General features: G+C 37.3%; 5 protein-coding genes across 7 annotated transcripts; 1 reads left to right on the forward strand and 4 right to left on the reverse strand.

Annotated features, from left to right (window-relative positions):
• Nucleotides 1–230: 230 nt before the first annotated feature.
• On the reverse strand, nt 231–2,031 carry LOC146636123 (C-type mannose receptor 2-like). Its single transcript, XM_085350722.1, has 4 exons — nt 1,998–2,031; nt 1,521–1,895; nt 1,038–1,391; nt 231–577 (listed from the first exon to the last, which is right to left on the reverse strand). Exons 1-4 carry the CDS (start codon nt 2,029–2,031, stop codon nt 231–233), a joined length of 1,110 nt encoding a protein of 369 aa, XP_085206848.1.
• An 8,752-nt stretch (nt 2,032–10,783) lies between these two features.
• slc12a10.1 (solute carrier family 12 member 10, tandem duplicate 1) lies at nt 10,784–21,452 on the reverse strand. Its single transcript, XM_085350724.1, has 27 exons — nt 21,271–21,452; nt 20,855–21,011; nt 19,470–19,601; nt 18,938–19,013; nt 18,185–18,280; nt 17,821–17,960; nt 17,565–17,675; nt 17,348–17,459; nt 17,089–17,219; nt 16,911–16,995; nt 16,516–16,673; nt 16,225–16,332; nt 15,633–15,756; nt 15,404–15,505; nt 14,507–14,662; nt 14,240–14,339; nt 13,941–14,052; nt 13,666–13,800; nt 13,409–13,515; nt 13,116–13,198; nt 12,942–13,010; nt 12,385–12,489; nt 12,075–12,186; nt 11,664–11,750; nt 11,440–11,575; nt 11,180–11,247; nt 10,784–10,922 (listed from the first exon to the last, which is right to left on the reverse strand). The coding sequence occupies exons 1-27, from the start codon at nt 21,450–21,452 to the stop codon at nt 10,784–10,786; spliced, it is 3,123 nt and encodes a 1,040-aa protein (XP_085206850.1).
• Nucleotides 21,453–23,796: 2,344 nt separating this feature from the next.
• On the forward strand, nt 23,797–32,265 carry LOC146636125 (kelch-like protein 33). The gene is made up of 7 exons (XM_085350725.1): nt 23,797–23,851; nt 24,342–25,070; nt 26,768–27,210; nt 28,067–28,309; nt 28,391–28,641; nt 31,371–31,541; nt 31,737–32,265. Exons 2-7 carry the CDS (start codon nt 24,422–24,424, stop codon nt 32,263–32,265), a joined length of 2,286 nt encoding a protein of 761 aa, XP_085206851.1. The 5' UTR covers nt 23,797–23,851; nt 24,342–24,421.
• A 7,279-nt stretch (nt 32,266–39,544) lies between these two features.
• Nucleotides 39,545–42,429, reverse strand: LOC146636126 (leukotriene B4 receptor 1-like). The gene is made up of 4 exons (XM_085350726.1): nt 42,409–42,429; nt 41,168–41,692; nt 40,181–40,448; nt 39,545–39,922 (listed from the first exon to the last, which is right to left on the reverse strand). Exons 2-4 carry the CDS (start codon nt 41,638–41,640, stop codon nt 39,545–39,547), a joined length of 1,119 nt encoding a protein of 372 aa, XP_085206852.1. The 5' UTR covers nt 41,641–41,692; nt 42,409–42,429.
• A 4,377-nt stretch (nt 42,430–46,806) lies between these two features.
• LOC146636127 (leukotriene B4 receptor 1-like) lies at nt 46,807–49,065 on the reverse strand. Of its 3 annotated transcripts, XM_085350728.1 has the most exons (4): nt 48,514–49,065; nt 48,165–48,365; nt 48,006–48,046; nt 46,807–47,110 (listed from the first exon to the last, which is right to left on the reverse strand). In XM_085350728.1, exons 1-4 carry the CDS (start codon nt 49,063–49,065, stop codon nt 46,807–46,809), a joined length of 1,098 nt encoding a protein of 365 aa, XP_085206854.1. The 3 variants fall into 3 exon arrangements, with proteins under 3 accessions (XP_085206854.1, XP_085206853.1, XP_085206855.1); XM_085350727.1 differs by lacking the exon at nt 48,006–48,046 and having other exon boundaries at nt 46,807–47,147; nt 48,158–48,365; XM_085350729.1 differs by lacking the exon at nt 48,006–48,046 and having other exon boundaries at nt 46,807–47,112; nt 48,135–48,365.
• Between the last annotated feature and the right edge of the window lie 9,009 nt (nt 49,066–58,074).

Raw genomic sequence — 58,074 nt, forward strand, 5'->3', positions numbered from 1 at the left:
ACTCAAAAAATAACAGCAAATATAATAAACAAAACATCTAACAATAAAAGTGTAAAAACTGAATAATGCAGCAATTGTGAAGTAAGTAAGTCTAATATCACTGAATCAGACAGTCAAGAAGAAACTAAGGAAACCAAATTTAATGAAGAACACGAAAAGTCTAAAAAATACGAAACTACACAATCAAACAATTTCACCTCAGAGTGAAATCTTTAAGTTATGATTAAATCTTATTCTAAAGAACAAATAAAATTATATTTCTCATTGTCTCTCTGACTGACCCACTCATACTGTCCTCCTCTCATCATGCCCACAGCCCTGCCACAATCCTCAGTCTTTCCCTCTCTGCTCCACTTCTCATAACAGACCAGCTTGTCATTGACCCAGAACCACAGATCCAGAGTGCAGGAGTAGCGCAGGCCGAGCCAGACAAAAGGACTCGAGGCATTCTTGGCTCTCACCTCTGCCCATCTCTGTTGGTAAGGGTTAGTGATGGAGACCAGTCCCCTGTGAGACTCTCTGCAGTAATCCAAGGCCTCCTTCCAGGTCTTGTTTTCTTTGATCAGGATCAGCTTATCTGCCATAAAAACAAAATAACAGGTTCAATTGAATCTATTGAACTGTACAATTGAGAAATTCTATTAACTGTTTATTTTGTTCTAAAAAAAAAAAAAACTATGGAAAGTTTGTGTGTTTCTCTACCCTCAGTAGAACGAAGTGTGATAATAGTAACAATCCTCACTCAGGTCAACAAGATCCTCAAATATTCAACTTCTTTACAGACAAGAGAGACTTTAAAAAAAAAGTGGTTCAACAGTTGCTGTAAGTTATCCCACAGATAATTAAAGTGATTTGGCTGCATTCATAAACTCATAAATTCATTCATGTCTTAGAAATTCATTTGTAAAAGAAAATCATACATCATCCATAAATAGGTTGTATAAACATATACAACATGTTCAGCTGGATCTTGTCAGTGATTCCAGTGATCCTCCTTTTAGAGAAAACCAGTCAGACACATGTTGATAAAAACTCACCATCATAACAGAAGAAGGGTTTTTCTTTGTCACATTCATCAGAGCTCCAGTTTCCTGATCTGTTTAACAGAGTCATAGCACATGTCTTGTTGCTTTGTTCATCATTGAATAACTCCATATCCCAGTATCTGAAAGAGAAATCACTCCCATCTGACCACCTCCAGCTGTCTCTGAACAGACCAACCCATGCTCTAAAAGGAGTTGCCTTCGATTTCATAAGGGCCTCAATTTCTTCTCCATCTACCTGATCGAGTCCACTGGCCAAGTCAGTGTAATTATATCTGCAGTAGCTCTGAGCCTCTGTCCAGTTCTTATACTCCTCAATCAAATATGTTTTATTGTCTTTCTTCATTCCTGTGAAACCAACATAAAAAACACACAAAGACATCCCCCAATAATTTATCTTTAGAAACCCTCCACCTTTTTAATCACATGTGATAACATCACATTTCATACTTTTTATTTATTTTCACATCTCCTCACCATCATAGCAGATGAACCACATAGTACTGTCACATGAAACATCTACCAGCTTGTCTCTTTTCCTCCTACAGTTTCCAGGCCCAGGTTCAGTTTCTTGTCTTCCATTCTGATTCCAGCTGCTGTCATTATGAATGTATTCCACTCCTGGCAGAGACCAATGCCACGTCCTGTTTCCACCTGTGTTGTTGTTAAGTCCAATCCAGGCTTCTCCTTGATTCTGTGCAGAGTTACGGAGTCTGCTCATGTCTGTCATGTCAAACACTTTGGCCAGGTCTGTATATTTCTCTCTGCAGTATATCTGTGCTTCAGACCAGCTCTTGTTTTCTGCAATAAAGTGGTACTCATACAGGCGGCATGTAAAGAGGCAACCCTGACCTAAAATACAGAAATATGATAAACATAATATATGTTCTGTTAGAAGAAAGCATTCAATGAGCAAACTCAAACTCGACAGCACTGGTAAAATTATCTACTTACCCATCAGAATATGCAGAAATAATATCCAGTGCATCTTAGCCCTGTCAGATGAAAATGAAAATAAAGATTCCAACAGATTTTGTGTGCTGGACTAATGCATGTATGTCACAATTCTTCTCTGTTCATGGAGATATTTAGAACATGTTAGGAACATGCAAATTAGGTTTGTTCTTCCTACAAAATGCACAGACTGTCACTACAGCACAAACTAGATGAGTGAGACATTCAGCTGACAGTAATGACTCCATCTGTGAAAGGAGAGGTTTTTAACATTAAGAACTTACATGGTTTTCCCGTTGACTCTGCTCGCTCTTGTCTCGCCCTTCTTTTCTTGCTCCTGTATTATGCTGTAATGTAAGCCTTGATTACTTCATTAAAATCAGAATTTAATATTTAATATTAAAATAAATTAAATGTAATATTAAACTTGTGACATTATAGAAATGAGCTGCAGATCCATAATTACATGCATTGGTGCCAAGAATAAAGATATAATAGTGTTAACAGGGTTACCAATGCTTTTGCAGTGACACCTGCTTTCATTGTCTGTCTCTGGTTCTCATGCTGCCTAAAGACTCAAAAATCCTTCTTTTATGGGGAAATAAAATATTTGCATTACTTCTATGTTACATAATTTATTCTTCTACATGATCCCAGGGGTGTTCTAAAAAATAAAAGGATGCCCTATTCAAATATCCTGTAGTATTCAAATCATGAAAACCATCTACACAACAGCATGCCAACAAAACTGTGTCCATTAATTTGTCCAGTTCAAAACTTAATCTAATATTTTATTTTGAAGTTCATTCATTTATCAGACCAGGGTTCATTTTCCCAGTCCTCAGCTGTCCCAACATTAGCTTTGCTGATGTGAGTAGAAGCTGATCTACTTCATGAGCCAACATGCTGTGCACAGTCCAGCACAAATCTAAAAGATAACCTCAGCTTTTTATATGCTGCAAACAAGGAATGTCAGTCTGCAGCAATGCTGCTCATCTTTATGTTCTTCAAGGAAATCAGAGAAAACCTTAGAAAATCAGAGAGTGAAAAACTCTGACGATAAACTCTGTGTGTTTCTGTAACACTGAGAAAAATGTGTTTTTAAAAAATAATGAACTAACACTCGGTTATTAGTCTCTGTTACTGTCATGGTGCATGCTCAATCATCCAGGTAAGTAAGTTGGAGTCTCTGTTACTGTTAGATATCATTTCCCCAAGAAAAGTACATTTCTGCATTGTGGACATCTTTGAAACACTGTAAAGTCAGCTCATGAAGTATCTGAAGTTTTCGGGTGCTGGCATGTCACTCACGATGTTACGGTTAGCCAAAAATCATTTTTACCCACCTTTGATTTCCTGTAATGATGAAAATTATAATAAATGTGCCATAAATACAGCTTTAAACTGCACCTCTGCATTCCATCATGAGCATGTAATGGCGTTAAGATTTTATACTTACATGTGGTTAATTCTTCTCTTCTTCTTTCACTTTGATATGTCTTCTGGATGCACTCATGAGGACTGTCACAAATATTGCTTCTTATACTAACACAGAGACGTCTTTTTGCTCAGGTCAGAATTTGAATATTAAAATACAGACGTTTCAAATATCTCTTACTCCCATGGTGATGCACAGATGGAGAGATTTTCTGTAAAGGTTATGTTACACTCATTTACATGATGCAGTGGAAATAGGAAAAAAGAAGAGGACTACCCAGAGAAAAAACCATGAAGTGTAATTCTGAAATATGCAGGTTGAGTTGAGTGTTGTGTTTCTCACAATCTGTAGTTGACCTTTTTTTTTGTTACTTGTATGAAAATGTGATAATCATTTAGATAGCTTGCAGGTAAATTATATAATGCAATGGGGGAAAAAAACAAAAATGCACCACCGAGTTACCGAGAGCAGAACGTGTCATTTTCATGCACTTGTAATAACTGTTAACTGTTTTTATGTCAACACTTTGGCCATGCTGATTCCTGCAGTATCTCATTTTATTCTCTTGAGTATAGTATATAATTAAATAGGTATTCATATTCAAATTTGTTCAGTGTTTATGTTGGCAGAAGGAAAAAACTGACTTTTAAAGTCACAAGATTTCACTTTAAGATGCTACCATATATATGTACTATTTGAAAGACTGCAGTCTGGTGGTGGAACTGAACTCAGGTTCTTCTCGCTGTGCGGCAACAGCGCTAACCACCATGCCACCACTGAATATCAACAATCAGCAAATAAAAAGTGTATCAAAAGTGAATGGTATGTGGTATGAAATATGCAAACCATAGTCCAAATGAAGACAGCATTATTGAAAGTCATCCATTTAATCTTGATTATGGTGTGTATGCTGTGAGCATGAGAACTTCTTCAAAGAACTTCTGTATTATCAACTCAATATTTTTTCCCTTGTTTAAAAATAAATAAATGAATGAAAAAAAAAAGCCTCACTTCTAAAAATAAAATCTCTTATTTCCATAATGACACAACATTAGGTCATTTACCTAATGCAATGGTTTAAAATAGGACACAAGAAAAAGAAACACTTTCATTAGATCTGTATCTTTCTCTGGTATCTGGGCTTCATGCCAGGTTTGTTGTCTTGTATTAAAGGTCTTATTTAAGGTTTGTAGTAGATAAAAGTATAGATTTTTGTTTTTAAAAGTATGCAAATAAAGTGTAACTTTCCAGAATAATGACAGTCATCTAGTTTTTCTTTAGATTACATTAATTACACAAGAAGAAATAAGGTTTGCTATTCTTCTTCTTCTTCTATTGTATTCTTGCAGTGAATTATTCTCGAGGTCAAAGTCAGTATGACAAATGCTTTGGTAGGAGGAGGGCAAACAGAAGCAGACTGTGTCATGTGTTTGTTTATTGAAAGCAGAAGTGAAGTTGCTAGTCACTCTGCCTAGTTTACATCAATACATCAGCCATTAACTGAGAAATGAAAAGTATGTGGATGCTGAAAGCGACTTTGGTCCACCAGTCAAACATTAAAGATAAAGTATGCAATTTTCTGAGGTAACTTAATACACAGTTCATTGCAGATATTTGGGTATGATCTATTTAAGTCCCACTGCTCCCTTCTACCAGATTTGGCTCATCACTTCAATGCAGTTTTTTATTTGTGCTTTTTTTTAATCTAAGGCCAAATAACAACAACAGTGACCTCAAGACACTTCATATTGTGAGGTAAGACCCTACAGAAACACACAGAGAACTCCAAGAAAAAACAGCTAACAGTTGTATGGCTCTACAAAGGGTTGTGGGAGTTTATACTTAGAAAGTTGTTTACCTCTGAGGTTTTCATCTTGGCTTATCTATAAGGCTGGTCCATCCACAGCTTGCTGCAGAGGGTTATATCCTATCCCACTTCCAATAGATCTCTGCTGGGGAGAAGTCCAAGGATACTGGCTTTCCCCGAAATGCACAGGGTAAGAAACTAAGAAGGTGTGTAGAGAATTCGGTGATATTGTTTACTTTGTTTATGGTTGTTATTAATTCTCTTTTATGTTACAATCCTCCTTTTTACCTATCTAACTTAAGTCTTGTATTCTAACACTCACAGGATTTTCAGCAGTTAATTATTTGTATTAATAAACCAAGGGGGAGAAAATACTGGTTACCTAGTGTGTTGTTAACATCCTCCCATTGCTCATAATTATCTATAGTGCAGCACTTGTTAAAGCTTGTAATGTGAATTATTTTGATTCGGCACCATCTGCTGCTAAATTTCTGAATGACTTGTGATAGAGCTAGCAGTTTTTCTAGAGCACAGTGATAAAAGGATAATACACTGCTATTATCATATTATTACTGTAATAATGTAGGAATTAAGCACTAACAATCATGTTAAACCTGCTAAACCTGAGAGACTTGTGTAGTGTTATTATTTGTATCTATCTATCTAGATTCTAGATCAGGAGTGCGGGCCACATACAGCCCACTTTGATCTTAAGCGACGAGTAAAACTCAATTTTCCATCAGTGTAAAGAAGTCACATATTTAACTGTTTTTCTACATGTTAAAGAAAAAGTTGCTGTGACAAAGAAAGAAATCTGTCTGCAGGACTCTTTGGACTCAAATTGTGATAAATAAATTACAAAACAACTTCTAGTAACTCTTTTTACAGACTGTCCAGTTTAAAAAACCCCAAAAAGATTTCTAGTAGGAAGTGAAAAACATAAACTTTTCTGTTTTGCACAAAGTTACAGAGGTTTTATTAGAGACATATATGTCTCTAATAAAACCTCTGTAACTTTGTGTTTAAAATAGAAAAAAAAACACTCTGTAACTAAGTGTTTTGCAATTTGGCGTAATTATTCAAAATTTCTTTGGTACTGTAAAGCAGAAATTAATAGGCAAGCAAATAAGGCAGAAAATAGATATTTTTGTTGGGAAACTAGTCTGGAAGCATAATGAGAGATAGAGCTGTGAAGGAAGGATTTTATCGTGGTAGAAGCGAGACAGGCAGTATGTGGGCAGTCATAACAATGTTTGTCAACCGTGAAGTGTAGTTGCCTTCTTTTGCTGCTGGTTCAGTGAATTTTGGTTGAAAATCTGGAGTTTCAGAATCTGTGAGATGGTCACTGAAATGGTTTTATTAGCTTTTAGCAGAGATTGTGAAGTTTCTGTGGATACCACACATGTCAATATTTAAATAACAGATCTGGCAGTACATCACTCTCATCCCTGGTACATTGAGGTTTAAACAAAAAAAAAAATAGTTTACAGTCAGCGTGCACATTTCAGCAGCATACAGTAAACTCATTTTAATTAAATCATGCACAACTTTTGTTGGCCACGTAAAATGACTTGAGTTTGACACGTGTTTTAAATAGATGCATAGAAAGATTTCGATTTTTTTCTGAGAAAACCCCCCCCCCATTAAAGATACCAATTTACTTTCATTTCACAAGCTCATTTAGTAACTGTTTTACGTTTGTATTGATGATATAAACAAAAATAAAATATAATTACCTACAAGTTCAATAAATATGCTCTAGCATTTTTGGGGCGCAAAATCAATGTTTTTACACCTGTAATTGTCAGCGTCAATTTAAAACTTCATGTAAATATCTGCTGACTTTATAATTAGGCACTGTTACGAAATTAGTTTCACCCCGGTTCTTTTTTATTCCTCGAGGCATCCAGAGACGGCACCGGACTCAGTAGTCATTTCACAAAACCTTTATTCATCTTCATTTAAGCATGCATCTTCTAGAAGGGGAGATGTGCAAGGCCTCTGCAGATCTTCCCCCTTTTGTTTGTTACAGTCAGCTTTATAGAAGCGACCCCATCATAAAACCCCCATGGTGTGCTGCAAACTCTGTGTCTGTGTGTGTATGCACGAGCACGTGAGTGAGTGTGCATGTAGGTGTGGGTGCGTCGTAACAGTCAAAGCACTGTGTATGTGTGTCTCTGTATACGTGACTTCCTGGGGGTCATAAAAGTAATCTCCTCACCCAAGCTACACCAAATTCCTCTACACAACATACAAAACAGAGTTAATATAGTACAAACACTGAGAGCCCCACTCTGCATCCACTGGGCCATTGGCCTCTTATCGTCTTACATTTACAGATAAGCATGTGGAGAGTCTCCTGCAAACCTGCTTCTAAGTTATAACAATTATGAGTTTTTATTGAAGGTACAAGCATCAGCATCAGCAATCCCCAACTGTAGCTTCCCGTCTCCTTTTATGGCAGGCAGACCCCCAGTGTCCATAAATTCCTTTCTCTCTAAAGAATTACACACACTCTCAGGCTACAACTAAGCCAAACTAAAACACACAGACAAATCCTTCCTTATTCCTCTGATCTAAACAAATTTAACACATCATATTATAATAATTATTTTCTTGTACTCACAGCACTAATTCTGGGAGAAACCCATGCAGCACAGTTATTGTACAAAATACAAATTCCAGGTGAAAGGGGACCAGCTGAGTTATATTCAAATCTGGGGACCCTTTAATGCAATGATGCCAAACAGTGCACCATTGTGCCAACTTTATTGGCTTAGTTTTAAAAAAATCTATTTACAAATTGTTTGTTCATTGAATTTAACTAAGCCTACAGCGAAATAGTATTATTTATGTATTATATACCTATAAATATAGATATATTAACATATTGATGTTATTATAAAATGTGAAAAAACAAAAACTGAAATTTTGATCCATAGATTAACCAGTAATTTAAGCTGTTAATAATGTTCTGCCATTTAGTTAATTAGTTAACAATGTCAGGTTTGTGCACATCATAAATAGCCTTAGCACATTGTTTAAAGAAGGTGACCTCAGCAAGAGGTCATGTTAGGATGTTGCCCCCACATATTGCACATTTAATGGCCGGTGTTGCTGTTTGTCTTCAGTTTTTCAAGTGAGATGGAAACTGATGTTGACTCACTGCATCTTTGAAATGTTTAGCTACCATTAGCATAATACAGTGAGGCATCTTGTATTTAATGTGCCAGAAAAAAAAGACTTGGTACATCCCAGTATTTGAAATGCAGCATGCCAAAATACCAGGAATTTCTTCTGTATCAGTTGCATTTTGCAGCCAGCACCCACACAGGATTGTGATAAATGTACTGTTTAATTATAGTTAACCTATTAAAGAGTTCTTCACATCATGACGAGGGAGCTCTTGGGAACCAAAGCAAACTATAAGATAAATATTACGTATTGGTCCATTGTAAGAAGGAAAAAACATGGATCTTTTAGTATACAAGACACCTTTGAACATGCACCTACACAAAGGGCGGGGATATTGTTTTAATTTATGGTTAAAAGTAAAAGAAAAAAATGGTTAATTAGCAATAAAACTTTAAGCATTAACTTCTTTTTTTCTGGTTCAAAGTGTTACATTTAAATCTGCTTTAGTTATTCCCAGTACCTTCTACAGAACATAGGTGTTCAATTAGACTGTTGCATTGCTCAAATTTTTGCTGTAAGAATCAATAATCTCATGATTCGGATGAAGCAGACATATATATCATAGATAAGCATATGTCAAAGGGAAAAAAAGAATTTTAAAATATTTATTTTATTTTTTAATTAATCAAAATTTGTTTTAAACTACATCACAGTTATCAGGGAGATCAATCCCCCCTGATCAAAGAGGCTGAAAACTCCTACAGTTATCGCTGTATTTAACAGTATCAATGGTCTGATATGGTTATCACCATGGTTATCACTCTGTAACTTATTGTTATTAAAAATCTGTTATTCATTGTGTGAAGTCAAAGAGACACAATGTTGTCAATGAAGGATGCCTTTAAAAATCTTTAACACTATTAAAGCTGATAATGTGACATTTAAATTATTATATAGCATTTCATACTAATAGCTTTGCTGCAATGCACTTTACTCTACATACTGGTCTTTTACAGTATGTCTACTTACAAGTTTTTTGCGTAATTTTTATCTACTTATAGTTAATCTGTTGGTGATGCATCTCCATGTTATTATAACCCGTCTGCAGATTAATCCAGACTTTAGTAATGTTGCTTAGTGCCAAAAATAATAACAAATGTCCCCAGTGTTTATTCCACATAATGTTGCACATGCTGCATATAGCTGTAAGGTGAGGCAGACTGAGTATTGATAGAAGTAATGTAAAAGGTTAACTGTACTTACTGCAGCCTATTTTTATAGTTACTGATATTCAATATTACAATGGGTGTAAAATTAGAGGGTGACTTGCTTTTTGGGAAAATGTCAAGTAGCGATTTGAGGAACAGCAGATTTTATAACAGAATATTAATCTTTTACAGTATTATATTCCTGCTGTTGCTTGTCAGCATTTAAATAGTACAACTCAGAGGTTTTAAACTTTTACCTTTGGAAAATGTCAACAGAATAACTCATCTTAGAAGAGTTTATACATAATTTAATATTCTACAAAACACATCACAGATTAAGCAAACAAATATAAATGTAAAAGATGTTGACAAATATAGTGAATACAATGTAAAGTCTAAATGTATTACTAATTTACATTTACTTAAATTAATAACTTTCAAATCAACAATTTGTGTCTCAGTTTTCAAACATGGTTACATTATCGTGTGTTAACAACAAAGTTGGTGGTTATGTAGTACAAGTTTAACCATAAAGAGCAAAAAGTTTCCCTACCCATCAGTGGTGGACTGTAAAAGAATCCACTAAGTCTAATATTCTTCTCTGTTTAATTTACATTAGCACTGGATGCTACTTTCTCTTGTTACTCACTAAAATTGTCAGCAGTTGTTTTATACTTCATACTACATTTTTCACAAATGACTTAGTAACTAGCTTGCTAAAACAAGACAGTTGTGTTTCAAATATATGTTCAGTTAAACATTATCAAGATCTTGGATTCATTTCTTTGTTACCAGAAGACCTTTAATTTACCTTGATGTTCCAAGCCTTTGGGACTCTCCTGATAGGATGGACATAATTTTTCCAAAAGATGTCACCTCCTTTAGCAGTTTGATAAAAGTGGTGGCTTCCAAAATGTTCTTGCTTGGGTTGAGATACGGTGATATTCACTTGTATAAGGGGAGAGTACTTACAATGACCTTCTCAGAATCATTCATGTAACATGTGTCTATCTTAATTTTAATTTGTCTCCTTATTATTCACCAGATTTGTTAAACCCTAATTTGGCAAATATTGCACTCTCTCTGTCTTGTTTTTTTTTTTTTAATTATTGTTCACTTCTAAGGCTTGAATTTTTTAGTTTTGTGACTCCTAAAAATAAAAATAGTCCTCCATGACTGACTCACAATAAAATACAATTTACTGGCAGTAGAAAGTAAGGACATTTTGCTGGTTTCCTCGTATGAGCACTGCAGGGCAATGAAGGCCACAGGTGAGAGTATCCAGCCAGGCCATGTAAAGAGCACTGGGGCAGTCACTGTGTGGCACAGGAAGACTCCTACGTGGGGAAGAAAAAAAATCATTAAATAACAATTACATAAGCAGGGACAGTAAAACAAGAACAAAGTCTGCTACATGATGGGTAGCAGGATAGTAATAGATTTATATTTTCAGTGCAGTATTAGTTAAATCCTAACGCATGATGATTTTAGTAAATTGTGTACATATAAATATGGGGACTATGAGGGAAATGGGAGATCCTAACTAACTTTGATTTCTATTAAATATGTATTGCGATATAAACCGTGTACTCACACAAGCACAAGGGCAGTATGTTGTGAATTCCTGCGGATGATTTCATTAAGCCGTACTTTTCTCTCAGACTGTGAATAAAGGAAATACAAGTAGGAAACTGACTTAGTGTCACATAACGTGGGGATATTACACAATCATGAGGCATAGATATATTTAAAGTGTTTTGCTCTGGACCTTTTGGAAGTCAATGATACACTCACACACACACACACACACACACACACACACACACACACACACACACACACACACACACACACCTTTTGTTTGAAGGCCTCAAACTCTTTATCAGATATTTTCCATGGTTCTCTCTGTCTTAGCTCCTGATCTGTGACGCCTGTCTGCTGTTCATCATGCAGCCTGAAGGGGGCGACACTGTCCACAAACCTAGTCATGCTGCAAAGCAAAACACAACTGCTATGAAGAAAAACACGTTCACATAGGTGTGCCTCGTGGTGGTAATTGCAACTTTTTTCCGACATACTTCTTGGCTTGAGGGCGCTTCTCACTGTCTGTCATGACAATAACGTCACTGAAATGTAGACGAAAGCGCTTCAGCAGAGCCATCATTCTGAAACACACAACAGTCCACAAGTTCTCAAGTTCCAGAAATCATAAAGCACCCTTTCCTAGTATGTCCATAAACACCAAAGGGTCTGAAAGAATTACATCCAAACACAGACATATCAAACTGCACGAAAACCTACATTTAATTTTTTCTTTTTGAAAAAACAATAAATAAATAATTCCAAATTTGTTGTCTGTTGTAAAATCTTCAAACTGAACATTTTCAGTTCTTAGAGGAAAAGAGTAATTCTGAATCATCTTAATAACCACAAATTTTGCCAATGCAAAAGCCAACACTTTCCCCCCGGGTGAAACAGAGTAAACCTACTCATTACGGCCTTCGTCCATGTTTTGTTCATCTCCGACGATGAAAACCCTGATCTTACAGTTACGCCAATGCTTTCTCCTGGTGATCAGGTAAGGTACCAGTAAAGTCAGTCCTGAAAATAGAAGAAGAGCATGACAGCAGCTAAGAAAACCAGGCCAACTCAAATTTATTTATTTTTTTGTTTATTTATTAGAAGAATAAACCGAAGAGACTCCTCTAACTTTTTTCGTTGTTTGTTTGTTTATTTATTGCTACACTGCCGGGCAGGACAGGGGGGAAAAAAGAAAGAAAAGCACTTCTGTGGGCTCACCTCCATCATCTGCTATCCAGTAGACATCGATAGACTTTTTCCCCTGGGTGTTCTGAAACACTGTTTTGATTTGATCACTGTTGCTGTTGTCGGACACGTCATCAGCTGCAAACACAAGAGAAAGCGTGTGTTATGTGTGGGCAGTGATTACTGCCTTAATAATTAGAAAGTTATAATGCAATCTAAGGTGTGCCAGTGCAATCATGATTTCTTGTTCACTGTCCTCATCCTCTCACATATTATCCTAAGCACCATTGCAGTGCATATTAATTTAGGAAGGGAACAATCCATTAGAGGTACTTTAGTCAAATTAAATCAATTTAAAACTTTAATCTTGAACTTTAAGAAATGTAATCATAAATAGACCACTCACTTTATTAGATTTTGAAATTACAGAGTGGAAATCTTATTTAAATCCGATATCCTTTTCAGTTCTAAGAAAAATCCCTTCCCGTACTTTAGTTCACAGTAGTTATGATTTACAGATTCTGACTTGAAATTTAACGTGACTTGGTACAGTAATCTAATATGTACCTATGCACACAATTAGCTCTTACCCGATTCCCTGTCTGTAGACTGATGGTCATAATTTTCAGCAGATTCATCAAGCTCAAAGCCCTGGTTTACTAAAAAAAAAAAAAAAGAAAAATATGTTGTCAACCGCTGCCACAAATGTATCATGTTGCTGTTAAGCACTTAGAGAATGTTCTACTTATTTATACTCATCAGACCTTCACAATCAAACTGGTCAGAGATGTCCAGCCCGTCCATCATCCTCAAGATACACAAACAGAAGTTGGCGTCAAATGTATCACTGAAGAAAAGCAAGAGAAGATGAGTAAGTTGAGAAGACTTTGTTCTTTTGCAACTATTCTTTAGGCTATTTTATAAATACTATTTTTTTACACTGCCTTACAAAGACAGTAAAAATACACACATAATATAAAATAAATAAAATAGCAATACTATAAAATACATGATTTTTTTCATATCTATTAAATGCACCATTAAAGGACCATCTTACTATATGGTGTTAATGTAATCTTCAATGCTTTCAGGTGAACTCTCCCTCCAGTTTGACTTGAAGCCAAGGACCAGAGTGTTGGGCTTCAGCTTGCCAAGACCAGAAGCCTTTGAACAAAAAGCATAAAAGCCATCCTACAGGTAAGTATACAAACTAGTTCTAATGGCAGAAACATGCTAATAGTAATATTAATAATTTGTTGGTAACTTTCGGGGCATTTAAAGTCACATTACACCACAACAATATTAACTAGATACCTGCATTAAGTATCGAGCTCCAGTTCTGAGGCTCTCAGCTGTAAATGGAGTATAAAACGAACGCACTTTCCTCTTGTTCATCCATTTAACTAGCTGATCTGTAGCATCTTGTGGTCGTGTCTGCCTCTCAGGCTCCTGGAAAAGGAACTCAGGAACTCACATATCCAATTACAACAAAGGATAACTATAAAAAGTGTTTGGTGTGGCTATTTTGCCACAATGATGCTAATAATTTATTTTGTTTTCTTGTAGAAAAAGCTGAGCGGATGTCTCACCATGATAATATCGCCACAGATCATAAGACTTATATGTTTTGTGAATGAGCCAACAAAATCCACCAGTGCAGGTCGCTGGTTTGGAGGTCCAGTGAGGACTAGACACTGTGGTCTAAAAAAAAAGACATTAGGGATCAAAGAGGAAGCTCCTGGATGAAATCCAGTAAATATAAATTCGAAACTAAAATCTATTTATACTGTTAGAAAAGAGCATTAACGAGTACACTTATAGACTTTAGCACTCGTGCATGTTTCATGAAAAGCTTTGACTTGTTAAACTGAAATTTTAGATTACTTACCTAAAATTCTTGACGTGATCCTCCACACCAGTAAGTGAGACAGAGTATGACAAAGCCATGTTGTATGTGCCTGCCTGGACTGACGAACCCCAATTTACCTCTGTTGATTTCAAAAGACACTTACATGAGAAATGCAAAAAACAAAAAAAGAAGTGTAAAGTACACGTTGATGCATTCTGTTCTATTTATGAATCTGAGGCATGTTATTCTAACCAAAGTACTGCTCAGTTCCAACTTACGCTCAAAAACGTATGGTTTTTGACTCACTTGGTTTATTGTAGTTGATGTATCCAAACAAAAAGAAGATTATACAGAAGGTGATTAGAGCAGCCCACCAGGTAAACAGGAACATCAGAACCACAGATATCACTGCGCCAAACAGAGCCGTCCATTTACTGTAGTAGTGAAATGAGGGCCTCCAACCTACAGGAGGAGTCGGTGAGAAAAGGATTATGAAGTGGCACAGGGCAGACTTTGTAATGCTACATGGCCAGAACTCTGATCCCAATGTCCACCCATTATGGCCTACATTTACATTATGTATGATTTCTTGTGTTTGTTTTTTAGGCATTACCAGCAACCTGCTGTTAAATGTTATAGAGCTTTGAATTGTACGTAGTTGATTTTGTCAAAATAGAAACACATTGACTCTCTTGCCAAAACTTTAACTAGAGAACTGTCATGCACTTAATCTCACAGCGGGTTAGATCTATGTGTGCCTCTGTGTACGGAGATTTCTCCAATATAACTTGGTATGATAGATACAATTTTGGTAGAAGTGATTTGAGTGTTACATAAAACCTTGTCTTACCATCACTGGTTGTAGGAGCAATATGAGTTTTCACTGAAGTCAGATGGATGACCTCTTTTCCACACTAAGCTGCATATAAACAATTTGTTTTTTCTTCCGACCTCATAATGGGGGACTGTTTAATTTTGGGGCCAAGCAGGAATAAACTGGTGAGTGGTGGTTGTGTATGTGGGCATTTGTGCGCATGCTAAACTGTGGAAAATCTGGCTGTCACATGCTTTTATAGAGTAGCAAACTCTCTTATTAGTGTGACTGAACAAAATGTACTAAACCTTAGAAAATACCAAAACTAATGGTTTAATGTGAACGTGTTTAATATTGAGTATAGCTTAATTACTGAATATGTTACTCACCCGGGGAGTTGGTGATTGAAGCATGAAAGCAGCTAAAGTTTATAAGGCTGTAGGAACACAGGAAGAAGTTGGAGATCAGAGCTGCAATGGTGTTCAGCTCCGCTGTAATGACACAGATGAGAGAGTATTTAAAACCACACTACAAATTTAGAGCTGATAAGACATTTTATATGGGAATCACAACATTAGTAAGAGGTGAAAATGTGTTAGTCATGTTGATCACACCCACCAATGAGAATGAAGGCCACAGCAATGATGTAGCATAGCACATAAGCCCGGAGCGGCTCATCATTTTTCCCATAACCCTTTGCAAAGAACCCAATGTATGGGTATAAGTTGTCTTTGCACAGGCACTGATAGAGAGAACATAAAACATAAACAAAAAAGTGAGACTTTACTATATTTATACAAACTTTCATTAATCAAACATTTGAGCTATGAGATGATAGCTGACTTTTTAAGTGTCCTCCATGTTTTTGCTCCTTTAAAATGTGAATACACTTGAGCAATGATTTTAAAGCTACATGAGATCGTGCTGTTTGCTTGTTCTGCTTTAGTTTACCTTATTAATCGTTTTCTTTATACTGCAGGTGACTTTAAAAATCATTAATTATAACTAAATCATTATCAGATTCAAAATGTGCCCATTATTGTGTCAAAAAGAGAGCTGTTTTGTTTGTAAAGTCCAGGTAAACTGGTCTCTAATACAGCAATATTAGGTACATTGAAATTATAATAATGGATTCATCTTTTGTTCATCAATAAAAGTGCAAATGAATGCATAATGAATGCAATAAGAAAAAAGTTAATGGATTTCTCACCTGAAAGACTTTAGGGGCAGAGACAAGAAATCCAAGAGCAGAGGACAAGCTGGCTGCAAATACCCCAGCAGTGATGAGGTAGTAGAAACCAGAAACCTGGCCCAAGACCTGGTTTGAGTCACCATTAAGTATGAGACAAACCAGAATAAAGTTTTAAATGCAATGAATATAGCAGGAATATTGACAAAGAGTTAAAGATTTAACCAAAAATGTGCTTTTGTTTGGTTTAGTATCTTTCTTCCCAATAACAAAAAGGAGAAAAAAAATGTGGCTAACTGAATGAACTAGTACCTTTGAATTGTTGGCCAGACCATATTCGCAATTCTTCTGCTGTATACAATCTGTGAAGTTCCAGCCCATTTTACATCCAAGCCCCACACAAACATCAGTGAGATTTCCAGTCAGGATATCAGTCATATTTCCAGAAGCGTCTCTCACTACACATGATGCTAGAGGAAAAGTACAGATTTTAATGTAATTTTCATGGATAACCATGAATATTGATTTACTCCCAAAAAGGCTGTATTGATCTCAGTTTGTGCTATTACCGGAAACCTGTTTCAGATAACAAGTCCCCAGCTTTATAACTTATAGAGTGCCAGGTTAAACACCTTCAGCCTCTGTCTTGTATTAATTAAATTATTTATACCTATTTAGATCAAATACATATGTACTGGGTAACTTACCGACTGTGACAGAGATCATTAAATAGCTGATAGTAGTCCAAAAAATAGCCATGAGGGTGCCTTTGGGGATAGCAGTAGCAGGGTCCTGAGATAGGAAATACAATTAATATAAAACATTATGAAACGATGCATTCATATATTTCCTTTAAGGAGCATTTCTCTTTTATGTCCCTCATACTTTAAGGTCTCCAGAGATGTTGGCACCAGACAGGATGCCAATAGCAGAGGGAAAGAAAATGGCAAACATCTGGAAAAAGTTGGCTTCATTTCCTCTCCAGTTTGGTGTCAGGTTTTCTAAGAAGATCTCAGCTGGAAAACATGCCAGGTACAATATTAGGAAGTTATGAAAGAAGGAAAGAAAGATGGAAGAAACAAACAAATCAATTATTCGATGTGGTTTTTAAGACTATAGATTGTTGAGAGAAACCTAAACTTACTGCGGTATCCAAAGATACCCTGTGCCTGCTTTTCTATATTGGGAGGAATAAATGTGCCCACAAAGTAGTTGGATAATGAAACCAGAAGAACTAAGAAGAACAAAATCTGGGTCTGAGAGAAAAAGACAAATAAAGAAATCAAAAAGGAAGAGAAGTTGTTAAGAGACAAAACTTTGTCCAAGTACAACTGTCATGTTGAATATCAAAATGTGCTCACCTTAGACTCCCACTCCATTCCAGCCAATGAAATCAGCAGAAGAACCGTAACAGTGATCACGCCCACAATACGGACATCGTTGATTGAATCAACCATGACAACACCAAACTCCTACATCAATTAACCAAATTTAGGTTCTGTTGCATAGCATTTTAGTATGAAATATTATTTACATTATATATAATATGTCATCTTCTATTACAAAAACAAATCTACCATCCATTTAATACCACAAAGCACTTTCAATACATTTTACCTGCATTAGATCACAGGCCACCTCTGCAAAACCAACAGTATTGAGTGCACAAGCCAAAGCATTGGCAAAGGAAAAAACCACCCCAATTGGTCCTCCAATTTCTGGACCCAGAGTGCGGGAGATCATGAAATATGCCCCACCTGCAAATTATTTCAGACAAACAAGATTGTTAGAACATATCCTAAATACAATGCTAGATCCTACATACAAATTTGAAAAATTACAATTCTGAGCTCAGCTGCAGATTTCCAGTCTTAAAAGGCCCAACCATTTTTTAAAGGTGTCCCAAGTATTCTCATATTTTCAGATTCAAACTGTATATAAGGTTTATTTGTGTGACTTCCTACTTTGAACAGTGACTAACCTGAGATCACCCTCCCATTAGTGGCAATGGCAGAGATGGAGAGGGCAGTTACTGAGGTCACCGTCACAGATATTAGGATAATAAGCCAGGTCAACACTAACATAAGAAGAATAAAGTTAGGACTCATTAAAATCACACAATCATAAATTTTCAGTTATGAACAAATCAGGTTTACATCCTTCATCCAGAAAGGAACTTGTTTCTAGAACTTTCCTTTGCCCATGCATAAGAATTTACCTTACATGCAAATCCATATCTGAGTGTATATATTTTAGAATATGTACTTTAATACTCAGCGATATAATAGACCCTCTATGCTGCCTTTAAAATTCAGCAATTTAAAAATTACTTTACTTACATTTATTCATCCCAGTGAATAAATGTAGTAACTGTGTGCTAAAAAAAACAAGCAGACTCACACATAGTCAGCACTTTAAAAAACAGCTCACTTTTCAAACAAGGAAACTAGCATTTCTCCCAATCCCATATTTTCATTTCCTGGTGAAGTTACTATACTTGACTTCATTTGTCAATATTTAGATATCATTTTTTCCCTTCTTTTCAAACTTTCACGCTTTCCTATGATAAAGCTCTACGAACAATGTGCTCATATTGATATGATTAAGAAACTAACTAAATCAACATGACCCAGAGATAAGACTATATGAACAGGCGTGGGGAATTTTTACAAGAAAATGAAAGCAAAAGCAAAAGAACTGAACAAATGGAGGAGCAAATGAACTGATTACTCACAAATGCCTGCCTGAGAAGTGATCCAGGACAGGCGGAGGAACAGGATTACTCCCCAAATATTAAGCATACAACGAACCTGTGACCAAAATGAAAGTAATATGTTTTTAATTAACAGATCTTAAGAGTGATCAAGATCAATTATTTTGTGTATTTTTAAACTTTCTATCGCAGCGGTCCCCAACCTTTTTTGCGCCACGGACCGGTTTATGCCCGACAATACTTTTACGGACCAGCCTCTAAGGTGTCGCGGATAAATACAACAAAATAAAACTAGTACCGGTACCGAAAAAAAGAAGATTTATTCATAACACACGTGGAAAGACCCAGGAAAACCGAGTTAACGATAAAAACGATAACAAAATAATGCTGAAAACCGATAAAAACCCTGAAAACCATACATTTCAGACCTGAGCCTCAATTCTCGCGGCCCGGTACCAAACGACACACGGACCGGTACCGGTCCGAGGCCTGGGGGTTGGGGACCGCTGTTCTATAGGACCAGTGGATGCAAAGACCCAGAAGTTTTACTTACCATAACTCCAACAACCCAGCCAAATCTAGCAGGAGCTTTCTCCTCAGAACCTTGAGCCTCTTCACTTCCAGCATCTGTGGCCGAAATCTCACAAGCTCCTGGATCTGTGTTGGTGTTTCCTCCCTCCACTTCCTGAAAATAGTATAGAAAATAGTACATTGTGTATCGACCAGAAGTTGAGGGCAGAGGCCCTGGTATTCTGATTCCTATTAAGGCTGGCTCATGGGACATGGAACATCGCCTCTTAAATGGGTAAAGAGTCTGAGGTAGCGTGTGAGGTTGAGAGATACTGGCTAGACATATTCAGACTCACCTCAATGTACATCTTGGACTCTGGTGCCACTCTGGTGGAGTGGGGCTGAACTCTGTTCCAATCTGTAGTTGCCTCAGTAATATACGGCAGGCAGGGGTAGGTACACCCTGGTGCGCTGCTTGTAAGTTGGGGCTTTCCCCAGTGGACAGTGGGAGTTGTTTCTCCATAGCTCCTGGCTGTCATTTATGCTTATGTGGTGAAGGACAGTCTCAGCATTCACTGGTGAGATGCTGAAGGGTGCCCCAACTGGGGACTCCATTGTTCTACTGGGAGGCTTGTATGCTTACATTGTTAATGAAAGGGGGGCCTGAAGTGCCATGATTGGGAAGAACAGATTGCCTGATCTGACTCCAAGTGATGTTCTGTTGCTGTTATTGTTATGTCACCCATAAAGGTGTTCATGCATGCACATGTCATTAGGACACCCTACGTTGCAGGGTTGATGATTGATTTTTTAACTGTATTATCACATCGCTTGTGATTATACGCTGAACAGTTCAGAAAGCCCAGTTTTTACTGAGCAGAATGTTGGATGGTGCCCCACCTCGGGCATCTATTGTTCCACTGGAATAATGAACACGATGTTAAAGCATAAGGATGTAGAAAACTGCACATGACACCAGGGCACCCTTGGACGCAGGGTTGCCGACCCAGCAGGTCATCTGCTAATTGGAAAGGTTGATGTTCAATCCCTGGCTGCAGGACTGGTAAACACTATAGCAATTCTTTACTAACTTGCCTCAGAGGCAGGGCTTAGTCCAAAGCCCTGTTGAACGTGCATGTCCAGTTTTGTTAAAAGTTTCGCTTATTTCTCATTAATAATCGTCACAAAATAAATGAATAAAATAAATAAATAAATAAATAAATAAGGTTTTGCATTAACAACTTTACCGTAAAATGATATCCCTTGCCTACTGTGTTTTTCAGACCTGTGAGAATCATTTCACTGTTTGTAGAGGCCAAACATTTCATTTCCTAGTGGGGTTAATTCCCCCAGGTGGTGTTACTGTCAATACGTGATTCTTAAAAGACAGCAGCAATGAGAAAATGCTCCCAGAAGTGGAAAACTCACATCGAATGCTTTGCGGAGAACCTCCAGGGAAGGTCTGCTCCTTGCCTGCTGGTGTGGCAGCGTGCTGGCATAGTGCTCCAGCTGTGGCAGCAGGTCTATGGTGCTATAGAAGGAAGATCTCCGCAGCTCTATTCTTGAGTCCCGCTGCTCTGATGTACTGTTAGAGGGAAAAACATGAGAACTGAGAAACTATAGCAAAGATTAGTAAATGCGGAAAACATATCTATGATGGTAGGCTTTAGTTCCTTTAATGGACATTAGATTCTAATAATTCCTTCCTTCCTGAAAATCGTTTTTTTTTTTATTATTATTATTATAATTTTGCAAGTTCCATTTTTTTCAAACAGCAGAATGGAATGATGAGGAAATTATGCTGGGGTGGAAAATAAAAATAGACACAAGTTGATAACACAAACCTTGAACCCTCCTCTGAGATAATGATCGCTGGAGGAATTTGGTGGCTAGCACCTTCTCTTCTGTTGTTGGTCTCAAAATGGTGTGAAGAGTACCTGGGTGGCCCTTCTTCACCAACTGAGAACTGGACATGGTGGCGAGTACCTTGACCCACTATGGGACTTTTGGATATGAACTGCCCCATTAAAAGACCAATTAAATCCTTTGGAACAATATGGAGAGCAGTTAGAAGTGCTGATTCATATTTGTTAACAAGATTTGTGTGTGATTTTCTGTTTTCTATTTTTCAACAGACACTCAAAACATGAGTTTATAATTGATAATATTCTTTTGTACCAAATATTATCAACATTTATATTTGAATCATTTGATTTTATCTTTAGCTTTGTGTTCAATAAAGAAAATTGAAAAACTAAATTAACCTTTTCAGCTTAGCACTTTGTACCAATTGTCTTATTCTAGGCATATATGGCATGCAGGGTAGAATAAAGTATTAATTCTCTGTCATTTTGGTACAAAAAGCAACACATGCTATAGTCATTTTATTTATCACTGAACCAACATCTTAATGAAAATACTGAAAACTGAGAAATTAAAGTTATCTTATTGTGAATATAAAAAGCTTGTAAGAAAAATTCAGCAGGATTAGATGTAATTTTGTGCAGTGGGTGAGTACGGATAATGATTCACCCTTACAAAAGAAGCTCATTTGAGTAATTACTCTCATAATAGTTCAGTTATCGATGCAACATCAGTGTGTGCTAATGTCTTATTTCTAAAGGACATGAACCTGGATAAGAAATAACCTTCACCAAAGCAGAATATTCTTAACTCATGTTAGTATTTTGTCATTATTATTGGAATTAATTTCCCATATAAATATATTCTCAAATGTGGTTGAAATACTATACTAGCTACAATATATTACAATGAAGTACTGGTAAAAGTATCATGTAAATTACATATGTGCAGAAATCATTTCGACTGATGTGTCAAAGGAGAAAATAGTTGTTTTCAATGATGTTTAGTTTAGTATTAAAACTCACAAAAGTACACATTAGTATAAATATTACATGTTGTTAAACCTTTGACATAATAACTTTTACATCCAAAAAATTTTAGCTCCTTTTATAGAAAATGTTAAACCAAAAGCAGTACTTACAGTGCCTTTCTTTGCTTGTTGAATGAAGAGGGAAAATCAGCCTTTGTTCATTTCACAGTGAAATAATTGGAATTTATACTGTCAGTGAGGTAGGTGACATCCCCTCCCATTTACCTCATCCCCCTCCTTTCAGGCAAAAACTCACACACATACACTAATTTTCTTGCCTACACACACACACACACACACACACACACACACACACACACACACACACACACACACACACAATAAATGTTTATCTGAGTTGTGTTATCTGAAACACAAATAAGTTATTATATTGGGCTTTGGATAAAAATTAACAGATTGTTGTTATTATAATAATATTTGTTTTTCCAATACCTTAACCTCTACTGTTATCCATTTTCAATATCAGGTTCTAGTACCTGTGCTCTTAGAAAACACTTGGCTATACAGCATAAGAAACCTGAGTTTCAGGCAGAAGCAGAGTGTGGAGTAACAGGAGAGTAATTGAGTTCTGCTGAAGCAACTAAAGATGAAAATATTTTTAAAATGGAAATATGTGTCATAGAATACTTTTTGAATGATCTTCTGGCTTTTATCTGATCAGAAGTAGAGAAAAAAAGAGAGAATTTTAAAAAAGCAAAAACATTAGGTAACAAAGTACCCTACCAATGATATTTTCTACAGGAAATACATTTTTTTTATTTCCAATAAAAATCTTTATCTCCAAAAACAAAGAGCTGAAAACCTGATTTTAATTTTGTTTGCAAAAAAGTTATAAATAACTGTTATTTAAAATAATAACTGTAGAACTAACATAACAAAGTTAATACGTTTCAAGATGAGTAACACAGCTGATCTGTGACTCAGCCTACATGCTTTTCATCAGCTATCAGTGTCAATAATGCACAGGAAGGAACTTTCACAATGACTGCACTAAAAACGTTTTCAGGAACTCTTCTTCTCTCTCGTTCTGTTGTGTAACAACTTTTCAACATGGATGTTAAAAACTGAATTAAACACATAATGAAACAAATATTATTGTTTTTTGGGTTAATAGATTTTCCTGATGTTACTTTGAACACAATTTAAAAAACGTACGCTGGACATAGTGAGAGAGTGTTTTATTTATACTCATTAATGCTTTGTCAGACTTTAGACACAGCAGTAATGGCTGTGTTATTGTTGTTATTTAAGGTATTTGGGCAATACTGTCTTCTCAGTCTTCGTTTTCACCTTCAGTCCCTTCATGTAATACTTCAAAATACTTCACTTCATGTTGAACTTTTTTAAGCAGGCAGTTCCTGAGCGTACTGGAAACTTCTTGTAGTGTAGTCTTTATAGTGTCAGTGCCATGCTATAATTAAACCTGCTCTAGTGCCTTGTGCGCCCCACATGCTCACAATGCCACTGGTCAAAGTCACTTGTTCCACCCACACTGCTAAAGGAAAAGCAAGGTAGGTGCCTATGCAGAGTCTTAATCTAAAATAAGATATTAACCAATTGTAATCAAGCAAGACTCGTCTTAGTACAAAATTACAATAAGTCGTATGCTGCTGGTATTTCTAATCTCGTGGGAAATTGTTCTTACGAGGACGTTTACTGTCAAAATGAACTGTAAGTTGTTACATGTTGAACTCTGTGAAAAGGTGCAACAGACAGATGTTTGTGTCTTGACACATTCGTGTATTACAGCATTGCTAATAAGTGGCCTCCTGAACTTAAAGGTTTGTCATGATGACAATATTGACACTTTTTTTTAGGCTAGGTTGTGTTTTCTTTGCGTAAAAGACACTTCAGAGGTCATGAGGACAATTGATTCATGTCTAATGTTAAAGTGAATAAGTACAGTGGCATTTCCAGGAATAGAGTAGTCACACTTTTCTAGTGTCTTTATTACTGACTTATCCTGACTCTCGCTGTTCTGCCTTTTCTCTCTTTGTACAGTGCACGTTGAATGTAAACATCTGGCGGTCTGCTCTGACACAAGCAAGTCTATAAGGTGACAGTGCACACAGCAAGACATTATGAGAGGAAGTGGAGCAAGCGGAAGAGAAAGTGCAACACATGTGGACAATAGTGGCATAAAAGAAAGCTCAAAAACTATTCTTCAAACACCAAAGCATATACCAGACTCTAAAGCTCAAGAAACTCCTCACGGCCTTTCTTCATGTCTCTCAGAGAATTCTGATCTTATCTCTTACAACTTCTCTTCACACTCAGACAGACTCTTCACTCACTTACACAACCTTTGCAAGGAAGAATTACTCCTGGACTGCACCTTTATCGTTCAAGGAAAATCCTTCCAAGCTCACCGGCTTGTTCTAGCAGCTATCAGTCAAACCCCAAATGCATTTTTAGGTTCAAAAGAAATGCCAGGGCTTGGAGTGGGAGAAATTGCACAATGTTTGACACCAGTTGGGTTAAGGGCTATCATGGAGTTTGCATATTGTGGACATGTGGCCATGGACTTGAGTAAAGAGCGGGTAATTGAGGAGGTTTTAAATGCTTCTCAATGTCTCCAGATGGAGAGGCTGAAAGAAAGTTGCATATCAAAGATCAAAACTTCTGCTGCAAAAGAGAGAGAGAAGAGCTTGGCTATCATCAGAGACATGTGGAAGAGAGGAGAAGGATGTGATGTCACAATACAAGCAGAGACTGGAGAGAAATATTCAGGTGAGGCCCAAACACTCATATATGGGATCATATATGACTTTACATGACTTTACAGTGGTAACAAATGAAAAGTAATCTATGAGGAATGTCCACTAGCTGACCAGTGTAGCCTTTGAGATTATGATGTAGGGTAATATGACCCGAACAAGGTTTAATCTCTTAACACCCAACAATGACACATCTAGAATTAGAATTAGAGCTGGGACTGCTTTTAGTCACATGCTGAAAAGGAAAATCCCCAGAAACTAGAGTATGTTACTTTTCAATTTAAGTTCCATACGTTCATACTGGCATTAAAGTTTTTCTTTTAAACAGTTTTCAATTATAGTGCTTTGAAAAGATTTAGATTGTTTTAAATAAATAGTTACAAGAAAATTCCCAAAGCATTTATTTCAGATCTGCAAATGCATACTGCCCTTCATTTTTATTGTGATCACTAAAAGAGAAACAAATACTGTTCTTAGATCTGGTCACATTTCATACAATTGTGGTCAAACGTTTCCATGAACTCATTATGGGTTTGCATGTCATGATAATTTGGGAGTTTTTAATGATTTCTTTCAACTGATCTTTTCCCAGAGTGGAATCATTGTATATCATATGTCTGTCATGAATTAAATTAAATGATTTTGGATTTTCTTTTATGTTTCTGGCTTAATTCTTTTTGGATATTTGACTACTCTTCTCAACAGAAGTGGTAGACTTCAATCAAATTAGTTGGTTTGATACCTGGCTTTAATTATTTTCAGTAGGGTTGAGCTCAGGGCTTTAGGTTACAAGACTCCATTTAAAGCATTACTCAAACGTACTGTTTTATAGCATATAACATGGGGTGTTGTATGTGTACAAAAAGTATATTGTGTATGAAGATGAATGTATGTTTTGTATGTAAAATCTATTAACTGTAGTAGTCAGTCAGTGTAGTTGTTCTGAAAGCAGTGGCATTATCTGTACACTCTGAAATGTATATCTGAACAGTATACAACACAGTATATTGTACTGTTGTATTATATCCAAAATAAATCTAAAATAAATTCAAACTTGTGCATCAAGTTCTTTTTTCCTTGAGTCACTAAAGACGCATGCTGCACAATTGTTCCACCCTGGAAAAAGAACAGTTCAAATAAATCATATAAAAGTCCTAAATTGCTATGACATTTATGTACATGATGAATGTGTGTAAAATTCTGACCACAACTGTAGCTGGTGTGCAACTATTTTACTCATGATAATCACATTCACAGAAAGGGTGACTGTACTACACGCTCCTCCACAAACTTGTAGATTTCCTAGAATCCTTTTCCCAGAATAGTTCATAGTGTGACAGTCAGCTGTTGTTTATGCAGGTAAGAGAAATGGAATGTCAATAATGTCAACACAAAGTAAATATATACACAAAATCATGTCATTTACTAATATAGGAATTTTTTTTAAATGTTAAAAATGTGTAATTTCTTGGTGACACATGCTGACCAGACATGTGCTGCTGTAAAAAGAAAAATTAAAGACAAAAAAAAAAGCATGACATAAACACAAAATGATCACCCGCTGTTGTTTTGAAGGAGAAAGTAAACTGGAAATGCATTTCCAGTATGCTAACACTAGGTGGAGTTAGAAACGTTTTCTTACCTTGTGTCTTTTTCTACTTTATCCGCATCTTTCTCTGTGACTTTTTATCATCTCCTGACTTTTCTCAGCACATCGTGTGGTGTTAGCAGCAGCTGGGGACTATTTCCGGGCATTGCTGTGCGGAGGGTTACGGGAGTCTTGCCAGGAAGTGGTGTGCCTGCGAGGTGTGTCGTCTTGGGTGATTGAATCCATGCTCTATTTCATCTACACCGGTCAGCTCAGACTGAACTGGAGTCGGATTTGGGAGCTTACAGATGCCATGCTTCAGTTCCAGCTGGAGGGGGCGCTGTCGCTGTGCATTGAGTTCCTGCAGGACAGAATGGATGAAAGCACATGTCTAGATGTGCTGGTCCTGGCTGAGACCTACGGGCTGGTCCAGCTAGGGCAGGCAGCCGAGGAGTATATTGCAGCCCACTTCCAGTGCGTCTCTTATGGGGAAAAGTTCAAGGATATTCCCTTTCACCTCCTTGACAAGCTTCTTAAGAAGGACTCCTTGTCTGTAGAGAGTGAGGTAGTATTTTTATTTCTGGTGGTCAGTCATTCTTTTTGTGTTTAGCTTAAATTTCTCGTCATGTGTTCCTCCTTTCGTCTATCATATCTAACTTTTTTTTTTTTAAATTTCTCAATCATTTTATCTGTTCCCAAGGTAATGCCAGGGATAACAGCTGTTATCCATGTGCAATGCAATGGGTTTGTAATTCATTTCATTTTTATTTATATAGCATAAAATCACAGTAACAATCACTTCAAAGCAATTTATACTGTAAGGTAAAGATCCTGTTATAGTAATAACAAAAGGGAGATAACAACAATGAAACGGTCTACTTTGAGCAAGTGCTTGGAGAAAAACGTCTTTTTAAAAGGATGAAACCTGTGGCAGAACCAGAAACATGCAGCAGCTTATAGGCTTTTAGCTTCACAACTAATGTGCTACTTATGCTTACAGTTCAACAGCCTTATATAAAAGAACAAAAAATTGCAATAAGACACATTTATATTCAGTGCTGTTTTGGGGGTCTTTACATACTTTATAACTGCAAAGTTTGACCATTAAAATATTAATTATTTGTATTTACAAATGGAAGAGAATATACAATTAGCCTAATGTATTGCTCACAAAATGTTGTGTAGGTGACATTGCTCACAATTGTACACCATCCAAAGTGCAGCATTCAGTAGTTGTAACTGAAAATATTCCGTTTGTATATGTGAAAAAAATATAAATTATTATCTCAAATTTAAAATGAATAGATTTTCTCCATGACTTTCTTAAGGACACTTGGAGTAGTAATCACAGGCTATTTATGCAATTTATTGTTTATTTTGTAAAATAATATTTCTAAAGCATTTCTCTTCTTTATAATTAGATTGTGGTGTTCAAGGCAGTAGTGAGCTGGGTGGAGGACAACCCTAAAGAGAGACTCCAATGCCTGTCCAGCCTGCTCCGTCATGTTCGGATCACACTCTTCAGCTATGCTGAACTTCAGGAGGCCCTTAGTTGCAGCATCTTACTCAGGAGCCCTGGTGCAAGGAAAACACTGGTAGCCCTCCAAAGTCTCATTGAAGGGGATTACAGAGGGCCTAAATATCATCCTCGCACCAAAAACCAGGTTGATACTCTTTTACTTCACTGATGTTTGGAATTCAATTAAAGCTATGTCTGTTTAAGCAATATTACCACTTTTCTTTAGGTCCTGGTTTTGGTAGGTGGGGACACTGTTGATGATGAATTCATGAAGAGGGTTCCCAGCCAGACCCTGTGGTTTGCTCAACAGTTCCACCGTGGGCCCGGTTTAAGAAGGAGCATAGAATGGAAACCATTTGCAAAGTTTCCTGAACCTGCGCGATTCAGACACTGTGTCTGTCTCTTGAACAACAAACTGTATGTGTTGGGAGGACGCAAATACTATGGAGCACTGGACATCCTCAAGTCAGCAGTGAGGTTAGTGTTGTGTGGGTCACAGATGTCATACAGACATCAGAGGTGTTTGTGGTTGATTTTGGAAAAGAGTTCTTCTTGTACGTTGTACACGTGCTTGATATATAAACTGTCAAGATATTAACAGCTTTGTTTGAGTTCAGAGCTCATCAACAGCACAGTCATTGGCAGAAGAGATTTTTTTTAAAGGGACTCACACAAACCCTGAACTGATACATTATGCAACTTCCTCCTTGAATGAATTGCAGAAATGTGTGTGCATGTTTGCGTAACTGCTGTGTAAATTTAGTTAAATGTAGCTTTTTAATCTGTAACTACAACTACATGTCTTTTACTCTCAGAACCTTCTGATCTTGTGGGATTTTCCTGCACATTCACATCTAGAGTTTACAGAAAAGACCCCCCAAAAAAGGAAATATCCAGTGAGGTCCAGTTGTCTGGGCAGATCTGTATTGAATCAGAATCATTGTTAATTGCCCAAGTTTAAAGCGAGAGAGAGAGATAAAAAGTGGGGAAAAAACAAGTTAGAAATTAGAAATTACACAAACTATAGTGCAAAACTGAGTAGTGCAATATGCATATGACTGCATGATATGAGTGGATTATTTCATCAGAGTGAGGGAAGTCTAGGGGCATAAATGTTCTTCAGGGATGTGAGCGCTCTGCAAAGATGTTTTCTGCCCATTATCTAACCCTGGACCTTCAAAGGATCTGAATAGAGGGAAAATCAGTGCCTATGATCCATTCTGCAGACCTAATTGTCCATTGCATGCTGGCCAGGTAGTAGGGGTGGTGTAATGGTACGATTGACATTTCTTTCCACACTTTGGGCATTGTTTAAACATCACGGCCTACCTCAGTACTATCGCTATCATGTCACAGTGAACCAAAATTTCTATGGAATATATGCAGCACCATGAGAGTGGGTAAAATAAGTATTTTACACATTACCATTGAGATGAAATTCTCACCAGATGTCAATAACAAGCCATCTGATCCATACATGCAAGAAACCACAGATTTTCATAAATTAGGTTGTGTAATAATGAGGAACTTTACTTTCTACTCAGGCTGGTTACTTTAGGTTCAGTGGTATAACAGCATTTATGCTGGGAACTCAAAGTGGGCTGGAAGGAGTGCAGGTGTGTTGTTGTGGCTTCAATACTTCAGAGCATTTAGCTAGCAATGCAGAAAAGAAGGACACTGAAGCAATATTAATTTCAAATCACATACTGGATCTATAGAAGATTTGCTTTAATAGATCTTGTATTTTTATATTGCAAAATGTCCTGCAAAACAAACTAAGCTATAGTTACTTTGTGTTATGCAAATGTTGCATGAAAATACTGGGTGGTGTTGTCCACAGTAAATGGGTTAGTTTCCAGCAATGTGGGGAATTTATTATGAATTCACTTTATTTTTATTGGTGCACAGGGGCTGGTCGGTATTAGGTTACATCAAGTGTAGTAGACTAATTTGTATTTACACTGATAATGCTTAGATTAAGTCACTGAATTACACCATTATACCAGCTTTATAGAGTCTTGTATAAAGGTAATATACAGTATAGTGTCAGTATAGGAAATAGAAATAGGTCAAGATATCTTGTGAAACTGCTGTCTTGCCCCGCCCCAATTTCCTTTTAATTTGTGTGTTGTCCTCTTAAAACCTCTTGTGTATTGCGATTCTTTTCCCCATGCTGAGCTACTACACCGCAAACTGTGGTTACCCCACATGCTAGATCTCAATTTTACCCCTGATTGTAATGATTGTACTATGTTCCTGTGTAGGTGTGGAGGGAAAGTACATGTACAATGAAGGCAACAGAAAAAATAGTTATTTTTTTTACTTTCTTTCTGCTGGTGTCATACATTACAGATTAAACATGAGTACATTAATTTGAGTTTAGATTTGAATAATAGTTACATTCTCTTGTACTAATATTATTTTATTACAGTTTTAATATGGTTCAGTTGCCTTTGCATAAAATCAGATGGTAGAATTTTCCTATAAGAAATGACTTTTGCTGTATTTTCCTACTTTGAGTACATTTCATAGCCTATACGTTCCCCCTTTTATTACTAGAATAAAGAGGTTGATTCATTACTTCAAATTTTACTGGCGTATTTGTTAGTGTCATGAAACGGCTGTGGCAAGCAGGACGTAGGACCCAAAATGCAGGACACTCAGAGGAGTAAACTCAAAGAGGCTGCTTTATTGCAGTTACAGGACAGAACTCCAAAAACAAACCAACATTAGAGACTAAAACTAAACGCTAAGAAACCTGGAGGCAAGAGACTAGGGACAAGGAGCACGGAGGGAAACACACACAGTATGAGGGGACAACACGACACCCACTGAGTGAAACACAGGGCTAAAATACACAGCTGGGAGTAATCAAACACAACAAGAACAGGGGAGGCCAAACTAGACCCACTGACATGAGACACAGACAAAGTAAAACAGGAAACATATCACATAGATGCGGACTTGACAAGGGGATACAGCTGACAGGGGAGACAGAGACAAAATCGAAGTTCAATAAGAATGCAAAACTCAAAACACCGGGTCACCGACCCAGGACTGTGGCAGTTAGTATCTATCTAATTTCTAAGTACAGAATATCTGTACTTTTTCCATCTCTGGCAATCAGAAAGCAATCCTGCTACTTAGTGCAAATTAGTATCAGCTGGCTCAGTCCTAACTGACAAGCACAATCCCATTTCCCTTAGGTTTGACCTGACACAGTGCAAATGGGAACAGCTCCCTGATATGTTGCATCAACGGGACTACTTCTCCGCACTGTGCCTAGATGGGAAGGTTTTTGCTCTTGGGGGAAATCGCAATGACCATCAATACCACGATGCTGTGGAATGTTACAGTCCTGAGGAGAACACCTGGAGGTGAATACATTAAGTTATGGCTTTTTTTATATTCATTGATATCTTATATCTTGAGCTCTTGTAGGAAGAATGTATTTGAAGCACTATAAAAAGGTTAGTTTAAGAGTTCTGTGTCTATCTTAATGGGACTAACTCCCCCCCCCCCCAAAAAAAAAAAAAAAAAATCCCTTTCATTTGGCTGTTGTTGTCCTGCAGGCTGGCTCACCCTCTGGACACAGCTGTTTGTGGCCATGCTGCAGCTGTTCTGGATGGGCAGATCTATATTTCTGGTGGTTCTGACTCCCATCACCATTGCCTCTCATCTATGTGGCGCTACCATCCCTCCCGTGGCTGTTTTCCCAGATCACCCATGAGCGTGGGAGCAGGACGTGCAGGCCATACAATGTTAGCTTTAGGAAGGCGGTTGGTAGTAGCTGGAGGGCTACAGCCTCTCTGGATAGGCTTTGGAGATCAGCTCTTGTGTGAGCTGTATGACCCTACTCAGGACTCCTGGTCCTCGTTTCCCACTCTGCCTCGAGCTCATCTATCACCAGGAGGAACTGTACTTGATGGTAAATTGTATGTAGTAGGAGGGTCTTCAGCAAACACAGCAAGGGATACCAAGTGGGTGCATTGCTATAACCCCAAAGAGCAATGTTGGGAAAACCTGGGTGCTATGCCCTACCCATATACTGATCTGGCAGCTTGTTCACTGCCATGCCCAGACGTGGTTAATCATCAATAAAATCTTTAAGTAGTAGTTGATTCTCTGTAGTGGTTCAGAGTGTTACATGCAAATCTGCTCTTGAAACTCAGGAGTCTGATAACAGACTATTGCACAGTAGAACAATTTAAACTGATCCAACAATGATTACATTTGCAAGCAGACAATAGGTTAGGTGTGGACCACATTAGTCAAGTCAAGCAGATTTTGATACTAATTCCTTCCATGAACCATAAAGGCTCTTGAAGCCCATCAGATATTTTTTTTTGCCTTTTGTCAGTTTTTTTAAAATTCTGACACAGGTTTGCGCTAGCTTAACTGGTAGAAGTAATCAGAAGGTTGGTGGTTCGATCTCTGGCTGATCCAGCATGCCAAATATCTTTGTGCAAGATACTAACTGTTAACTCTAAACATTGTTCTCTCCATGAATGGGTGTTTATGTTTGCTAGAAAGCACTTGCATAGAAAAACCATCGAAAAAAAGTTGCTTGTATGAGGCAAGTTGTGTAAAGTGCTTTCTATCTAAGCTTAGAGTGCTCAGTTACAGTAGAAAAGTGCTATATAAGAACCCTTCCATTTGCCATTTACACTATCTGAAAATGTCCTTGCATAACCTAACACCATAAAATGAATCATTGAAACTAATGAGTCAAGAGAGAAAATGCGAGAGCAAAACACGTGGAGTTGAGCTCAGATTAGATGTGAATCTGAGCTCACTAAACTAGTTTTCCAAGTAATCATTTTGTATCTTGAGCAGTTTCAACAGAAAGCTTATCAATGCTGCCATAAAGTAGCAGCCAGTGCATTTCAGGTGCATGAAAACGCATTTTCAAATACCACAGTGACACTGCTTCATTTAAAATACACAGACACACAAATAAAAACAAATGTTTGTAGGCAATGGATGTGATTATTTACCTTTTGCTAGTTTGAATCAAACACCCTCTGGCAGCACAAGCACACTAACATATTTTTGTATGCTTTTGCAAATATTTTGAGGTATTAATACATGTCATATCAAAGTATACTGTAGTATATGAATGCACTAACTTTTCTGTTTAATAACATCACAAGAAGACTAATAAAAATGTTGTGGCATTGCACATGTATAAACTAATTCTAATTTAATGTAATGCTTTTTAACATATTGATCTGAGGCCCAGAAGTATGGAACGCCAGGACTGCCATAATGAATTAATTAAATACACCATTAAATAATTAATTAAATGTGGCAATAATTAATTAAAATTGGAATTAATTAATTAAATAAATAGTTATGACACATGTAATTAATTAATTATTGACACATTTAATTAATTATTTATGTATTTCACATTTTAATTAATTATTGACACATTTAATTAATTAATTATTGACACATTTAATTAATTATTTATGTATTTCACATTTTAATTAATTATTGACACATTTAATTAATTATTGACACATTTAATTAATTATTTAATGATATATTTATTTATTTCATTTTGGCAGTCCTGACGCCTGGCTCTCATCATGAAATAATTTTATCTGTCAGCCTCACCCATCAAACTCAGGGGGCGGGGTTAACGCTGATCGAGTCAAAACCATTGCTTTGGCCTGGTGGCCATTGTTTCTAGCACACAACAACCGGCATGTGGAAGCTAACAGAACTGAGCTTTGAAAAACCCTGTTTGTGTGTTACCAAATACCGTTTTAATATTTTTTTAGCCGAGAATGTAGTGGTTTAATCTTCATGTGTCTGGTCGGTTTGTCAAGATACAGCCTCTTTGCAAAAGTGTTTCGATGATTTCGGAGATGTCTGCCCAGTCTCACGGCAAAGCGTGGGATAGACCCGCTCGCCTCGCAAGCAATCCCACCGACAAAGCGCAGGCCCCGGTACACAGCTGTAGTAACCCCCGCTGACTTCTTTTACTGAGGTTATATTTATCGATGTTTTATTTCCTGATGTTCTTATGTGTCCTACGTGTTTCAGTCGCCAATTCTGAATTATAACTAACATTAAAAACATGTTTAAGGAGGAGAGAGAGCAAATAAATCTGTTTAACATCTGATCTTTGGGTTTTTGTTCAGTAATCAGTGTGACCTGTGTATAAACACATAAAAGAGATAACGTTGGTGTTTCCGTCATGTAGTAACTGCTGGCTTTAACTGTACAAAGGTTGTTCGACACTATGAAACACATACAGACTTCATGATGTTCGGCTAATATTTTTATTGTGAATATTAATCATGCTGACCTCGCTCTGTACACCACGCAGCGAGGTCAGCATATCCACGATATCCTCAGCTCCATGAGTTAACACAAAGTTTCCCAGCTGACTATCTAACTGCCAACTATTCCAGAGACGTGAAAATATACAGCATAAAGAAAAGTGTAAGAGACTCAGCAGCAGATTAGAATAACAGTTATACATTTAATAAATCACCAAATGAATCCAAGAAACGAGCAAACCTGTTCCGACAATTTGAATTTGTATTCCCTCAGCTGCAGACTCGCTGCTGTTTAAATGTTTGAAAAGGAAGATTAGATGTAAAAAACGTCAAACATAGACTCAGTCTGCCTTCACATTTGATATGAGGCCAGCACGTATAGTGGCCTCAGCAGGCTATTACTGAAATACACGTGCTATATCATAAACTATGATATAAACAGGGAGGTCCTATTAACATGTTTAGTTTTAAAGGACACCTTCCTGCCTTTAGTCTCATTCATGAGCAGTATTCGTTTTCTTCTAACATCCAGAAGTCTGCACAATGTGTTTCATAGTTTGTAACAAGCCTTTGACAGGTAAACATAACATGACCGAAAAAGCAAAAAAAAAGCAAAAAAAAAGAGAGAGAGTGTTGACATAAGAAGAGAAAATTCTCTCAATTATGGAGACAGACAAATGGTTCATTTATGTTTGATGTGTGTTTATTCCTCCCTAAATATCGTCGGTGAAGTTCGCCATGCATGTCAGATTTTCCTGCGCATTTTTATACCTCTGCCAACAGAGAGAGAAAAAAAATCACATTCTAACAGACAGCTGGTGCTTAGAATACAGTTGAATAACTATTAAAAAACAGATGATATTTAGATGATAGTTCAGTCTAACACATGTGCCAGTGAACCATTAAACGTCTGTGAAACTATGCAGTTATGAAACGTAACTTTAACCTCAGCCAAACCGATTTGCTCAGTTGTAAATAAAACAGCGAAGTAAACGTGACCCGACAGACAGAACCTGAGTGAATGAAGTCCAGCGTTTAACCACTGAGAGCTAAAACTCAGCTGAGGTTTGAAAGCTGTGTGCCGGTGATTGGACATCAGCCGCTGATGAAGCTGTTCGCCTATAAAGTGCTCTGTAAGGAAACGAGCTCCAGCAGCTCTGCGCTCGGGGAAAACACTATATTTACTTATCTTGTGCAGAAAAATGCACTGACATTGCGTTATATCGAGCACCGGCTGCCCAGTTAAACTGTGACTATCACCAGGTAACGTAGGCGTGTTTCTTGAATTAGCAGCAGGTGTTAAACAGCTGACAGATGAGGAGGAGGATGCATGCAGGTAAACTGAGGGTCTGTTGAGCTGATCGCTGGTTTCGTGAGAAAAATGTCAGCTCGTTCTTTATGTTACAGAAGCACAGAGACACAAGACCAGGCGGAAAGAGACGATCGTTCGGTGAAAATGAGAATCTGCGAATGCAACATGTGGAACACGGAGAGTGGAATATGTAAACAAACCGGTTAACGTAACCCCCTCGGTGCACTCTGCATGCTAACTGTTAGCAGAGCTAGTGAAATCTCTGAAAACATCTGAGCACTTTTGCAAACATGTTCTATGTTGACAATCTGACCAGACATACGGCGCGACATTCGCGGCTAAAACACTGTTAAAAGTGTAGTTGGTGACAGAAAAACGGGGTATTTTAAAACTACACCACCACCATTGCTGCCTGTGATTTGATCTGCATTCTGGGATAACTGGCTGCCCCAAGTCTACACAAGCAATCGATTTTCTAGGATCGACCTGTTTTGACTTACTTTGCACGGCAACCAATCAAATGTTAGAGAAGCTGCATGGGCAGCGTTAACCCCGCCCCCTGAGTTTGATGGGTGAGGCTGACAGATAAAATTATTTCATGAGGAGAGCCAGGCGTCAGGACTGCCAAAATGAAATAAATAAATATATCATTAAATAATTAATTAATTAAATGTGTCAATAATTAATTAAATGTGTCAATAATTAATTAAAATGTGAAATACATAAATAATTAATTAAATGTGTCAATAATTAATTAATTACATGTGTCAATAATTAATTAAAATGTGAAATACATAAATAATTAATTAAATGTGTCAATAATTAATTAATTACATGTGTCATAACTATTTATTTAATTAATTAATTCCAATTTTAATTAATTATTGCCACATTTAATTAATTATTTAATGGTGTATTTAATTAATTCATTATGGCAGTCCTGGCGTTCCATACAGATGAGCCCCCACTTGTGATGGTAGGACACACCCATACAGGTCAAAATCACAGCAGGCCCTGCTAAGGCCGTAACATGTACAAGAGAAATGACTCAACAAAGGAATTAAGATCACAGAGAATGCATCTGTATATGGTCCAGATGTCTGTGCTCCACCTCCGCCTAAAGATGCAATGAAATATTCATGTGAATTTACTGTTGTACCCAACTAATTCAATCAGTTTGCAGAGAGTTTTGTCTCCCATTTCTAATGACTGTATATTATGCAAAATCCTGCACAATTATGGACAGGCGCTATTTCAAATGTGTTTTCTATTTATGTTCAGTTTAATGGGATTAATGACATTTTAATCTTTAACTTTCATTCAAATGTTAAAAATACACATAAAAAAACCAGACATCCAAAAGTAACTTGACATTTTAGTTAAAATGCTAATTACATTAAAATTTCAATAGTCCAAATTACACTAAATGAGGTCACAGAACAGTCAGTCTTCTGCATTGTGATACAGAATTGGCCTATTTATCTGATGTTTCACACGTCTTCTTCATACGCAGCTTCCCAGCTTGAGTAACAGAATTAGGTTGCAAAAACAAACAATGAATAGCTCCATTTCTTTGTAGTCTGTTCTAATCATGCTATCTTTGACTGTTGTTTTCTTTTCATGCTTATTTTCTGTTTACTACTGATAAATTTTCTGTATCGCAAGCTGTTTTTTGCATCTGGAAATGCACTGTTTGAGGCATGCACATTTGCAAAAAGGAGGTTTCTGTGTTTTTGTCGTCTTTGAAGTGAATTAAAGTGGTATTACTGAACACCGCTGTGACCTGAATTCTATGTTTCAGCTTAGTCATAAGTGAATATTGACCTAGTAATGAAGAAGAAAAAAAAATAAGATAACAGCAACAAAAAGAAAAGTACATGTAGTCAAGGCATTTTCCATTTAAACAGTTTCCCAGTGTGATGTGACTATTTGTTTTTGTTTTATTGTACAAAATCACAATTGAAGCTACAATTTAATTTAATTACATTTTATTTATACAGAACCAAATCACAACAACAGTTGCCTCAAGCCGCTTTTACATTGTAAGTTCAAGATCACATAGGTCAACAAAAGTGGGGAACGTTTCTCCTGGAGCATTCGCATAGCAGGGTCAGAACTTGGCAGCAACAAAACAGCACAGATCCATGTCTTAGTGGTTTAGGCTGCTGGTGATAGTCATGTAATTTCCTCCACACACTTTGGGCCCCTTAATCGCAAGTGTGCGTCTTCTAAACCTAAATATTGTTGCTGACCATTTCTATCTCTTTATGATCAGAGTGTTACTGTCTTCTGGTGGTTGCTTTCAGCACATCACGAAGCTCAAAACATCTCAAACTGGTTTATTGAACACCACAAACAGTTTACTGTACTCAAGTGGCCTTTACGGTCATCAGATCACAATCCATTAGAGCACCTTTGGGAAGTCGAACCCAGCACCAGCAAGTGTTCTTTATTGTCTTATAAAATACCTTTCAGAATCAGATTTTCTGAGTTAATCCAGTTTGCACTGTTGTTGTGTACATTTTTTAAATCTAAGTGAAACTCATTTCCTATACTACTCTGGATTAAGTTCATGCGACCATTTTTTTTTCTTTTCCTGTAACTGTACTGCTGCAATCAAGTACAGGTGCTCAGGGTGAACAGGAAACAACATAGCAAGTGTTTAAAACTGCTACTTTTTTAAGTAAGGACCCAAACATCTTTGTAATACATATAGAAAATGTGTTCGTTTCTATTATTCACATTCATATTATGCATATTTTTGCTCTTACTTTATATATATGTTTGCTTTATAGAAGGATTTAACCTCACTACCCAAGAAAGAAATGCTTGCTTTCTTGGTTTTCAATCAGAATTGTATAGCCCATATGTAAAATCATAAAAATAATCATGCTCCTGAGCAGTCTGAACGAAATCTACAGCACAATTCAAATATATTTCAGTTCAAACTTGTCACCTATATGTTTTTACTCAGAGAGAAATGATTATTAATAAAGGAAAATGAATCAGTCGTAACAGAACCGTACAGTTAGAGGACAAAAACAGTCTGTTTGACATTATTTGAAGGCCCTACATAAGTTACCAGTTGAGTAACAGTAAACAGTTTTGTGTTTCCAGGATCCTACAATGGCGGTAACCACTGATGTGTCACTCTTTGACGTCACTATGACTGCAACTCGTTTCCTGCAAAGGTGAGCACTTTTTGTTTTTTGCTCACCTATTTTATTGGGACTTTTGGTGGTAGCTCAACAGCATAATAACCACATACAGTGTTGTAATGCAGGTCAGTTAGATGTTGTGAAAGAGAAGGCAGCAATGCACTAAACCGTGACAAAAAAGGATGCTTTCGTGACATGTTTTTGATGCAATGTTCTGTTTGTCCAACAAAGCAACCAGTACAGTCTCACATATTAAACAAGCCATGTTTGCACAATAAGAGATTGGCAAACATTAAGAAACTTTCATTTTTTTAACAAACTGAATTTGAGCTCACAGTCAGACTGTGTGTTGTGCGCTATAGAAAAATTCTGATTAGAATTAAAAATTACATCAAAAATACTGATTAAATTGTCCATTTCTGTACAACTGGATAGAATATGAATACACACACACAGACATACATGCAAAAAATATATGATACTCTGCAATGATTTGCTTCAGCAATACAAAAATATTATATTTACAGTATTTACTTTCTGGACTACTCCAGTTAGCTTACATTGTTAGTATATGCGAGTTTGGGTCAACTCAATTCACATTATTTTAAATGCTACAGTTACTGCTCAAAGGTGGCCAGAGTCTTTAGTTCAGGCGCATCAATCTCCTGCTCCACTGCACTCCTGCTCTCGCCTCTGTTCTTGCTTTTGAAAGGCTTCCCCATTTTGACAGAGAGTGTGTGCAGGACAGAGCTCTCATCTGGTGAAGAGCTGCTGTGGGCGCTACGGGAAAAAGATGTGGTCCTGCTCTCTGAATTGGTGCCCTCAAAGAGCTTGCCCATGAAGCTAAACCCAGCCTGGCGGATGTGTGAGCTGCCTGCAAACACATAGAGGATGGGGTTGACAGCACTGCTGAAGTAGGCAAAGGCTGTAACGTTTGGACGGGCTGTTTTAGCAGCACGGCTCACTGTCTCACTTCCCATCAATAAACCAATCACCTGAATGAGGAAGAAGAAAAGAGGCGTAAATATTATTGGGGGAAAACAAAACAAAATAACACACAAAAAGAAAGTAAATTGTTTATGAATTTATTCCGTTATCAGTCAGAGCTATTAATGTCACTCCTGTGGTAGCATGACAAAAGTTTTGCTAGAGTAACTGGAGAAGTGCAACATATGCCTGAAGTGTTTACGTCTGGGTCTTACAGTAAGAGAGAGTTTTGATGCTGTCAACCCAGCGTTAAATAGATAACACACCTCTATGATGTTGACAATGTGGTAGGGGAGCCAAAAGACTGCAAAAGCCGAGATGATGAGCAGAATCAGGCGACTGCTTTGTCCTTTACGTTGGAACATGGCACTTCGCAGGCGGCAGATGACAGAGGAGTAGCAGGTGTTGATGAGAGTGAAGGGCACCAGGCATCCCATAATGGTCTCAAAAATGTACTGGAAAACAGGATGAGCCACACTCCCCCAGTGGTAAAGCACACAACCGCTCATGTTGTTTGTGGGACTCTTGAGAACACTGTCAGAGAATTAAAGGGAAAAGATTATGAATTCACCAAAAGATACTACGTAAGAAAATGAGAGACATGACTCTGTGTGCATGTAGGAACTAAACTATGAGTCGACAACAAAGCAAAATAAAAAGAACTGTGACAGTTTGAGTACAGGCATAAATTTGTAGGACCTTTTTAAAGTAGTTTGGGTTAGATGTTAGACTACAGTCAAATCTGTTTTACAGTTTACTCAATACGCCCTTACAGTAATAATAAAATAATAATTTTAAAAGAAAACACTAAAAAAAGTGAAAAAATATATGAAATATATATATATATATATATATATATATATATATATATATATATATATATATATATATCATAAATTAGATATGAAAAGATTGAAAAAATAAATATTTTAGAAAATTTAGAAATGAATTGTTGAAAAGATTTATCTGCAGGAGATATTAAAAATCAAAATTTCTTTTTTTTTTCTTTATTGCGTGTTATTATAGGTGTATTACTTTCCAGTAGTGCTGTCTCTAAGTGGAGTAGTTGAGATACACTACAAAAAGGTTATCTTTATATGTTTTATATGAAAAAAGGAAAAAACTACATTATCCACATGAAGCTAATGGGAGCAGATATCCATTAAGATCAGTTCACTTTCCTTCACTGATCCGCAGCAGTAAACACATTAATACACAATTGCTTTGAATGTGAAAAAAACCTTTGGTCTCACCTGCGATAGAAAGGCATCGGCAGTGACAGCAGGAATGCTAATATCCAGACTCCCAGCAGGAGAAACAGCAGGGAGCGCTTAGTTCTTATTTTCTGGGAAACAAAAGGCCTTGTGACAGCAAGGCAACGGTCCATGCTCATCAGACAAATAAGGTAGATGGACACGTACATGTTCACATTTGATAGGTAATGCATCAGCTTGCATGCTGCTGAGCCAAACTCCCAGCCTCGGCCTCCAGCCAGGTATCTCAGGAAAAAAGGTGCACTGAGCAGGACAAGAGCATCCGCAACAGCCAGATTCAACACCAACAAACATGTCACTGAGCGCTTCTTTACACGGCAGACCACTGACCAAACCACGAACAGGTTCCCCGGAAAACCCAGTACAAATGCCAGGGTCAAGATGCCAATACCAATCTGAGCAGAGATCATCTGAGGGGCAGTGGAGGTGGTGGAGTTTGTGTTGGATGCCATTGAGAAAGCTTCTGAAGATGTTTAGTTCCAAAAGCTGTGAACTTGACTTAGCCTTAAAAATAATAGAGAGGCAGGAAACAGGATATGTTGCGTTAAGATTTGTGAGTACACTCTGTATCTGTGCTTAAAATATTGCACAACATTTTGATTTCCACAACTGCATCTAACACAAGAAAAGTGTGTACACCAGAGCTGCTTTGAATGAGCAAACATTTATTTAACCAAATGAAATTATTTGACAAGTTCCAGAGATGTTGAACATCAAAATGTGCTGAAATGTTCTAGTCTAGTCGAGTCTTTCTTGCTCTCAAAGGCCTAACTTTATCATTAGTAAATATATGAATGTACAAATCTTATGAAGGATAACAATATGTGTTTAATCACTTTCGGTTATTGGAAAAATTGGACACATAGCACACGACAACACAGAAAACAAATACTCAATATGCACTTGTTTTTTGAACCACGCTGAAACATCTGGGCAATTAAAGAAGTCCAGTTCAGATCACTGAGAAGCTACACAGACATCTGTGTGCTCCACAGAAAGCTGCAACTCCTCTGTTACAAATCAAAACCTAAGAGCAGCAATAAAAATGGCAATCTAGAAATGAATGTGTAACAATGACTAAATAAATAATCTGGGAAACCTGTTGAGATTTCTGTTACTCTTTACATCCATATTAAGATTTTATTAGAAAACAATGAATTTGCCAAACTCTGTGATATCTAGTGGCTGGGAATCTTGGCATATCAAACTCTCATGCTTACCTTCAAATGGTGGTGTCTCTCTTAAAATCAGAAAAGTAAAAGCAAAAAAATAATATCCCTCTGTGTAACACCTCACACCTAACCTCCAGAGTTCCCTTCTTAACTCTGAAGATCTTGTGCGAGGAGGAAAACAGGTTTTTTAATATATTGAGTAAGAAGTGTCATGTGAGAGGAAATCAATGACCACAGGAAGCCAGCTTTGTGCTCACTCTGTTGCGAGGTAGCTGCTGTTCCTCCTACACTTCTCACTTTGTTACTGTATTCTTATTGGTGCACTGTGCTGTGTTACTGGTACGCTTTATGGGAAATATTGACATGACATCTGCTGCCTATTGTGGAGCAGTGTTTGCCCTCCATCCTTTCAGAAAACAGACTTGAATAAAGTTAATGAAATGCTAACAGTAAAGCTTTTATGTAATTTTACATAGTTTATTGACATATTCATTTAGCAACTCACTGTAACTAAAAATAAATAAGGAAAGAAAAAAGAAGGAAAAAGCCAGAGTACCCTAATATATTGTGAAATTGATGATGTGTTTTTTGTGAAAGAAGAGAAATCAGAAGTGTGACTAAGTGGGGTGCGTGACGGAGGGGTATTCCAGTAAACCTTCAGTGTCTTGTTGATACACGATTTTAAGTCACAGTTGTGTATTGTACAATTTCTCTTGCAACAGACTTTTTGGCAGACCTTTACAACAACTCTTACCACATAATCCAAATGTCTTAAGTTATTTAGGAGAACAGGACATATCCAGCTACACAATGACCTGTATTATGTGTCATGCTTTTGTCATGTTTTGATTAATTTGTATTGTTATTTATTTATTTTACAATCTTAAAAGAATCAAGAGGTGTAAAGCTGTAGTTGTGTAATAAACATTTACCCATTAAAAATCAATGAAATGATTACATGTGATGGGGAGGACTGAAAATGCAGAAGGAATAATCGCATACTCAGCACCAGTCCTTGGCTACATGGAGTAGTAGCAGCTTGCTGCTTATTATGTATCCTTCATCCTGATAGCGAGACCACAGGCTTGAAGCGGATGAATTTGGTTTCCCTGTAGTTCAAATGCCTGTCTTTGTTTATGACTTTGTCTTGTCTTTCTGTTCACCTATTTTCTGATCATCTGTGCTAGATTGAATGGACATCAAGTGATCAACGTAAATTATTTTCCTACTTTAGTGACTTTTACAGTGAGAGGAGTGTAACAGAGGTGCATAAGGTGTCTATGACTTTATGCAACAGACAAGGCAATATTAGATGCTTGGACATAATGGATGCTTGTTAAGCACATAAATTGTCTCTATCATGATCTCATCATTTTATCTTTACCCACTTAGGCATCAAGGCCACTTGTTCAGATTTAAGTTTGGGTCACACTGGCTTCACGTTTGACTTTAGAACAATTTAGTGTACAGAAAAGATGATGGTTGAGTGAATCAGTGTAAGGTCCTCAGGGCTTGTGATGGCAAGTCTAAATGAAAACCCCTTCACCACTGCAGTTCACAGTTGATATGAGTTGTTCAGTTTGAGTTTGAGTTTTGCCAAATGCGGTGTTGTGCTTTACGGTCAAACATCTCCACTTTGGTTTACTTCTAGTAATCTTGTTTTTTCAGATTCAACTTTGGAAACTTAATCTGTTACCATTCTCGCTAATTTTTTTAAAATCTTTTTTTGTTTGTTTGTTTGTTACAAAGAACAGGCTTTCTCCTATCCACCCATCTGAACAAACATTACTGTATTTGTTCTGTGTTTTTCTAACTACTCAGGTACCAGAAACCCAAGAAAAAAGAGGAGAAAGTATAGGAACTATCATGGAAGAACAGGTCCCTGGATGGCATGTACCATCAGCAGATAGAAGAAGTAGCTCATACAGACTTGGACAAGATTGTTGGTACCCTTCGGCCAATGAAAGAAAAACTCACAATGGTCACAGAAATAACTTTAATCTGACAAAATTAACCCTCTGATGCATAGTGGTCACTGGAGTGGACAGCTACTAAAACGTACATATCTCTTTAATGCATTGGTTTCTATGGTGGAACTGCATATTAGCCTCTAGAGTGCTCTCTGCTGCCATGCTCCATTGAGGTCAATTCAGTGTTCAGTTAGTGCAACTGCAAGTAAATTTCCTCTGAATCAAAGATGGCAGACAAACTGTCACCCCTGCCGACCACTGCTGGCATATCCTGTCAATCCTTCTATGCTAAAAGAGCCCAACAGGTAAAAAAAATATGATGATATGCAGTAACATCTAGGGAAGGATATTATCTGTTTGGAATAAGAAATTGTTATGTCTAATATGTAGAAAACTACGATTAACCATGTGTCCACTGTAGTGGACATCATGCATTACCCACTATATTTTTTTAACATAAGTCATAAATTGTCTCACTGTTTTTTGGGACTGTTTTGGTTATAAGTAAGCATATAATTGTTACATTTATAAGCTACTCATTTAAAATATATATTTCTGTGCAGATCAGCTGTAGTTTGAGTTACTATAATAATTGTTTTATCATATTTTGTAGACTTCAAATGCAGCAAAGAATAAGGCAGCGTACAGAATAGTCCAGGAAATTCCATCCAGCTCCAGTGATGATGATTTCATTGATGAGTGCAGTGATGATGAGTTCAGTGATAAGTCCAGTGATGATGAGAGTGGCTGCCAGAGCAGAACAGAGACATAGGAACTACGGACAGCCTAGGTGTGATGAACACAGAAGTGTTTGGAGATGCAGAGACTAAGATGTCAGTTTGTGTTTTCTTCCAGCATGCTACTAAGGGCTTGGTAATACTGTCCTGCATCGTTATAGAACTGTGTAGACTCAAAAATGTTTCTCTTGTTGGAGATAGTTTGCCATATTCAGGTGTAGGATTCATAGCTAGGACTGTTGATTGGTTTTGTTATTTACGTCTAAACATTGGGGCCTTATGAGTTGAAAGTTCCAAAAAAATTGCTGAGATGTTTTTCAAAGGATACAAGCAAACAAGTGTTTGTATATTTACAATAGAACACAAGGTAATTAATTTTTATAGTAAATTCACAGTATTTCATGCTAAGTGCTCAGGCGCATGTAGTCCACTGGAGTGGACAAGTTTATAACTTTATAAAAAAACATATTTTTGGGGAAAAAAGAGTTGAACATTTTTTTTCATGTCCTGAGAAGAATAAAAGCACAGAAAAAAATCTTGACCAAGGCTTTCATAATTCATGCATCAGAGGGTTAATAATGACAAATAATGACTTCATGAACTTCTTCACAAATAAAACTTTAACCGTTAGAGAAGAAATTACTCCTACTGGCACGTCTTCCGTGGAGGAAGCAGAGTCTGGGTACAAGAGGGATGAGTCGCCTATCTCCAGGGGCGAGGTCATCGAGGCGGGTAAACAACTGCTTGGTTGCAGGGTCCATGGGGTGGATAAGATCCGTCCTGAGTTTCTGAAGGCTCTGGACCTTTTAGGGCTGTCTTGGTTGGCATGCCTCTGCAATGTTGCATGGATATCAGGGGCTCTACCTCTGGATTGGCAGACCAAGTTGGTGATTCTCATCTTTAAGAAGGAGGACCAGAGGGTGTTTTCCAGCTATAGAGGGATCACACTCCTCAGCCTCCCTGGGAAAGACTGTGCTGTGATGGATGGATGAATGGTTCCAATTTAGTTAAAATATTGACTAGGGTACGAAAGATGGCGATAAATGAAATGGGTCTGAAAAGTGGAACCTAAATTAAGATTTCAAACTTTTTTCAAGCTGCTAATAAAATGACATGTCTCCAATTAAAAATAATAGAGAAAAGAGAATCCTGAGACATACTTGTGAATTTTAATAGTAAACAACAAAATTAAAGTTGTCAAGCCCATTAAGTCACGGCAGCTCAACTTTCCACTGTATAAAATGTAACAGTTGATCTGCCTTAGCATTTTTAGGCATTTTACAAATACATCATTGCATAAAGAAAATAACAGTGTCAAACCTTAAAAAAAATTCACATGTACAGTGCACCAGCTCCTTTAAGGAGTAAATGTTGAATTGAAAGTAGAGGTAAGTAGGAATCTGAAAGTCCTACATAGTTCCTCGCAGTTTTTCCTCTTGTGGGACAGTTCAGAGCTGAGCAAGGCTCATTTGTGTGGTATACAGTTCCTCTTTTAAGCATCACCTCAAAAATATATCAGTGTATCATGCTTCCAGGTGCAGCCTGTTCCAGGAATGCGATGTCAAGTTATATCCTTTGTTATAGTCTCATTTCAGAAGTGAGGAACCAGCTGTTAGTAAGCTATTAAAACCTTTCCAATTTTGTCCTAAAAATGTGCTTTCACCGTTGATGGAGGAAGAATTTATAATTTTAATATTTCAAGGGCACAGCACTATATCAGGCCTATTGCCTCATGTCGTCTACTTACCATTCTGCACTGGTTTGATATTAGAACTTGAGTTAGTGGTAGAATCTGGGTCTCTGTCTTTTAGCATTACAGCATCTGCATCTTTGTCTCTATCATGACTATTCTGGCTGTTTTGTCTACTCTTCCTTGTAACTGAATCCAACCCAGTGCCCTCAAACAAGCGAGCCATGAACGCAAGTCCTTCTCGTCGGATGTAAGACTTTCCTGCGAAAAAGTACAGCACGGGGTTGACGCAGCTGCTCATGAAGGCTGTGGTAGAGGTGACAGCACGACTCCTGGTCCATATTTTATGCAGTCTGTGAGGGAAGAGAGGTGAGCACAATACAAACGTAAACATGATGGGAAAAATAATTAATTCATTAATTAATCAAATATAAAATAACTTGGTTTTGCCTACAGCTGATTAATGCAGGCAGAGATTTTTCTAGAAGAGATGAAAATTTGGGGGAACTTTTTATCATGTGCATTTCTTTTGGGACACAGATGAAAGATTGACCTTAAAGGTCATCTGCCAAAAACATGTTTTCTGCATTGAAAGTCAGCATATAGTCAGTAATTATGTGTGTAACTAACTGCCAAGGGAACCCATAAATAAATACATATATATCTATATAGATATATATCTATACCGAACCTTTTTTTCCTTTTTTGTAAAAGTACATTTGAAAATGAGAAGTATTTTTAGCAATAAAATACATTTGGAGTAAAAAGCTTTCAGAAAAAAAAAAGAAAGACTTCAGCATTTCAATAAGCTACATGAATTGTTGCAGATTATAGTTATTTACAAGGTATTTAAAAGAGAGACCAGAGGCTGTGATAGTAAAAGCAGAAATGTTGTCTTGACGACCACATCCCTTGAGATAATGAGATAAAAAAAAATAAAAATCCCCAAATGACTCTTAGGCCTCTGTAAAAAAAACAAAAAAACATTAATTTTCCTATATCTATATCAATTCTTAAATGCTAATGATGTAAATGAACTTTAGCTTTTAGATGTCATGAAACTTTAGCATACAGGAATTAGGTTTTTGAAAATAGTGTGCCATGGCTCTAGTTCCATCACACATATCACATATCAAGGTGAAATTTTCCAAACTGTTCAATGACTAAAAAGTTCACTTTGACTTCAGCACCACCTGACTCACTTCTTCTCAATAGTAATTGTAAACTTGTGTCTTAAATTATACTTACATAGTTTTTACTTGACTCTCTGGATACACTGCCCATGTAACCTGAGCAAAATGTAAAAATAGTTAAATTATTTTTTCGTTGAGAATCATCATAATGATGAATTTTATAAGCATTTTTGGAAGAAGGTATTATGCATAAAATTAAGACTGTGGGACATACTTGCACCAGGTTTATGAAATGGTAGGGCAACCAAAACAGGCAGAAGGTCAACACGATGGCCAGGATGAGCTTCTCGCTACGAATGCGACGGCGGAACTTGGTCTGTCGGATCCGACGCAAGATGCATATGTAGCTGACTACAATGACAGTATAAGGAATTAGAAATCCCAATATGATCTCCAGTGTGTATTGTAGGACCACCTGTACAGGGAGAAAACACAAGACGGATGAAAAATAGTGTAGAATGGAGGTGCTAATGTGTATATATGTATGCATAGATTAATAGGTAGATAGAGAGGTAGATTTAAACATTTTCAGTATTCCTCTATCAGAATTCTTCTCAACTCACATGGCTGCATAAATCATGGAAGGAATCGCAAACATGCATAGGTCCCTTGTCCCTCACTTCTCTGAAGAGGAGTGCAGGAATGGAGGCGACAATCACCAGTGCCCACACCGCTGCCAGCACACGCGGTACCGTCTTTTGGGTGGTGATAACACCGACACGTTGTGGCCACAGCACAGCCACCAGCCTGTAGAGGCTCATCATCATAATGAGCTGGATGGAAGCGTACATGTTGGCTAGACACAGGTAGTAGAGGACCTTACACATTACATTCCCAAACACCCAGTTCTGTTTAACGAGGTAGACAATGAAAAACGGGGTTAAAGCCATTAGAAAGCCATCTGCGATAGCTAAGTTAAGGATGAGAAGAGTAGTGACAGATTGCTTTCGGGCTCGTGCCGCGATGCTCCAGATGACGAACAAATTTCCTGGGCAGCCCAGGAGAAAGATGAGGCTGAGGATGAAGGCACCCATAGATGTGGCAACTGGATTATCCATAATGGTTTCATTTCCTACAGCAGTGTTTGTCAAATTTGAACAATCTCTGTGGGCCATCTTTGTTTCCTGTCAAAGAGAATGATTCATTCGGTCATTTTATTACTCCCTTTTAACAAGAATAAAGAAAATAGAGACAGCATCTCAGGGCTGCAGCAAGAATATGGCAAAGGAATAATAAATAATAATAAAAGTCTTCACCTCCTCCCACGAGTGCCAGGCTTAAAAGCATGAATTTCATGCAGGAAAGTGTGGGAGTGTGGTGCAAGTGCAACAGGTTTTAACGGGGACTCTTAATTCCTGAACAAACGAGACCAGACATGAGTGGAAAGCACCAGTGAGTGTGTTGGTGTCAGTATTTAACCAGAGATTGTACTTTAGACTTCTGTGCTCCTTCTCTTCAGGGTCATTGAGGGAAGGTGATTTACACAAACAGAACCGAACACAACAAAAAAAAATTTACTGGGAAGCTTCAAAATACAGTCAGGAGAGAATAGTATTAAAGTATTTAAATAGTATAAAATAGCATTATAGTATTAAATATACACTAAAAATGATATGCACTGTATGAGAAGTGTGTGGATACATGAGGATAATCACTTACTTTATTTTTATTTTTCTGACAATTAATTCGTTTACAGCCTAACACTTTATGTGAAACTGACACTCATTTTAAAATAATAGAGCACCGTGCTGTAGCGCAGACTACTGGCCAAGTGGTGAATAAATCAGTGAGATTTTCCCATTTTAACCAGCTGCAGCATTTATGCATTAGTCCAATATATTGTTTATCATTGCCCTGTGAGAGAAACGCAGTCTCAGTATATTCATAGCAATGGCATTGAAATGAACAGTCGTGTGTTGATATAATGTCTTGGTGCTAACACACATGTGTGTTCAAATGTGAAGTATATACGTATTAATAAGCTTTCTGACATTTACTTAAACCAGGAAGTTTTTTTCCATTTGTTAACAGGATAATAACTTCAGTGAATGCATTTTAACACTGTGTCCCTTAGGTTGAGCAAAAGTTGCATTGAGTTGGTGTTTGGATCCTTGACTGCTATTTAATGTTTTTCAGTTACATGATGTTGTGTTTGCTGGTTCACAGTGTGGTAATGTGTGTCTGTTATTTGTAGTGGTTTCATCAGTATTTCTATGTGTGCCTTTCTGTGCCTTGTTCTTTAAGTATGCCTTGGTCCATTTTTATTTCCTTGTCTAGTACTTCCTCTTAACCGTTACTCTTCAATTTTACTGTGAATCTTAGTTTTTTGTGTGTGTTTTGCTTCCTATCTGTCCCTCATTACTTTCACCCGAGCCTTATTTCTGACTCTGTTTGCCATTCCCAACCAGCTCTTTGTATATAAATAGTCCTATCTTCCCTCTGTCCTTTCTTGTGGTGTAAACTTAGTATAATTACCTTGTAATTCCTGCAATAACTGACCGCAGGGCAATAGAAATTGGCCCTGTCGTACTGAGACAGTTTTATTTTGGGGGATTTGATGACGTAAACTAAGGTAATAAAAATATGTGTATGTATATCTAACATTTACAGCCCTGGAGACATTTATACATTAGCAGAGACACTTTGATGTGTGAATAGGCTCTCTGTAACTAACTGGAAGCCCATAGTTGTTCAAGAAAATGTACACAAGCGCCAGTTTAGAAAACATGTGTCAACATCAATTCTGATGTCAAAATAAATTTTAGCTCATACATCAAATGTTTCTCACATGTATTTTCTTTTTTTCCCCTCTCCAGCAGCTGACTTCAAGAATCAGAGTCCTTTCACATTACTGAAAATGTTTTTCAAAAAAAACGTGTCACTACATGATCTACACATCTACACTCTCTGTCACTCCAGTCAGGCAGTGTCAGTATGCCTCTGCGTATAATCAGGTACTCACACCTACACTTGCTGAACAAACCTGTTTGATATTTCTTAGCAAACTGTCTTGTAGTTGGTGTTTATTACAGAGTCAATAAACGTGCAGTTGTTTTTAAAGTTAAGCAAGCTCACACAAGGTGAGACGGCAGGCACAATCAAAGCAGTCAATATTAAGCTTTATGAAGATTTACAGCAGACTACTGCTTTAAAGCACAAATACATTTAGCATGTGAGGAGGTGCAGGTAATTAAGGAGTAGTAGTAGAAATAGATTCTTTCTTATCTTTATAAAGTAGTAAAATTATTAAGAGACACTCTCCAGTTTTCTCCTGTTGCTTTTGTTTTAAGCACAACAAGCGATAAGTGAAAACAAAACTAAAAAGAAAATCATTTCTATCTTGAAAAAACCCATTTTAATAATCATGTCGCTAAATATAACTATGAAGATTCTTCTAAAATAAATACATAGAAAAAAGATGAATGAAAAAAAAAGACCAAATTTAAATGTAGAGTTAATGATAAGTGTTTTCAGATTTCAGTTGATTTCTGCTTTTTTCTTGATTTTGAAGTAATGTGACCACATGACAGTTGTTTACAAAGAGCTGGTCAAACCTCATGGGCAGTGACATCCAAGCAGCAGTGGACGCTGACACTGTTTTTTCTTGTTGAGCTGTGCAACACCTACAACTTATACCAACTATAACCAGGTCATGGATAAATGGCAGATTTTTTTTCTCCAGTTTCTATTACGCTTGTTGTCGCAGTGTTTCTATTTTCTTTGGTTTTTGTCAGCTTAATCTCTATTTTTATTACCATGTATACACACAGACCTTCCTGTTAAACCACATGATTAATAAAAACATGCCTAACTTAGAGGGTGTGTTTGTGTGCTCTGTGATTCACATGCATACCTATTCCACCCACAGAGAAAGGGGACGCGCACAGAAAGGGTACAACACATTGAACATAAGTGTCCAGAAATGTAGCTGTACCTGACATATTCATACTTTCAAAAGCTCTAATATACATGAGAACAGTATCAGCCATGGAAACATGCAATATGCCATGCAGTCTCAAAATAAATATATAATTCACTAGGCTGCAGAAAATGAGCTATTGTAAAGAATCATTAATAAGAACAAACAAATCCCAGATCAGAAAAGAAAGAAAAGACTTACCAAGTTAAATGTAAATCCCAATACAGAAAAGAAAACACCATGTGCTTGAAAAGGAGTCTGAATATGTTAAAGATGTTGTAGTTTCTTCCTTTTCTTTTAACCTTTTGGTCCCACCTCACTTTCCCCCACCTACTTTCATTCTGTTTCTCTCTCTGAGCCCTCTCTCCATTGACTTGTCATGCTTGCTGTAACACGCAGGGAGCAGAGGAAGGTGTGTCCCCATTATGCCTCGCCTCTCTTGGCTCTGGTAGTTCGTCAACATTCTCAAGCAGATAAACCCAAAAGCAAACCAGTAAAAGGATAGTTCATCCAAATCCCTGTTCATCTCATTTCCACTGTTTTGTGCATCCAAAATGTTTCTAGACCTTTGCTGTCAAAGCAACAGTTGTTGTTTTAGAGGCATATGTCAAAACCTTAACTAAAATTTTCACTTTACTACTAGGACACACACACACCTTGCACCCATATGACTGTTGAACAAGAACACACATCCTTCGTGGTTTAGGGCTATAACTAGGGATGGGTATCGTTTAGGTTTTATCCGATACCGGTGCCAAATCGGTACTTTTGAAACGGTGCCGGTGCTCAAACGGTGCTCAAACCGGTGCTTAAAGAATGGAGAACACAAAATTGGTCCAAAAACCTCTCATGTTCAGCTGGTTTTTTGTAAAAAGATAACAATGTTAGCCTTTTCTGCAGCTATGTGGCATATATGGTATCACTCTTGGCTGGAAGCAGTGCTTAATCAATGGAAAAAAACACAAACTTTGTCCAAAAACCTCTCATGTTTAACTGTTTTCCACTTTTTCTTTGGTCATTTTAGCCTTTTTGGGAGTATCTGCCATCAAACAAGAAGACAGCCGCATGTAGCTATGATGATGTTTGATAGTTCACCTTATATGCATTAATGTAATAACGTGGTTAGCCTACTCAACGTAAATTACACACGAACAACATGAAGCTACTCATGCAGAGAAGAACGGCTGCTGCTGCCATCATCATCCGTCATCATTTCTGCTACACTGGCAGGGCTAGGGGCCAGGACTCTACTCTTCGGGGGTTTTGGGGGATATTGCTAACTCCGGGTCCGATAACAGGCAACCCACGCACAGTAGATGCGCTTGGTGTGAGGTCTCGCAGCAAGCTATCATATGGCGCATTTCTGGGCTTTTAAAAAAAACGCTATGCGTCGCCAGGTGTTTCATCGGATTTGAGGTGTTACCTCCTTTGACAGTATCACAGTATCAGCTTAAAGCACTTGTTGCAGGCTGCTGAGTTTGCATATTTTGCTGTGAAGTACAGCCAGACTTTTGACCGCTTCGCCTTGGGCATTTTTAATCTGTAGCTCTGCTCTAAAAGAACGTACGTACCTGGCCCCGCCTGCTATCCTCGGAAACGTAAAATGATTGGCTAGAAGTGTATCACAGCTCAGGAAAAAAAAGCACCGAAATGTGCGCTGCTTTTCGGTCTGGTTACTACCGTTTATGTCAGAACCAGTGCCATCATGGCACCGGATACTGGTACCCATCCCTAGCTATAACTGCAAGATTTTCAGACCTGTAGGGATTTGTGACAAAATCTTCTCTTTTTTTATATTTTATTTTTTAATAAACAACCTATAAGAACACAAATAAACCAAAAATAAACAAATAATCAAAAATAAACAAACGGGTGTACCATCTAGTGTGTATACACACACACACACACACACACACACACATACACACATTACCACACATACATACACGTACACACCCATATACTTAGACATACATACACATACCTACATACATATGTATTCGCCTATACCCTCATACATACTGACATATACATATATACACATAACAATTCAGAAATATGGCATACATAATTACAGAGATTCAAACAAAATCGGGTCTCCTTGACAAAATGTAATGTTTCCATTTATCCCAAATATCACTAAATATGTCATATTGGAGTCTATTAATGAAGGTAATTCTTTCCATTTTAAACATCCCATAAACAATCTCATACCAGTCATTTAGTGATGGAATTTTCACACTAAGCCATTTCTTGGTAATAGTCTTACGGGCAGCCAAACTCAGAATACCATACAACAGCTTGGACATTTTATCTACATTCACTGAGTATAAATATCCAAACAAAAGTTCATCCCAATTAAAGGGAAGTTGCATACTAAAAATGATCTGTAACTCAGAATGAATCGATACCCAAACAGTGTTGATCAATGGGCAAGACCAAAACAAGTGGAAATGTTTTATTCCTTGGGCCCCACAGTTTCTCCAGCAGCTAGAGTGATTACAATAATGTTTACTTTGTGCAGGAGTAATAAAAAACCTACAGAGACCCTTCCAACCAAAACATCTCCATATATTAGAACTAGAAATTCTCCACTGAAAAGCACACTGCTGATACCAAATGTCATTTGAAATTGCTGTATCCCTTTGTTTCCCTTTCCCATTTTTTTTTAAATGTAGGTAGTATTCCGCTTCTTAACCTCTTGTATACCCTTATACAGTCTAGAAATCACCTTGAGGCTGGGATCTGCCTGGTAAGCCTTGACAAATATATTCAAAACAGGAAGAGAGAAAAGATCTGTTGTTTTATGTATAAAGTTATGTAGGTGATGCCTAATTTGAAGAAACCTAAAAAAATCAGTTTTGCTTAACTGGTATTGATCTTTTACTGATTGGAAGTCCCTAAGAATTCCCTTATCATAAAACATACAATATGCCATTAAGCCTTGCCCTGCCCATTTTTTATATCTTACATCTAACTTATTGGGTAAAAAATCAAAATCAAAAGTGCACCATCTTAAAATCCTGGCCTCTTCATTCCAATCATTCTTATTAAGAAATTGTAACCAAAGTTTTAAAGGCAGGTTAATCCATTGGTTTCCTTGATTAATTTGTTTTTTAATAAGTGTCACATCCCCTAAGCTTGCCTGAATTGGAAAATCTCTTAAGGCCACTGTTTCTGTTTCTATTTCTTTCCATCTCGCTTGGTAGTCTACATTACACCAACACACTAATATCCTCAATTCAGCTGAAATATAATAATCTTTCAAACATGGGAACCCCAGCCCCCCTTTGTCTTTAGCCAACTGGATAGTTTGGTACTTAATCCGTGTTTTTTTCCCCCTGCCATATGAACCTAGAGATTATTTTGTCCCATTCCTGAAATTGTTTATCAGTTATTTCAACTGGGAGTGTTTGGAACAGAAAAAGCATCCTGGGCAAGATATTCATTTTAACTGTATCAATACGTGATTCAAAATTTTAAAATGGTAATAAGTTCCATCTTTTAATATCCTCATTTATTTTATAACACAAAGGATTAAAGTTTGCATTATATATCTTAGAGAGATCTTTAGTAATATTTACTCCAAGATACTTCATCTGCTCCGACTCGAAGTTCAAATTGACTTTAGACTTAATTTCCTGATTTGGCTTATAATTAAAAGTTAATATCTGAGTCTTCGATATATTTAGTTTATAACCTGATAGTGAGCTAAAGGTCTCCAGAAGTGATAACAGCTTGGGGAGAGTAATGTTTGGATTTGTCAAGTAAATCAAAATATCATCAGCAAACAAGGAAATCTTATGCTCTCGACCCATGATCTTGACTCCAGTAATATTATTGCTTTGTATAACACTTTGACTCAGGGCCTCTTTGAAAAGAGCAAAGAGTGAGGGACTTAAAGGGCAACCCTGACGTGTCCCTCTCTGTAAATTAAAAACATTAGAAAGCGCCCCGTTAACTTTAATTCGTGCCATTGGTGATTTATATAGTGCTTGAATAATCCTGATAAACGATTGATGAAATCCAAACTTGCCCATGACTTTATACAGAAATTCCCAATTAACCCGATCGAAGGCCTTTTCAGCATCTAAGCTCATAAGGACGATCTGAATTTTATTTTTTCCAACATAATCAATAACATGTAATGTTCGGCGAACATTATCTTGCGTTTGTCTCTGCTTAATAAAACCAGTCTGATCCAAGCTAATTATATGAACAAGAATATTTTCAATTCTTTTGGCAAGGATGTATGTGAATATCTTATAGTCCTGGTTAAGAACACTAATAGGGTGGTAATTTCCACAATCAAGCCTGTCCTTTCCTTCTTTACCTATTAAGGAAATAGAAGCCTCATTCCAAGATGGGGGGATTACTCCCGTCTTTAAAATATAATTGAATGATGTTCTCATCAAGGGAATCAATAACTCTTTCATTTCCTTATACCAATCTGATGGGAATCCATCCGGGCCTGGGGATTTATTAGGTTTTAATTTTGAAATAGCTTTTTTAATTTCAATTTCAGATATGTCCTTGATTAAGGTTATATTCTGGTTTTCATTCAGCTTTGGTAAGCAAAGTGAGTCCAAGAAAGATATCATACCTTTAACATCCACTCTAGGTTGTGTGTATAGTTCTTTGTAAAATTTTAAAAAAGCTAACTGAATGTCTTCCAATTTATACACAACGTTATTTGTTTGAGGATCCTTTATTTTATGTATTATATTTTCTGATTGTTGTTTTTTTAATTTATAGGCCAGTAATTTTGCAGATTTGCCTCCTACCTCATAGTATCTTTGTTGTAAAAAAGCCATATTTTTTTGTATTTCACTTGAATAAATTTCATCAATTTCGTGACAAAATCTTCTCATGATAGTCTTTCTGGTTTAGCAATACTGTGCACCTACCCTTGTCTGCCGGAAGGATGATAATGTTGTTGTCATCACTAAGTGATGTGAGTGCCTTCCTCTCCTCCATGATGATGTTGGATGCTGGGGGCTTTGCATTGCTGAGACAGGCCAAAACTTTCGCCCATAGTTGCTCTGCTTCCACTTCAGAGCGAACACCATCCCCACTGACACAGTGGCCAGGAAAGCTGAAGAACAGCACATCAAGAAGGCCCTGAGTAAATGTGGTTATCCCAGCTGGACTTTTGTCAAAGCTGGAAAGGCACCTAAATAAAGCTCCAGCCAATCCAGGAAAGAAGGACAACCACTGCCCAAGCGAAAACTTGTAGTGATCCCGTACGTGTCAGGAGTATCGGAACAGTTGAGACGCATTTTTTCTAATTGTCTCTGTGGCTTTTAAACCCCAAAACACGCTGCGCCAAAAATTGGTCCACCCCAAGGATCGGGTCCCCCGACACAAACAGAGTAACATAGTGTACGCTGTCTGTGAAGGTTCTCAGTCATCCAGGTCATCGTAGTCAAAGGAGCTTGCAAAGTGTACGCTGTTAAGTGCCAGGAGGATTGCAAGGATTTATACATCAGGGAAACCAAACAACATCTGGCGAAGTGGATGGCACAACACAGAAGAGCCACCTCGTCAGGCCAGGACTCTGCAGTCTATTTACACCTACAGGCCAGTGGACACTCTTTCAAGGATGAGGATGTACACATCCTGGACAGGGAGGAACACTGGTTTGAGCGCGGAGTCAAGGAGGCCATTTACATGAAAAGGGAAACACCATCTCTGAATCGAGGAGGGGGCCTAAGGGTACATCTTTCGCCATCATACAATGCAGTGATTGCAGCCATTCCCCAACTCTCTGTGAATGGTACTCATGGCCATTGATCAGTGGGTTTTGGTCAGTGGTTGTTGATCAATGGTCATGAGAATTTGCATAATTATGATTAAGGAACTGACCTCCCAGCCAATTGTTCCTTCAGTGGGCTGGTTTCAGTCATTATGCAAATGTACTGTTTATAAGATTGGGGAAACCTGCAGTCAGCTGAGACTGAAGAAGTCACTTGGATGAGTGACGAAACGTTTCTCCCACAAAACGCTACGTCCAGATGAACAGAATCAACTTTTTGAGACAAGATGCACTAGTTTAAAATGTAAGTAAAGAGAATTAAGGTTGTCCTGAAGGGTAATGGAAAGAAAGAGGACAAGGCAGAAGAGGATGAGCGAGAAGGAGGTACAAAGTTAGGATCCAGGACTAAAATTAATACCTAAATGAAAATGAAGAAAATGATGCACTTTT

Source organism: Diplotaxodon limnothrissa, linkage group LG3 (assembly GCF_057381915.1).
Source record: "Diplotaxodon limnothrissa isolate DT_005_m linkage group LG3, D_limnothrissa_male_GT1.1, whole genome shotgun sequence".
NCBI lineage: Eukaryota > Metazoa > Chordata > Actinopteri > Cichliformes > Cichlidae > Diplotaxodon > Diplotaxodon limnothrissa.

What these genes read in the sequence shown, in the direction of transcription:
- LOC146636123 (XM_085350722.1), bottom strand. Translation starts at nt 2,031, where the DNA reads ATGCACTGGATATTATTTCTGCATATTCTGATGG. An exon ending in ATTTCTGCATATTCTGATGG is followed by an intron (nt 1,896 to 1,997) that starts GTAAGTAGATAA and finishes TCTGTATTTTAG; the next exon opens with GTCAGGGTTGCCTCTTTACA. An exon ending in GTGGTTCATCTGCTATGATG is followed by an intron (nt 1,392 to 1,520) that starts GTGAGGAGATGT and finishes TTGGTTTCACAG; the next exon opens with GAATGAAGAAAGACAATAAA.
- slc12a10.1 (XM_085350724.1), bottom strand. Translation starts at nt 21,452, where the DNA reads ATGGGGCAGTTCATATCCAAAAGTCCCATAGTGGGTCAAGGTACTCGC. An exon ending in GATCACGTCAAGAATTTTAG is followed by an intron (nt 14,053 to 14,239) that starts GTAAGTAATCTA and finishes CTTTTTTTTTAG; the next exon opens with ACCACAGTGTCTAGTCCTCA. An exon ending in GTCTACAGACAGGGAATCGG is followed by an intron (nt 12,490 to 12,941) that starts GTAAGAGCTAAT and finishes TTGTGTTTGCAG; the next exon opens with CTGATGACGTGTCCGACAAC.
- LOC146636125 (XM_085350725.1), top strand. Translation starts at nt 24,422, where the DNA reads ATGAGAGGAAGTGGAGCAAGCGGAAGAGAAAGTGCAACACATGTGGAC. An exon ending in GACTGGAGAGAAATATTCAG is followed by an intron (nt 25,071 to 26,767) that starts GTGAGGCCCAAA and finishes GACTTTTCTCAG; the next exon opens with CACATCGTGTGGTGTTAGCA. An exon ending in ATCCTCGCACCAAAAACCAG is followed by an intron (nt 28,310 to 28,390) that starts GTTGATACTCTT and finishes ACTTTTCTTTAG; the next exon opens with GTCCTGGTTTTGGTAGGTGG.
- LOC146636126 (XM_085350726.1), bottom strand. Translation starts at nt 41,640, where the DNA reads ATGGCATCCAACACAAACTCCACCACCTCCACTGCCCCTCAGATGATC. An exon ending in CCGATGCCTTTCTATCGCAG is followed by an intron (nt 40,449 to 41,167) that starts GTGAGACCAAAG and finishes ATTCTCTGACAG; the next exon opens with TGTTCTCAAGAGTCCCACAA. An exon ending in ACATTGTCAACATCATAGAG is followed by an intron (nt 39,923 to 40,180) that starts GTGTGTTATCTA and finishes TTCCTCATTCAG; the next exon opens with GTGATTGGTTTATTGATGGG.
- LOC146636127 (XM_085350727.1), bottom strand. Translation starts at nt 49,065, where the DNA reads ATGGCCCACAGAGATTGTTCAAATTTGACAAACACTGCTGTAGGAAAT. An exon ending in TCCATGATTTATGCAGCCAT is followed by an intron (nt 48,366 to 48,513) that starts GTGAGTTGAGAA and finishes CTCCCTGTACAG; the next exon opens with GTGGTCCTACAATACACACT. An exon ending in AAACCTGGTGCAAGTATGTC is followed by an intron (nt 47,148 to 48,157) that starts CCACAGTCTTAA and finishes TTCCCATCATGT; the next exon opens with TTACGTTTGTATTGTGCTCA.